This window comes from Mya arenaria, chromosome 17 (genome assembly GCF_026914265.1).
Source record: "Mya arenaria isolate MELC-2E11 chromosome 17, ASM2691426v1".
Lineage (NCBI taxonomy): Eukaryota > Metazoa > Mollusca > Bivalvia > Myida > Myidae > Mya > Mya arenaria.
Genome location: NC_069138.1, coordinates 42865436 through 42937524, shown reverse-complemented (window position 1 = coordinate 42937524; position 72089 = coordinate 42865436). Strand labels below are relative to the sequence as shown.

Here is a 72089-nt window from a genome sequence, read left to right as displayed (position 1 = left end):
ATAATTATGCTTACATTAGATCATTCATAAGCTCATTCAGTTTAAAACTAAAAAAAGTATATACTTTGCCAATACACTTAATTGTTCAGAACATATTAGGCTTTGTTTTAATTTTAACAATGTCACTGTATTTTAGACATAGTAAATTGCCCCCTACCCCCCCCCCCCCCCCAGCAAGAGTTTAGCAGCCTTCTGACAAGATGACTGTAATAAACTATGATGTATTGATCTATTGATAGGGGAATACTCTCCATGAAAATTGACACATTTCTCTGCATTTGATACATATGCAATTCTTGTCTCTTATTTCAATTGTTCATGATGATTACAGTACTGAAGTCATTGATCCAAGATACATAATGCATTCTGGTATAGGGTACTGAAGTGATCGTCCCATATGCAAACTCTGGTATCCTGGATGAAATGTTACAGGTGAATACAATACCGAAGTGATCAAATCCTGATGCCACTCTGGTATCCTGGATAAAACGTTACTGGTGAATCCAACTTACTGAAGAGATCAATCCCAGATGCCACTGTGGTATCCTGGATAAAACCTTACTGGTGAATACGGTACTATAGTGATGAATTCCGATCTGAAACAGATTAACACCTATTTAAAACTCAGAATATAATAAACAAGGGTCAATTTGTTTACATTGACGCAGATGAAGAGACTATCACACTAACAAATGAAGTCACCGTTGTTAAAAATATGTAAATATGGCCTAAGACCACAGTTATTCTAACTATATGTTTCATATAGACACTAACCAAGCTTACAATGTATCTCTTCCAAACAGTATTTTCATATAATGTTTTTGCAAAAACAGACTTCAAAAATCCTATAGTTCAATTTCAGGCAACACATACTGAAAGTTTGGCAATGATATATTAAACACTTTTAGAATGAGTATAAGCACCAGTGGTGTTTTCATAAAAAGCAAAAATAGCCATTTCCATTAATCGGTAAGCCGCAAACTTTTAAAGAGCCATTATTTCCTCATGCATTGGATTAATCTGACCAAGTAAAGTTTATATATATATATATATATATATATATATATATATATATATATATATATATATATATATATATATATATATAAGACAGCACCATAAAAATGGCCTGCCTACTCTATTAAGATTTTTTCAAAGCAAAATATTTTTTTTTCACTTTATCAGCTTAGTGTTTATATAAAAAATGACATAGAGCCAAACTGAAATGCTTCCAGGGACAAATGGCGCAGCAAAGAAAATGGTAAAAAAACCACACCAAAACTGAAAGATTCATAACAACTGCTAGTGTTTTCATGTATGAGATGTCTACATGATGTAGAAAATGCAGTGATAGCATAATTATGCTAAGTTTAAAAAAAAAATCCTTAAAGTATCTGTTTTGAAGGCTAGCTTTGCCTTAAAATTAAGATTACAGCTCTTAACAAGTGTCTATAAGTTGCTTATTTACACCTGATTAGTATAGATCTCACTCTTTGGAATCATTTACACACAAACAAGTACTACAAAGTTAACTTACATCTTCATTCTGAAATATTAGATTCAGAGCTGCAACCCCTGGATCTAGATTGCAGGACCACTGCCATGGGCGAAAAGCCGCAGCAAACTGGCGCTTATTGGCACATCATATTCTGCAAGCAAGACACAAAATCAATGTTTGACACAGAATAAGACTATCTTCTTCTACTGTAAAAGAATGAAAAATGCCTGTAAACACTCATTTGAGACATACATAACCTTGTATGTAGGAATTATGCTCCAGTCAATTGTAAACACCACTCAAGCCCGGGGAAAAGCGGGGACTTTGACTTTCAGTCCAGCCAACCCAGGGTAAAATCCCCGCCCTGCAGGGAAGAAATGATGTTAAAATACCCACCAAATGCCCCCCGCACTGCTTTAGTTTGCACCAAGACAAAACCACCGCATTCACCCGGCACTGCAGTGACACCTGAATGGTAAAAACACAGCCCTTTCCCCCGGCTATCCCCGGTTTACCACTCGACCTAGAGGGTCCAAGGTTACAACTGACTGGTGCATTAATGCGATTAATGTGCAGAAAAGTTCATTAATTCCAAAACATTTATAGCAAAAAAAAAATATATAGTCTTTTGGACGATTTGCAATAACTTTTTTTAACAACTCAAAGGTTAATCTTTACTAATCGAGTACCCAGATGCATTTTTAAAGCCTTCAAACCAGACTTTCTTAGAAATCTTTCTTACTTGCAGACAATATTCCTTTCTAAAAATCCTTGCCAAGAACGGGTATGGAATTCCATCACTAGACCATGTTTTGATCAGCATTGGTTCTTGTCCTTGAAAATACCTATGTGGCTTCAGCAACCAGGATGGCTATATCAAATAAAAAATTAATTAGTGTTTTAATTTATTAAAGCTGCACTCTCACAGATTGAACGTTTTGATCAAATTTTATGAAACAATTGTACCGAGATTCGCTACAGAAAATAATATTTTTGGTGCCAATCTGGTGTACCCTTTAAGGCATTTTGAGTGTATTTAGGTTTTTTCTTTAATGCATTAAGGGAAAAGGTACATATCTCAATCCCCCTGCTCACTTTTTATTGATTTTGCCATCAGAGTTGAGATATAAATTTTTTCAATGTATTAACTTCAATTAAATGAATATATTCATGAATGATTGACAGTATGAACGAATGAAAAGTAGCAATATTTCTTTAGATAGGGATCTCATTGTGTTGCTGTAATTGTTTAAGTAGATGTTTTTCATGTTCATAAGCTAAAAATCATATGCACACTAAATGAAACATAATTCTGCATCATGTGTAGTAAGTTGTGATACTTCTTTGCAATTAATGCAATGTTTGCTTAAACGAGCAAACAAAATGTGCGAATAGATGCACAATACAGTCCAAAGACCAATGAAGGTCAGCAGTTTTATTAGAAAATGATATTATCTCAAAGCCGCAACAAAAACGGCATGAAAGAAATTCAATTCGGAAAGAAACAGTTCATCAATAAGCTATTGAAATAAACACTGATCATGATGTCATAACAAGCGAATGTTAATATCAAAGAGCAAGAAACATACTGGCAATTTATTTCAGGGAAACCTTGACAAAATTCTAGTTTATTTCCAAACTTATTGCCTCCAGTAATACATAACATGGCAATACCTGCATTGCTGAAAATCTGTCCATAGCAGTAACTTCAAAAACCAGGTGGCATGGATGCATTCTGAAATAAAAAAGTCTGTAATTTGTGCTAATCTTACATATCCCATTTACAAGTGATTTACACTGAAATCTAAACTATAGTAACACAACTTCTTTATGACCAAACATATTGCTATTGAGCATTAGTACACTGTATGTACATGACTTTTTTATTTTGTATGTCATGTTTCTTTGCCCCAATTTATGGAAATATTTTATAACAGGTTCAAGCTTTTTAAGTCCGTTACGCTTAAGATTTATCGAGAAGCTGGGGTCTTATGCACCAGTCAATTGTAACCACGCCCCCCCCAGGTCCGGGGTATACAGGGGATAGACAGGAAAATGGGCCGTGTTTTTACCTTTCAGGTGGCCCTCAGTGCCGGGTGAATGCGGTGGTTTTGTCTTCGCTTTAAATATAACGGGTAATGGGTCTTACCTAGGGTCCCTGGGGTGCAAGGGCATTTGGCAGGGATCTTACCATCTGTTCGTCCCCACAGGGCGGGGATTTCAGCCAGGGTTGGCTGGACCAAATGTCAAAGTCCCCACTATTCCCCAGACCTGGGGGGTACATTTGACTGGTGCATTATCGCATGCAGATTTGAGTGAATCGCAGAGAGTGTTTACAGTATTTACTGTCAACAACACAAACTTCTTTAGGCATATCATTTAGACTTTTTTACTTATTAACAAGCAGAAATTTTGACACAATGTCAATTTTATAACAAACTTGACCATAAAATTGAGTGTAAGCAAGGCAGTACAGTTTGACTTACCATTTGGGTGAAAAATTACTAAACGGCGATGTAAATTAAAAAAAATGTAGTTGCACCTATTTTTTTAAGGTGCAGGTCTAAGAAAAGGCATGACGGTCTAAATATAGAGGTGCAGTTGTATATTAAAGATGTGCACCTCCATCTTAAATATAGAGGTGCAGTTGTATTTATGTAAGAGGTGCACCTCCATTTTAAAGTTTTAAAATATATATAGAACATAACGTATGAATAAAGAATTGCACAGCTTGATAACATACAGGTGCACCTGTAAAGTAAGTGTTTTTAAGTAACATTGATGATTCTCTCACAAAGCCATGTTGTTTCATTGTAAGGGTATGGCAACTCTCACTCAGTCATGGAGGTTGTTTGGCAGGATGGTTCGCCTTCTCCACACCCTGGACTGACTATTTAGTTACAATTTTTTCACACGATCTGTGGCCCACAGCAAAACCATCAACCCGCATTTGCCGATTTGTCTTTCAATCACAATCTTGCACTCTTATGGTGTCAGCCTTCCTCTCAACATATTCAGTCACAATCTCTAATCACCCATAGTTTTGCTTGGCACGAGGGCTCACTCGGCACTATTTATTTGCAATCTTTCACACAATCTGTGGATCAAAGCAAAACACCATTTATCTTTACAGTCACAACAGCTCACAAAGCCATGGTGTTGGACCGCAACCGTCCATTTATCTTTTCAGTCATAATCTTGCGTTCCGCCATGGGTTTTTTTGGCAGGAGGGGAACCCCTCCCGCACCCTCCCCTTCCAACTTCTTAATTTAATAACATCTGTCACAAAAAAGTGGTGCTGCATTTCAGTTACCTGGTATTTGGACTGCAGTTGTGGCCAGTCGAGCTATCTGATTGGGGCGATTCGGTCCTTTGGATGATCTCTTGGACTGAGAATTATAAAAAATATGTTTGTCACTGAGTACTCTATGATACATATAATAAACAAATAATCCACTTTTGGTCGTATATTTTTACATATTAAATATTTTAATGTTACATACAATCTTTATCATTCACATGGTGTCGGACCACAACCATCCATAGATCTTTTCAGTCATAATCTTGCGCTCCGCTATGGTTTCACTTGGCGGGAGGGGATACCCCTCCCGCACCCTCCCCGCCCAACTTCTTAATTTACAAAAAAGTGGTGTTGCATGGCACAAGAGTCCACCTGTCACACAATTCCTGTATATTTTTTTTTAGTTTCAATCTCTCAACCAGCGTGTTGGTAATTGAAAGGTGTCCCAATCCTTTGATCTCAGTCAAAACATCTCACTCATCCATTGTTGAGGTTCACAGACGGTACACCCCATCCATCTTTTCAGTGACAATATCTCGCTCAGCCATAGCGATTTCTGAACTGGTCAACCGCATGTCATATGTTCAAGGAGGTATTTTGATGCGTGTGTTTAGCTGGCCGTTCAAGGAGGTATTTTGATGCGTGTGTTTCGCTGGCCGTTCAAGGAGGTATTTTGATGCGTGTGTCTCGCTTGCCGTTCAAGTAGGTATTTTGATGCGCGTGTTTCGCTGGCTGTTCAAAGGAGGTATTTTGATGCGTGTTTTTCGCTTGCCGTTCAATGAGGTATTTTGATGCGTGTGTTTCGCTCGCCGTTCAATGAGTTATTTTGATTCGTGTATTTCTCTGGCTGTTCAATGAGGTATTTTGATGTATGTGTTTAGCTGGCCGTTCAAGGAGGTATTAGGATGCGTGTGTTTCGCTGGCCGTTCAATGAGGTATTTTGATGTGTGTGTTTCGCTTACCGTTCGCGTAGGTATTTTGATGCGTGTGTTTCGCTGGCCGTTCAAGAAGGTATTTTGATGTGTGTGTGTCGCTTACCGTTCGCGGAGGTATTTTGATGCGTGTGTTTCGCTGGCCGTTCAAGGAGGTATTTTGATGCGTGTGTTTCGCTGGCCGTTCAAGGAGGTATTTTGATTGGTGGTCCGTCTGTGTTGTTTAAACGTTGTGTGTCTGTTGTTTAGTGTATACTATGGCTTAGTCTTGTGACTTAAATCAGGGTCTTTGTTACATTTTAGTTTTTCTTGACTTGTCCCTGTAGTTTCCATTATAATATCAAAAATAATTGTCTCAGTTGTAATTTATGAGCAATCTAAATTGGACAACATGTGCCCTTATCGTGCAGGAATGGTGTTCCTGGTGCATACTGTCATCGATGATAATAGTTCTATAATACACATATTACTATAAATAGTAACATTTTACTATAAAAATTCGTTCCCGCAATAATGATTATCGTCTCCGCCCGTGAGATTATCACGGTTCGTCAGGGCGATTATGGCATAATTGCCTGACGAAGACAAAAACGTGCACACTGACGTCATTTTCACGAAAATATAAAAAGGCCGCCGTATACTCGGTAGGCAAACATTTAAACGTTTAAAGCTTTAAAGGGATTAAAATGGAACTATCGGGGCAATAATAGTGAAATTAGTTTTACCAATAATGACACCTTCTGTATTTCTGTAACGAGTACTTCCCGAAACCGTACCGGATGTTTACATTCGGTAAAGGTCATTAAGCAGTGAGACAAGGAAATGTTTTGTTGAAACGTTTTGGTTTACTTTATTCGCTGAGAAATGTTAATTATTCCAGCGAAATGGCTAGGGTCATTCAAGCCGAGATTCTTATGAAACTGATCCTAGGCTTGATCGACCCTAGCTGTGCTCACCTATTGAAATGAACATAACAAGCCGATGTAAAACAGGAAATATTTGAAGAATGGAAAAAATGCAGGCATATTCTGAAAACAAGAACGAAAAGGTTTGCTATTTTGAATTCCAGTCACGCGTTATTTTTTGCAGCTAATGCCAGTCAAAACCATTTTCTTATATCCCAGTTTTAAGACTTTCAGACTAGATGCTAATTATATGACATATCCTTCATAATTCCGCAAAATCATTTTTTTTTAAATCCATTTGAAATGATTGACAAATGACAAAACATATGTATTATACAGGATAATACATGGTTGACCATATCAAATCACGAATAGTTTCCCTGACGTTTTAAAGTGTGTAGTACAAAATCTTGCGTTTCTCTTACACATTCTCTAGTTGCAACCTTACATCCTTTATCAGCTGTAATACAATAAGATGTAAAGTTGCTTTAAAGGGACTATACACCAAATTGGCACCAAAACAGTTTATTTCTGTAACACATCCCAGGCAATTATTTAATAAAATGTTTTATTTTAATATCGTAATTGTAAAAAATACCAAAATGTAAAAAGAAAATCGAGTCGGAGACCTGGTTCGAACCGGTGTCGCCAAAATTGCGCAGTCCAGTGTTGTATCCACTGTGCTACGAAGGCTTACCCTAAATGATTGGAATATTTAAGCTGTATACCAAACTTGGTAATATCACGTGATGACATCGACTAGCCAATCACGCATATTGAATGATTTGAACCTAGTAATCTTTTTTAATGGAAAAATACGAAAAAACTGCGAAAAATGAATTAATTGTAAAGTATGTGGTACTTCAGTTAGTAAGTTTCAATGCACTGTACACATCGAAACCAAGTTTATGTCAGTTTTCGACAATATTCCTTTTCGCTATTTCATAATACGGTATACAGCCCCTTTAACATTAATATAATGCTATCTGGAATTTCTCTTTCGTCTAGCTTTCAAAGATTTGTACTTTGTTAATACCAATTCAGTGTATGATTTTTCCGCTTATATTGTGATACAAACGTCTTCTACAACATTTTATATTGTGATATTAAAAGATGATATTCATATCAATAATGTCAATTTATGTGCATGTGCATACTTATGCCTATGCTGTTTTTGCTTTGTTTATACACAAGTGTATATTTTGTTTAAAATGGTTCATTCTCTAGTATATAACATGTTCTCCACATATGGAGGAAACAAAGCTCTCTATCTATAAAGAGACAAAGGAAAAGTGTTTTTTACCTCTGTTTCGCAAGAACCATATGATACAGTAACTATACCAACCTTAAGTCAAATGTCAGACATAAAAAGGTGTTGGTAAAAAGCTTAAACAGTTGGGGTTTTCTATCAGACAACAGAGTCAGATGACAGCGATTCGGATAGTTCGAGTAGTTGGGATTGAGTATTTTTTGAGACTACATCTAAAGGCAAATCTTCTTCTAAGAAACACAAACATTCTAAAACATCTGGAATTAAGGAAAAGTCGGTTGATAAAGGTAAGTCTTCACAGATGTACCCGCATTCACAGCTCAGATATGAGTTATGGCACAGGGCATTGGTTTTGAGGACTTAAATTATCAGTTTATTTGTGGCAGAAGCTCGAAATCATTTCAAATTTATCAATTCCAGCATTAGAAAAAAAGAAATGGTCGAATTAATTTGTTATAGATAATCATTAATTTGAACTCAAATTATACATTTATCGTTATAAAATAAGTATTTTTTATACTGCTGTGTTGAGAGAGATATAATTTGGGGAGATAAAATGGGGTGTGGGGTGTGTGTGATTAACATCACTTGAAGACATGTATTTTGAATAAGTTAACTCCCTTAGGAGCTAAGCCTGGCCGGATATCAAACCCACGTTTTCAGATAATGTAAACAATGACGGTGATAAGTCTGTCTGGTTTTGCTCATTTTAACAAAATAACAAAGGTACTCACAAAGGTAACCATTCTTCGGTGTGTATGGGTAAAATGCGGATGGCTTAGCATATTTGTGCTGCATGTAAGGATAAGTGTCGGATTTAGTACGAATTCATGAATTAGTTTAAAGGTCTGGAAAATTTAACTTAACTAAGGGTTGTCGCTTCGAATTAATAATAAGATTAATACATAATATTTAAGGGTATTATTAATCCATTTTGGATATAAGGATAAGTTGTGTGTGATTTGTTAGAACTCAGGTTTCCAATTGGTTTCATTGGTATTAAGAATTTATTTCCAAGCATTAAACACATTTGGAAATATGAAAATAACAAGGGTGCGGAAGAATTTCCTCAACAGATTAATGACTATTTACACAAAGAATTAGAGTGCAAAGCCATTATTTGTCCTTCAAAAATAATCCTTTCAATTCAAAATTATTGATCTAACAATTGATCTCAGTTCAAAAACAAACTATTGTGGATAGTAGGGTGATTTTAGTGAAACTGGATGTGCAATAAATGAAATTATTCCCAAGGATTTGTATTTAGGTGTTCGGGTTAATTTAGTTTTTCCAAAAAAATGATAGTTTTGTTAAGTTGGTTGTGACTAAAGGCAAAGGTTCAATTATGTACAAGAATGGAATGTCTCGAGCTTAAAGACAAATAAGAAGTGGTACTTATAATTATAATTTGGTTGGATATGTTTGGCAAAAGCACCTTATCTGTGACAGCGGGATATCGATTGGTTGTAGCTCATCTGTTTAAATTGGACATAGAGCAACATGTGCAATTGTTTGTTTACGATTTTAATGTACGGGGTAGCAATGTTTGAATTATCTGGATGATTTGGCGGGAGTTGAAAGTGATGCCTTGTATGCAGGACGTGTGGTCATAGGAGTCGCAGAAGAAAAGTTCACCAACATCAGAAATAATGACATTCTTAGGTGTATTTTTGATAGTCGAGTCATGACAATTGACATTGCTTCTGATAGATTAAAAGAAATTAGGTTGATTAAATGGTGGTTGCAAAAGGATAAGGCACATTTGATAGAGGGTTAATCTGTGTAGGAAATATTGGTGCGTGTGTTTAACAAAAAAGAACCTTAGTGATTATAAATCGGAATAATTTGAGATAATTATATTTAAGACGAACCCATAACAACGTGTGGTCCTTGGGTTATTTTGAGGAGTATATTTATAAGCTAATAAATTCATCATATATCGTATACATTCATGGAGGCGAGGCAAATCAGGACCGACATTCAGTTGTTAAATGATTCCACTGATTTAAAGCTATTCATCTAAAAAGTACTTTTTGGTACATTATGTTGTCAATATATATATTTATACGCACCAATTGCTCATGAAATTAGCCGTATGAAAATAATTTCCTGAACTTATAATATCTTTAAACATATGCCGTGAGCATTGTATAACATTACAAAAGAAGGGGGAAATGAGAACATAATTTGAAGATTAAGAATAAATATTAAAGTGTACTATTAACAATGACAGATCTCGTAACCACTGAAAACAAGCGATTTGATACAGTTACGGCATATAGTTTTAGAAGATTTCATCACTTTAATGCATTTTCGTCAGTTTTATTAGTTATAGCAATTCACATTAATTATGTACAAGAATGGAATGTCTCAAGCTTAAAGACAAATAAGAAGTGGTACTTCTAATTATAATTTGGTTGGATATGTTTGGCAAAAGCACCTTATCTGTGACAGCGGGATATCGATTGGTTGAAGCTCATCTGTTTAAATTGGACATAGAGCAACATGTGCAATTGTTTGTTTACGATTTTAATGTACGGGGTAGCAATGTTTGAATTATCTGGATGATTTGGCGGGAGTTGAAAGTGATGCCTTGTATGCAGGACGTGTGGTCATGAGGAGTCGCAGAAGAAAAGTTCACCAATATCAGAAATAATGACATTCTTAGGTGTATTTTTGATAGTCGAGTCATGACAATTGACATTGCTTCTGATAGATTAAAAGAAATTAGGTTGATTAAATGGTGGTTGCAAAAGGATAAGGCACATTTGATAGAGGGTTAATCTGTGTAGAAAATATTGGTGCGTGTGTTTAACAAAAAAGAACCTTAGTGATTATAAATCGGAATAATTTGAGATAATTATATGGTAGTGATTATGTTAGAAATACATACTAAGTATTTTAATATACACTCCTCCAAGTAATGAATTATTTATATTGGGGATACGTTTTTACCATTGAATAATGGTGTTTCCATGATGTCAAGGGATTCGTGGTCTCAGGCTGATGTGATTTATATTTCAGACAGTTGTTTAGTTGGTTTTGGTGGTTTTTGGAATGGACAGAATTTTCATTCTGCCTTTCCTCATCTCATTCTCGATAATGATGTTCATATTTGGGACATAGGTGGTTTGTTTACATTTATGGGACAAGTGTTTCAAACACTTACGGATAATAGTTATTTGTGATAAAATGTCAGTGTGTATCGCCTTAAATTCTAGGAAAGCTAGATGTCAATTCTTGCAAGTCTCCGTAAGAAAATTATGTTCATTGATTTTGTTAATGAGTTTAAATTAAAGGCGGAGCACTTTTATTCAGTTGAAAAAAGGACAGCTGAGTATTTGTCTAGGTTGGACATGGAAGGTGCAGGAGACAGGCATTGAATTTAAAGTAGAACTGTTTAAACTTACTTGAAAGTCAACACATCCGTGCTTGGTTGTCGTATTTGAGCCTTGGTGGTATTGATCACCTATACAACAAGCCTAAAAATGAATTGAATAAAGAAGCTTAATCTAGGTAGCAGCGCAGACACTTTAACATAATTCAACCCGAACTGGCATACCCATTCAAGGAATTAGTAACTTGTATTATTTATATAAGCATTTGTAAAACGTAATACAAATACAACTTTAACACTCGCAGAGCGCACTGCCATAGTGAAGACCTCATATCGGTGACATCTTGCGTCTTTGTCTAAAGCATAAATTGCAATTCTTGAAACAGTTTTATACTAAATTGAGGCATACGAACCAACAAACAATTAACACTAACTCAATAAGGCCACTACTTGATTTTGGTGTGAAACGAAAGAAAAACCAACAGATAAGAGTACGAATGCAATAGATCTCGACTGGTTTGTTTTTCCTTAGCCGTATTCGGCAATTTATAGTGATAGCATGTGAGTCAGTCAACTGTTATGGAAGCGCCGTTGGCAATGACGGAATTGACGATAGCAGTTATTCTTTGTATGAAATAATTTATTAAAATATGCAGGAGTTGTAACAATAGCAATAGACATTGGTAAATTTAACAGCCGACACAAACAATAACTGTCACGTGATTGTTGTTTTTCCCCGCCAATTTAGGTCGTGAAAATATTGTTGTTTATAGATAAAAAATAAAAGTGTCAGCGGCTGCCATCGAATAAGTAGACACAAATATCTGTAAATTATGTGTGAGAAAAACATTTTATAACATTTTATGGCTAAACATCAAATAACAGTGCACTAAGTGTGAGTGGTGGAATCGAAAGTAAAATTTCTAAGTTGACACTGGTGACCTAGTTTCACAAGTTCGGTCGGTGGTGTTTATGGATTTTAAATCATAGAATGGTTTGGAAATACTTGTCATTGAGTCAATGTAAAGCTTGTGTTTATTCTAGATTACATGTTTATTCATGTGTGGGTTAATAGTAGAGTAAAAACAATGAAAGAGTTGAACACATGTGTCAATGACATTTACTAATGCCGGGAGTTGTGTGCAAAACATTTAGATAAAACAACACCGAAAACTATTTTGAATAAGTCCATTTCAATTCGTAATGAACTTGATATATCACTATAAATGAGATTTGTTGTTGTAACCAAGGAATACTCTTTAAAATGAAAATTAAACAAGCATGAAGTATAGATGCCCTGTGAACGCATGTATACACAAAATGGCGGAGTTGGGAGAAGATGAAAATATCCGATACATAATTATGGATTTCTCTGTCAGTTTACTATCATTGGTACATAAAGTTAATTCACATGCTAGATTTATTATTTTGCTATGTGATTTATTATGTACTGATGTGGTAATTTGCTGCAAGATTTGAATTTGAAATGGATTTGGTGAACATCCCATGGTAAATATCCCGGTCCAAAAATATCCAGACTTAGTATGGATCGGGTAATACACTACTAGGACCCCGCATGGTAAGGGTTATTAAAACTCAAATCTAGGTCTAGTTTGGTTTTTAGTTTTTCTGGAATTGTTTTCACAAAATTAAAGCTCAAATGTCTTCATAAAATGTTATATTTACAAAATTGGTAATTATTTCGCTTTATTGACATTTTCCAATATTGAAATAACTGAAACAATGTTTAGAAAATGTAATGATTTGTTTTAATACAGTACAATTTTTGTGTATTTTTATGCGTAAAATTCGCCTTCTCTTTTTTCAATTTAATATTGGTCAGTTTTTAAGTGTTCTGCATTCACTTTTGCTTTAGCATACCTTTAAAGCTAAACAAATGTCATGCTGAGTGATATTCAATGTATCTTTAATAAAAAGTGTAGTTTATACATGTAAACATGTTTTATAGTCAATTTCATTGATGTTTTATATGCACAGTATATGTAAGATTTAAACTGTGTGTTTAATTAGAACTTTGAAATTTTTGAGTGTATTAAAACATGCATCAAAAGCAGTTTAACAATTTAAAATGTCAAGTAAATGATATAAATTTTCAATGTTTTTATGTTGTTCTTTGATTTTCACCCTTTAAGAGTATGTTTTGTGACTTTTTTCCTTTTTTTTTCCGACCACCCGCAGCCAATTGTATAAACGTGGATAAGTCCTAACCAGCGGTTATATTTTGGTTATCTCCCTGGTTTGGTCAAGTTATCCGAAAACCGATTGTATAAAAATTAAGTTATCCTAACCAGCGCGTGATTCGGCTAACTTTTGGACAAAATTTAACCGACCTCTAGGAGTATGGTTAACTGACTTATCCAAAACAAAGATGGCGGACCAGACACAAAAAAAGCTCGATTCCCAACTTATTTCGACGATTTTACAGACACATGGACTCTGCCTATATAGAAAACAAATGTTATAACATCGATATCCATGATAGTCATGAATTAAAAGGTAAGAAAAGATCTATTTCTTATTTGTGACCCAATTTATGCATGGAACTTATCCACGGAACCTTGAAACAAAAACAGTGACAACAAGCTGCATTTTGAGAACGATGTTTATCTTGTTATTGTGTGCATATTATTCCATAATCTTAAACAAGTCACGACTCTGGTCGAGACCAACAGTTGCTTGCAGGTCTCGCCCTTACTGTGTATAGATATACCATCGCTTTAAACATATTTTGTTTCATTTGCACATATTTACAATCAAAATAAACCGCGTGTAAAGATTGAGAAAAGTTGACAGCAATGACGTCATTTTCAAGAAATCTTACCCATTCTAAAGTCTATTTCTACAACTTTCTCTTAATACACCCTGACAGAGGCACCCAGGAGGATAATTGCTACTGTTCAATAGTATGTAATTATATTATTGTAAACACATAAAGAAGTGGCGTGTGTGTGTGTGTGTGTGTGCGTGCGTGCGTGCGTGCGTGCGTGCGTACGTGACATAAATGAGTAATTGTAAGCATAATTGTGATTTGAGACCTTACTGTATCATTCAAATAAAATGTCATAGAAAAAGATATAGATTATTTATTTATCTCATATTGTATATAATAAATTTATGTTTCAGTTGGGTGGTTTTACCAGCCAAAGTCGGAAGAACCAGTGTTGATAAGTTCTACACATGTCTGCTACAGTAGGGAATGGAACCAACACCAGATCTAATGCATCAAGAGCAGTGAGGATATACATAGCATTATCAGGTTAGTTTGTTAACAAAACTATATTGTGAAATTAAAGACATATTCCAAAACATAAACACATGTAGCAGCATACTCAGTACAGTCATTTGAATAAAAGATTTTTTTTTATATATTTATATATACTAATTGGCTTCTTCATAATTCAACCTTCACTAATGACAACTAACATAAATATCATATGATTAAGTGAGAGCAATACTTAATAGGAATTATTAAGAATGCCTACCCTACCACATGTTATGGGTAGGATGTTGAATATCTGTTTGTCTGTCTGTCTGTCTGACTGCCTGATGTCAAATTGTCTTGAATACTCCACTTAAGGGAAATGGGAACATTTTAAATGAAGTTTTACATGAACATTCAAATGTTAAGCATGGATTTTTAATACTTCTGCTTAATTGCTTATTGAATAGTTTAAAATTGAGCATTGGGGTATTATAGAGACAAAATTGCATTCGTTGCATTAAAATCATGTTTTGACATTCAAGTTCTTGTCACTTATATATGTTAGTTTTTCGTGGTGTTTTAAAGGGGCTTTCCCTTCATTGGCAAAACTATCATTCATCCACCTTTAAAATGTGTTCAAATGCCTAAACGCACATACATGATTGTTATGATTTAAAATATATATTCATTTTACTATTCTTCAGATTGTAGCCACTGGATGATCAAGTTCATCTGACAGACACCTGTTTTAGGAAACACCACAAAGTGGAACTTAAAAGTTTATGAGAGGAATAGACAATGTTTCAAATTGATGCTCCCAGCGGGCTTAATTGTCAACGTCCTATCTTGTATGGACAGGGTTAAATAATAAATGTTTATTGTTAATCTATAAATTAATCATCAGATTTGTTTTCTTAGATATTTTTCCTACAATTCAAATTATCATACTAATGGTATTAAATACCACTTGTCATGTTGAAACAATGTTTAGTTTGATTATTGTTTTTAATAGGAATGCACCAAAAAAGTCATTTTATATTTAAATTTCACTATTAATAGTTTTCTTTATAAACTATTCATTTGACAGTAAATGGCTGGATTGGAAAATAAACAATAGTAATTGACATTTTTATATATTGACACAGGACTGCATTTACTATAAAAATGGTTTTAATAAAGAACATTTTGTCTAAATGATATATGGTTGGTTTAAACAAAATTCTTAAAACAAATATGAAAAAAATAATTACATTATTGCTAGAGTGTGGTTTTATTGACTTGTTATTTTAATAAATTTGCATGTCTCTTCAACACTAACATTGAAGATTTGATTAATCTTAAATACATGAGTATGTTGTTACACACTGACTTTGAATTTATTTACATAGTTTCATGAAAATAAAGACAAGAAATAATATTCCATGTCTGTTGATTTTGTGGTCCTGGTAAGTGGAAATGGAATCATGCAATGGTTTATATAAGGCCATATAGATATAAGTTATTAATAATATTATGCTGAGAGGGTTGAATTGTAAACTAATAATTTCTCTGTATTGATACTGATACCAAAAGTCACCTATAATATAACTGAATTTAAATTTGAATAATAATACCCATATACTATTACAGTCAAAGTTATTTAGAATAACATGTAAAAGAACATGATAATTTTATTAAATTAGTATCAAAAGGAATGGCCCCATACAAAACTCATTTGATTTTTTCAAGGACAAAGTTGAAACTGACTATACATTCCTTAGATGGCATCTTCCACAAAAACACACACTTGAATGGACGAAGCCATTGCATTTTAATGAAAGTGATACTTTTTATTTCGTGCTAGCAAATATAATTTATTGGCAGCAGGTATTCCCTGAAAACTTGTTACGGTATATTGAAGAAGATTATATGAATGATGTTTGCATGCTCATGCATTTTTATTTGCTGCAATATCAACCATATTGTGCAAAGTAAAAGTTCAACACCCCTGTTTCCGGAATGAGCTAATCCATTGAGATGGTGCATGTGTAATATTTATCAAGCTATTTTTGACAGAAGGAGGGTATACATTGTTGACAGTTTTTTCAGATATTTGGTTGAACATTCACCATTTTAATATGCTGGGCAGATTTAATGAAGTTTGTCATTAAATCTGCCGATGCACAGAACACTATAAAGAGGAAATATGCACTTGAAACAGGTAAGTGCGATTTTATTAAATTGGTACTACTGTACCATGATATATAAGATTTTCATTTGTCATTTTCATTTTCAAAGGTACACCATAATCCCTATATATTGGTGTATATTAAAATAATAGGTACATGTTTACGCTACTTAATGGATATTGGATGTGTAATGGATTTGATATGTATTTTTTTCATTAAAATTCAATAACCTTTTCGTAATGTCGTTGTATATATGCCAAACAAGTCTATGATGTTAACAGAAAAATGCGGTAAACACGCACTGACCGGAACCATGTTTATCAGTGCATTGTGGGTATTTTTATGAAGTTTTGGTTAGGTTAAAGTTGTCCAAGTTGGTTAACTTAGCCGCCGCATTTTCTGCCTTTATACAAACGGATAAACGGTTTGGATAAAATGGCCAACTTGGTAAAGTTAACCGCTGGATAACTTATCCATCCAATATAGATTGATCACAGTCTTCACAACTGCCCTCCATAGCAACAGAAACAACACAAAAGTGCAGCTATGTGAGAATAACCCGTAAATAAATACCTCTAAACTTTCGCTTCCCAAAATGTCAATATTTAGTCACGTGGGGGATAACGTCACACAGCGCGAGCTTTTAAATTGAGGCTCGACAGGGTTGTCTTTAAACCCTAGACCTACTATACGAAGTTTATGACTTATCGTCAATCACGAAATACAATTCCAAATACATGTAAAATCAATAAATTTACGATGCCATTATTTTCGTGTTGTGCAGCATTTGATATGAAAACGAAGCAAAAATGAAGCAGATTCGTACATTCAAAATTTTACAAATTCGGACATATTAGTAGTTCGGATAGGCCGAAAATACACATACGAATACTTCGGAGAAGGATAAAATTTATATACAGGTTAACATTAAATGCATGATTTATATTTAAAAAGCATTTAAATATTTGTATATTGACTTGGTGATGTTAACTGTGTTCTTTTAAAAAATCCGAATATTTAGGCTCTGAATGCAGGTTTTCGGACGTCGTTTATGTCCTCATTTTGTTCTGAATATTAAATTATAATTAATTGTTTTTTTCTTTAATTCTTTTTTCATTTTGGTTAATATAGGACCCAACATTATGATATCAAAATTTCATATACTTATGTTCAGTAATTTCGACAGTATTTTAAGAATACCTCAAAATTGATCCGGAATTAGGCAACTGCCCAGTACATAGTTCAATTCATTGTTTGTAGTATAAACCAAAGTAACTGAACTTTGATCCTACACGACATTTTCGGAATTTCCTCGCCGGAAATAACAATGGCAGTTATAAATGAACGCATTTTCTTGAATACAGCTACAATCTAAAGCGGTTGAAGAAAGTCGGATGGTTCGTTAGGAGATACAGTAGGTATTTGAAATAATTTCTCTTTTCAATTTATCAATAATTGTAGTTAAAACTTAAAAAGAATGATGCTCTTAGTACATGGCACTTGCATGATACGAAATAAAAAAACGACGATAGCTTAATTGTGAATTTTCAATACGGCTTTCTGTTTTTACAACCTTTGTTTTATTTTAAGTGCAAAATGCGGCAGAAAATGCTATCAAAATAGTTTGTCTATGATGACTAAACTGCTGTTTTTTAAACACATGACTCGGGTTGGAAGCAACTTGGCAATTAATACAACACCATTTGGTGCCCGGTCGTAAGACTTTTGAGACACCCGGTGACAATTGTACCTCCCAATATATTTTTACCGACAAACAGACGTTCCATGTACCGGGGGATTATTTTGAATAATAAAAGTATACAATGTGCCCCATGCCCTCTGTGGGGTATGTTATGAAATACGTCACATGCACTCGGCTGGAAAAATAGACAACGTGTACCATGCCCTTTCCTGGGGTAAAATATTGATTTACGCATGATTGTCACCATACCTGGTTGAAGTCACAGGTGCCTACAGTAGTGCAAAGTCCGTGGTGTGAATGGGCAGAGTCGCACACGTAGCACTGTGATTGGTTCATCGACGCTGCATATATAATATAATACATGAGCGGCCATTCAAATCGAAATTCATTTAGTAACATGTTTTCAAAACCTAAGATATGTCCAGTAATATTAATGATATTGGTATTCACCTCCAGTCTTCCAGCTTATATTAAAGTTGGAAGTGTTGTTAAACATACTTAACAGTATTAAAGCGTGTTTGGCGACTCTTTTTTTGATCCTATAGTTAATATAAAATTCACCTGGTATGGTCTTAAAGTTAATGTAGAATCCATCCGGTATGGTCCTACAGATAATATAGAATCCACCGGGTATGGTCCTACAGATAATATAGAATCCACCTGGTATGGTCCTACAGATAATATAGAATCCACCTGGTATGGTCTTAAAGTTAATGTAGAATCCATCCGGTATGGTCCTACAGATAATATAGAATCCACCGGGTATGGTCCTACAGATAATATAGAATCCACCGGGTATGGTCCTACAGATAATATAGAATCCACCTGGTATGGTCCTACAGATAATATAGAATCCACCTGGTATGGTCCTACAGATAATATAGAATCCACTTGGTATGGTCTTACAGTTAATATAGAATCCACCTGGTATGGTCTTACAGTTAATATAGAATCCACGTGGTATGGTCTTAAAGTTAATGTAGAATCCACGTGGTATGGACTGACAGTTAATATAGAATCCACCTGGTATGGACTGACAGTTAATATAGAATCCACCTGGTATGGTCTTACAGTTAATGTAGAATCCACCTGGTATGGACTGACAGTTAATATAGAATCCACCTGGTATGGTCTTACAGTTAATATAGAATCCACCTGGTATGGTCTTACAGTTAATGTAGAATCCACTTGGTATGGTCTTAAAGTTAATGTAGAATCCACGTGGTATGGTCTTACAGTTAATATAGAATCCACCTGGTATGGACTGACAGTTAATATAGAATCTACCTGGTATGGTCTTACAGTTAATGTAGAATCCACCTGGTATGGACTGACAGTTAATATAGAATCCACCTGGTATGGTCTTACAGTTAATATAGAATCCACCTAGTATTGTCTTACAGTTAATATAGAATCCACCTGGTATGGTCTTACAGTTAATATAGAATCCACCTGGTATGGACTGACAGTTAATGTAGAATCCACCTGGTATGGACTGACATTTAATATAGAATCCACCTGGTATGGACTGACAGTTATGTAGAATCCACCTGGTATGGACTTACAGTTAATATAGAATCCACCTGGTATGGACTGACAGTTATATAGAATCCACCTGGTATGGACTGACAGTTAATGTGGAATCCATCTGGTATGGTCTTACAGTTAATATAGAATCCACCTGGTATGGACTTACAGTTAATATAGAATCCACCTAGTATGGTCTTACAGTTAATATAGAATCCACCTGGTATGGTATAACAGTTAATATAGAATCCACCTGGTATGGACTGACAATTAATGTAGAATCCACCTGGTATGGTCTTACAGTTAATATAGAATCCACCTGGTATGGTCTTACAGTTAATATAGAATCCACCTAGTATGGTCTTACAGTTATTATAGAATCCACCTGGTATGGACTTACAGATAATATAGAATCCACCTGGTATGGACTGACAGTTAATGTAGAATCCATCTGGTATGGACTGACAGTTAATATAGAATCCACCTGGTATGGTCTTACAGTTAATATAGAATCCACCTGGTATGGTCTTAAAGTTAATGTAGAATCCACCTGGTATGGACTGACAGTTAATATAGAATCCACCTGGTATGGTCTTACAGTTAATATAGAATCCACCTGGTATGGTCTTACAGTTAATATAGAATCCACCTAGTATGGTCTTACAGATAATATAGAATCCACCTGGTATGGACTTACAGATAATATAGAATCCACCTGGTATGGTCTTAAAGTTAATGTAGAATCCACCTGGTATGGACTGACAGTTAATATAGAATCCACCTGGTATGGTCTTACAGTTAATATAGAATCCACCTGGTATGGTCTTACAGTTAATATAGAATCCACCTGGTATGGACTGACAGTTAATGTAGAATCCACCTAGTATGGTCTTACAGTTAATATAGAATCCATCTGGTATAGACTGACTATAGATAATATAGAATCCGTCTGGTCCGTGTTCAATAATGTGAAATGATGATACCTTGTGACTTTATATTATTTTGATATCATATGATGTGTTGAGGGGATTTTGTAATTATTATACTGATAAGAATATTGAACAAATTCCCTGTTTTGACTTTAAAAGATTGAAAAAATCGGTCATTTCACATTCGATTTCAGTTGAAATAAAGAACTGATGTACTGCCATAACTTTTATCTGTAAAGTATTTCTAGTAGTTTATTTCTGCATCCTATTTGAAATCAGAAGCAAAACTGCTTCAAATGATACCAAAATTATTTGGGCCTCCAAGCATCAACATTTCATATAACGGCCTATCGCATGATATCACGAGCATGTTTTTTGATCATCGCAACCCTTAAATTAAATGACCTTGTAGGAAACATATAGTTAATTTCACATATCACAGCTGTACAAATTTATCTGATTTGGTAAGGCGCTTAGTAAAATAATATTAAACTCGGTAGATAATCAATCATGAAATTGTTACGCCCCTGCAGTAAACATAGAATCAGTTTGAAGCATATGCTCCAGCAGAAAAGTGAATTTGAATTGCCCCTGCAGTAAACATAGTTAATTTTGTGTACCCCTGCATTAAATTAAGAGTCAATTTGGTATGCCCCTGTAGTAAACATAGAATAAAATTGATATTTCCCTGCATTAACCATAGATTCAATTTGGTATACCCGTGCAGTTAACATAGATTCAAGTTGGTATACCCCTGCAGTTAACATATATTCAATTTGGTATACCCCTGCAGTTAACATAGATTCAATTTGGTATACCCCTGCAGTTAACATCGATTCAATTTGGTATACCCCTGCTGTTAACATCGATTCAATTTGGTATACCCCTGCTGTTAACATCGATTCAATTTGGTATACCCGTGCTGTTAACATAGATTCAATTTGGTATACCCCTGCAGTTAACATAGAATCAATTTGGTATACCCCTGCAGTTAACATAGATTCAATTTGGTATACCCGTGCAGTTAACATAGATTCAATTTGGTATACCCCTGCTGTTTACATAGATTCAATTTGGTAAACCCGTGCAGTTAACATAGATTCAATTTGGTATACCCCTGCTGTTAACATAGATTCAATTAGGTATACCCGTGCATTTAACATAGATTCAATTTGGTACACCCGTGCAGTTAACATAGAATCAATTTGGTATACCCCTGCAGTTAACATAGATTCAATTTGGTATACCCGTGCTGTTAACATAGATTCAATTTGGTAAACCCCTACTGTTAACATATATTCAATTATGTATACCCCTGCGGTTAACATAGATTGAATTTGGTATACCCGTGTTGTTAACATAGATTCATTTTGGTATACCCGTGCAGTTAACATAGATTCAATTTGGTATACCCCTGCTGTTAACATAGATTCAATTTGGTATACCCGTGCTGTTAACATAGATTCAATTTGGTATGTTCCTGCTGTTAACATAGAGTCAATTTGGTAAACCCCTGCTGTTAACATAGATTCAAGTTGGTAAACCCCTGCTGTTAACATAGATTCAATTTGATATACCCCTGCTGTTAACATAGATTCAAGTTGGTAAACCCCTGCTGTTAACATAGATTCAATTTGGTATACCCGTGCTGTTAACATAGATTCAATTTGATATACCCGTGATGTTAACATAGATTCAAGTTGGTAAACCCTTGCTGTTAACATAGATTCAATTTGGTATACCCGTGCTGTTAACATAGATTCAATTTGGTATACCCGTGCTGTTAACATAGATTCAATTTGGTATACCCGTGCTGTTAACATAGATTCAATTTGGTATACTCCTGCTGTTAACATGGATTCAATTTGGTATACCCGTGCTGTTAACATAGATTCAATTTGGTATACTCCTGCTGTTAACATAGATACAATTTGGTATACCCGTGCTGTTAACATAGATTCAATTTGGTATACTCCTGCTGTTAACATAGAGTCAATTTGGTAAACCCCTGCTGTTAACATATATTCAATTTGGTATACCCCTGCTGTTAACATAGATTTAATTTGGTAAACCCTTGCTGTTAACATAGATTCAATTTGGTATACCCCTGCTGTTAACATAGATTCAATTTGGTATACCCCTGTTTTTAACATAGATTCAATTTGGTATACCCGTGCTGTTAACATAGATTCAATTTGGTATACCCCTGCTGTTAACATAGATTTAATTTGGTATACCCCTGCTGTTAACATAGATTTAATTTGGTAAACCCCTGCTGTTGACATAGATTCAACTTGGTATACCCCTGCTGTTAACATAGATTCAATTTGGTATACCCCTGCTGTTAACATAGATTTAATTTGGTATACCCCTGCTGTTAACATAGATTTAATTTGGTAAACCCCTGCTGTTGACATAGATTCAATTTGGTATACCCGTGCTGTTTACTTGGATTCAATTTGGTATACCCGTGCTGTTAACATGGATTCAATTTGGTATACCCGTGCTGTTAACATATATTTAATTTGGTATACCCCTGCTGTTTACATAAATTCAATTTGGTATGTTCCTGCTTTTAACATAGATTCAATTATGTATACCCCTGCTGTTAACATGGATTCATTTTTATATACCACTGCTGTTAACATAGATTTAATTTGGTAAATCCCTGCTGTTAACATAGATTCAATTATGTATACCCGTGCTGTTAACCTAGATTCTTTTTTATATACCCGTGCATTTAACATAGATTTAATTTGGTTAATCCCTGCTGTTAACATAGATTCATTTTGATATACCCATGCGCTTAACATAGATTCATTTTGGTATGTTCCTGCATTTCAAATAGATTCAATTTGGTATACCCCTGCTGTTAACATAAATTCAATTTGGCATGTTCCTGCTGTTAACATAGATCCAATTTGGTATATCCCTGCTCTTAACAAAAATTCAATTTGGTATACCCCTGCTGTTCACAGAGATTCAATTTGGTATGTTCCTGCATTTAAAATATAATTAATTTGGTATGCCCCATGAGTAAGCATATAGTCAATTCGGTATACGCCTGCTGTTAACATTGATTGAATTTGTTGTGTTCCTGTAGCTTACATGGAATCAATTGGGTTTGCTTCTGCAGAAAACATAGAATCCATTTGGTATGCCACTGCAGTTAAGAACGCGTCAGTTTGGGATTCTTCTGCAGTAAGCATAAAATCAATTTGGTTTGCCCAAGCAATTAACATAGAATCAAATTGGTATGCCCTTGCAGTAAACATAAAGTCCGTTTGGTATGCCCCTGCATTTGAAATAGAGTCATTTTGTCCATGCAGTAAACATATAGTTATTTTGATATTCCCCTGCAGTAAACATAGAATTAATGTGCTATTCCCCTGCAGTTAACATACAACAGATATGGTATTGCCATACATTAATCTTACAGTCATTTCGTATTGCCGTACAATTAACATACACTCAATCCTAAATGGTCTTTCTTCGTTGATACGCGTGTCAAATCATGAGCTACTTACTCGACTGGATGCCGCAGAGTCGTTTATTACAGTCATTTTCGTCATCGCAACAACTGTAAGTATAAGATATATTTAAGAGATGTGTTCCATAAAAAAAGGTTGTCATTACCCCCACCCCTACACCTTGGAATCCAGAATATCGATTATTGTTGGTCAATAACCAGAATACAGGGACATCATTTATTATAGATATTGAAACAAACTGTTTGACTATCGTGTGTTAAATATTCACGCGTAGAGAGAGCGGAAACTAGCTGTGTAAGCACCAGCAAGGTAGGTGTCCGGGAACATTTCTTCTTAGGGATGCGCGTAAGAGCGTTTTCTGGCATTATTCAAAGACAAATCAGTTCCACATTTCAAGGTTTTGATTGCTTACGTTAAATTATGTTCCAGCATAAGTTACAAACACTATATTATTTTATTATATAATAGTACCTTTAACAGCAAACAATGTACGAGGGGTGTTAAGAAAACACAAGTGCACTCATTTTCTTAAACATAAACAAAACACACTGAAACGTTTTCGATATATATATGAGTAGTCTATGGCAGTCTGTATGGCAATGATTAAAATGACTATCATTTATGTTATCTTAATAATGTATAAAGGTAAAATTATATCATGTGATTTCATTTTAATTGACGTTGTCTCAATAAAAATCGTGGGAAATTGCATGTAATTTCGCGTTATATATATTTGCGTAGGATTTATGTGTAGAATAGACACTTGATTCAAGAATGGTTTCGGTGATTACATTTGCAAACGTATTTTTTTTTGACGCTGATCTCATTGGCAACACGTGTGTCACGTAACCAAGCAATTTGTTTCAATCATTTCACCCTAGATGAACAAAGCGTGTGCCTTGAGCATGAAAATAAAAGTTAACCGTAACTGTACAAAGTGTGTGCCTTAAGAAAGCAGTCAGTTCATCCTTGTGGAACGAAGCGTGTTCATTGAGCATGAAATTAGTTCACCCTTGCTAAACAAAGCGTGTTGCGCAAGCAATTTATTAGCTGTAGCGGAACGAAGTGTGTACCTTAACAAGCAATAAGTTCACCCTAACGGAACGAAGCGGGAAATTTTAGCAAAGAAAACCTTATATCCTCCTAGCTGAACCAATTGTGTACCTTAAGCAAGCAATTACTTATTCATAGCGAAAGAAAGTGTGTGCCTGCAGCAAAGAATTAGTTTACCCGCGAGAAACAAAGTTCGTACCTCCGGCAAGCAATTTGTTCACCGTCTGTTTGTCTTTTCTTTTTATGCACATCAGCTGGTCTTTATCCAATCTGTACTGGTCTGCCCCAGCATTGCTGAAACAGGAAAAAAAAGTTTTATTTCGCCCACTATGAGTACATGTGTATAATATGTGAGCTAAAGGAGTCCGATCCCTTTTACCCCCCACACCCCCTCCTTTGTATGTAGATTTATTATTTAGACTTTAGTGCAGGGTTCAAAGAAGTCCAGTTGAAATAACCAATGAGCTTAAATTGAATGTATCCTATCTGTAACTGTGCCTGTATAAAATTATTACTTTCCTGGGTTTAACCAGCACTGATTCTCAGAGTTACCATTTACATTAATATCAAAGCTGATCACCAGGCCCGGGAGAAACAGGTAGAAATTGTCTGTTTACAAAAGGAAAGCCTATGAATATTAATGCATAGGCGTCTGTCTATTCCTCGAACACCGTTTAAGATATTCAAATCGAACTTGGTACAAATGCTACCAGATATTTATTGCACATGAATGTCAAGGCCCATAACTCTCATTTCAATTATTCAGGTTATGCACTTTATTCGATTGGGGGAAGGGGAAACAGATTCGCCTTCGCCCCGCGTTGTTCTGTTTATACTCGTCCATGGTAAGTCTCGGTCAAGGATTAAACCCAGAGCCTCACGCCTAAGAACCGGACGCTTTACAACTGAACTATCGCTGTGTGCCTGTTAAAACACTTACCATATGCATAACACTACCAGACAAGTAATAAAGCTCACATGTCTCAAAACCTCTCTAACATTCTTTGAAAGAAACATCCAAAAGTTATAACAAACCTGCTTTGCTCGACATCCACCACGGTAAATAAGTTGAAGACGCGGGGTGATCACTTTTTCGGTATAACAGGACTGAAAGAAGAAAATGGTGAATGTTAACATGTTTTAATTTACATCGAACAAGAAATTTGTCTAGAGTCCCTAGGGTGTTTTTTCTACATGAAATCCTCATACATACATACAGGAGTATTAGAGGTGATACCTTTGACACTTTTAGATACTAGGACGTGTGCATCAATATGGTATCATTACTGAACACCCTAGTTAGGGCAGATCGGGAAGGGAACTGGCCAATACACCTAAGCACAGTTCAGTCAATGCTACCATTTTTGCCCAGTTTGATTAATTATATCTGTCATGTGTTCCGTTTTGGATAGAAAAATCCCACCCGAGGGTACCGGCTACGCAGCGTGCCCAAGGGTCGGACTTTTCTATCCGGAACGGACACACATGATAGATATTTTTTCTAGTATACATTAAATTTCATTTTTTTGTAGAGAAAATACATAAAAAGGCGCATATATAAACATTTCATTAAAAAACGCGTTCGATGATGTTGACTGACGTCATGACGCGCAGTAATTTGTATTCACTGCATACGTCAATAAAAGCAAGATTTTATACATAAGATTACTTAAATAGACCAGTACAAACGTAAGTCCAGTGATCAACTAAAGAGATTTCGTGATTCCAATGCCCTCGATAACGCCTGTAGACCGGCCCTCCTGTTGCCTCACAATGACGTAAATAAGTAGGGATTTTTGACGTAAGAAATGAAACATTTTTAAAAAATAGCGCCCTGATTGGCTGACAGTGTAGGGCAAACACTTATTAGTTTAACTGTTTTACAATTAGAAATAGATATAGCGTAAAGTAACTTAAATAACTCAAAATAATCCTAACTAAGCTTTTCCGGTTTTCAAAGGAAACATTTAAAACATAAAGAAATTACCGTATGGACAAAATGGTCCCATTGGGACGCGTGAGCTGTAACTTTAGGCCACATCAAATTGATAACTTGTTCATCAGATTATTTCCAAGAAATAATGGGGCGAGCGAGCGAAATAATAATAAAAATATTTGTTTTGCATTTAGCAAAAAAGAGGAGAGAGCGAAGAGCGAACAAATATATAGAGTCATTTAACTCACTTTTGCTCACATTTTATTCACTTATTAACTAAACAATGATATTGTAAATAGTACAAGGATAACATCCAGTTAAAGAATGTTAACACTAAAAGATAATTCTATACAAATAAAAGCGACGTTAAAATAAATTACAAATAAAAAGATAAAGAAAAATGCAGGTCCGTGAATGCGTCCACAAGACGCACTTGAGATGGAAATTTCATAGCATAGCAGTAAACAAAGACAGACATCGGTTATTGTAGCTTGAACGCAAACACTGAGAGACCTCTCAAAAGTGAGGTCATTGGAGCCAATCCCGGGTAAATTATCCGCCCTGCGGAAACACACTGAGCACTAGTAAAACCACCGCCTAGGGACATCCTAGGTAATGCCCATCCTCCGCTTTTTTTCGGCACGATAGCAAGACCACTGGATTCACTCGGCCCTGGGGGGGGGGGCACCTGGAAGGTAAAAACATGGCCCATTCCCCCCGCTCTCCCCGATATACCCCCGGACTGGGGGGAGCTAGGTTACAATTAACTGGTGCGTTTTATGGACAAAATTGTTTAGTGCACATTGTTTGTCAACATTAAGATGGCAGAAAAACTTGATCTTGGTGCGAAAAATATCACTCACGTTTGTAATAGGTGCATTTGGCCAGTTGTAGATAGTTGTTATATCGGCCCTATATTTACAATCTCATTTCCATCTGAGTTCAAAGTAATCTAGTCTTACCGTATCGCGGTTTGAACTTCACCAATAGACACATTCCGATTTGCAATATATGAAGACAATTCCATATAAAACGACGTAACATTTCAGTGATAAGTTGACGTTTACATGTTTAGTTTCGCAAAATACAGTTTAGCGTAATGCGACTTGGCGTTAAGCGTAAGACACATAGCGGTTTAGAACATCTTGAAATTCGCGAGCCTGATACAGACAATGTACATTAAAAACATGAACAACGAAATGTAAATGACGATTTAACACTTTATTACAACAAATTAAACAATGCATGAATAAAATGAATTGTAAGATGATAAATATCGAGCATACAAATGTAAACAAATTTCATTTTTGAGCCCAATACCGCTCCATAAACTTGTACATAAGAGGGGTAATTTTACCATTATGAGCTTTAATCCAAATTGACAGAAGTACATTCACTGCTCAATACGTGAACTCGGATTTCTTTTATACAACTTAAGGCCGCTGTTATAGTTGCCAAAGCGTCTGTATATAGATGGAGCCCATATTTACTGTTACGATTTATATTTAGGACAATTGTTTGTTTCAGTGAAAGATCGTTTCATATTTCACCGAGTGAGAACCAAGATTAAATATTTCACTAGTGGTATTGGATATAAAAAGGGAATTAAATGGCATCCAAGCGTATTTTTTCAGAAAAACGTACAATTTTAGATGCAAATTTCGAAGATAACGTCGTTGATATTGTGCTCAAACCCTGTGTGTGCTGACATTTATTCGAAAAGTGACTAAATTTTCAAAACAGGGAAAGTATTAAATCTATATTTTAACTGTTTGAAACATATAATACAATAATTGATGCAATAAAAGTTGTTGTCTTTGTTGTTTTTGTTGTTGTTGTTTACATTGGAATTATAATCATGATCAAATAAGGATATTTGTTGATTTGAGTGTAAGGTCGTATTTGATTTGGTGTTGTTTTAGTTATTTTGGAGTTTTATTGATATTTAAATTTCTTTTATTAATGACCCCTTTTTGAAAATAGTGTTTTCTAATATATCTTTTGTTTTAAACTACGTAGATGTACTTCATCTTGATTATCATCTTTTAAAGTACATTAAACGTAACCGTTCCTATCAAAATTAGAATGAAAAAAACAATCAGAAATTATACCAAAAAATAACAAACAAGTGTGCGCTTAGCCTAATCCTGCAATACGGGATGTAACAAAAGAAGACAAAATGGAGCCAGGGCTTTACATCCATTGCGTTATTGCTTTTTTTCTATAACTAATGCGACGTAAACGCAATAAAATAAATCATTGCTTAATTGAATTTGCATTTGCTGATGATGTACTAATCACTTCAACTATCCAATGACTTATTTTCCCAAGAAAAATAATGCTCTTCGAAGTCTTGTTAGGGTTCGTTATTACAATGGATATGGTTATCGATTGTAATAACGAACCCTAACAAGTCTTCGAAGAATATATGTAAAACTCAGAGCACGGCTTGTTAACAGCAAGCTCAAGAAAATTAGATGCATTCCCGAAATGAAGTATTGTTAGGCGAGGCTCTGATTCGCGTCAGGAATGATTTCCAATATCTCAGACAAATGCCAAGAAAATATATCGGGCACCACATTGGAACACCGTACTGTCAGTGTTGGTCTGGCGCGTTGAACAGCTGTTGTCGGATGAAATAGGGACATCTTACTGTCAGTGTTAGCCAGACACGTTGAACGGCTGATTCCAGATGAGGACGCTTTTTTATATATTTCATAGATTGACTTGTGAGGAAGAATTATTTTCTTGTTAAAGGTAACAATATTATTTAGTGTTCCGTATTACTCTATTTTTTATTTAAAATACAGCTCATAAAATTGTTTTGGGTTGTGCGTCGTTTTTAACAAATATACTCTTATTGTATCTTCTATTGTTTTGATGTTGTTAAAAGGAGATTTCAGTAAGAAATGATAACGACGTAAAGAATTTACAGAAAAATACAAAAATAAACTGTCAGATTGATACACTTTAATGATTATCACGAGCATAACGTTTGAATGATATTCATTGTATTTTGAACGTTATGTAGCTTTGTGTATCTCTTGTGTTCATATTGTATTTTGAACGTTATGTAGCTTTGTGTATCTCTGGTGTTCATATTGTATTTTGAACGTTATGTAGCTTTGTGTATCTCTTGTGTTCATATTGTATTTTGAACGTTATGTAGCTTTGTGTATCTCTGGTGTTCATACTATATTTTGTCCTTTGCAATATGTAGTGGCCATCAGAATGTCGATAGCTCTTTAGGAACACATTTCTCCAAGATCACATCTGTGACACCTGTGCAGAATAAGATCCTATGGGTCACAGTTATAGAGCACGAGGTGTCATATTTCACTCAACAATGTGACACTGTTGTCTAGAGTGAACTAAAGAATGACAGTATCTTATGATAAGTGTACAGAAGTGTGAATAAGTATTTTTCGTTATTCTTCGTTCTGTAAACTAAAAAATGTATCATGTGCGAGTAAGTAACTCTTTTCTTATAGTCATAATTTATATGATATTGTACTTGAATAAATAGTTTGATTTTGTTGTCGCCGAAATGAAAGTAAATGATGGTTAAACCTACTAAAGCTCTTCAAACCATCAAATTCGTCATTATTCATAGATCTAACAAGAAAAGCATTCTTTATGCGTTCATGGCATAATGGTTTATATTTTAATTTATGACTACTTGGCTTGTCGCCGTAGTGTTCACTGTAATATTAACAGCATTCGAAGTCATTGTAACTGTATTTTCTGTACATTCTAATACGATTCAATCCATTTTCTCTAAACAATCAAGTTCTTTCGCAACTGAGTTCACTATTTAAATCCTGTATTTAATGTCATTGAAATAAATGAATTATGCCGTAAGTTCCAATGTAAGCCGAAATGCTACTGTATGTCGTAGTTTCCAATTTATGCCGTAGTCTGAAATTGTTACCCTAGTTTTCAATATATGCCGTGATTACAGTGTATGCTACAGTATCCAATGTATTCCGTAGTTTTCATTGTATTCCGTTGTTTCTAATGTATGCTGAAGTTTCCATTGCATTGCGAAGTTTTCTAATGTATGCGAATGTTTCCAATGTATGCGCTTGTTTCCATTTTATGCCGTAGTTTCAAATGTATCCCGTCGTTTCCTATGAATGCCACATATTTATTTCATTTAATGCTTTAGGTTCCATTGTATGTAACAATTTCCATTCGTATGCCGTAGTGTCCAATGTATGCCGTGGTTTCCATTGTAATGTATGCCGTGGTATCCAATGTACGCCATAGTGTCTTAAGTATACCACAGATTTCAATCAATGTAGTAATTCGAAGTTTCCATGTTAACATTGTATCCCGTAGTTTCCATTGTATGCCGTAGTGTCCATTGTATCCCGTAGTTTCCAATGTTGGCCATAGTTTCCAATGTATGTCGTAGTATCAACTGTATGCTGTAGTTTAAACTGTATTTCGACGATTCCAATGACTGCCGTAAAATTTAATGAAAGCAGTATTCTCCAATATATGCTGCAGTTTGCAATATAAGTCGCTCTCTCTAAGGTATGCCGTATTTAGCAAGTAATGCCGTAGTTTTCATATATGCCGTTCTCTCAAAGGTATGCCGTAGTTTTCCATGAATGCTATTGTTAACATTGTATGTCGAAGTCTCCAATGAATCCTCTAATTTCCATTATATGAATTGTATGCCGTACTTTCAAATGTATGTCGTAGTCTCCATTGCACGCCAATGTATGTGGTCGTTTCCAATGTATGCCGTTGTTTCCAATGTATGCCGTTGTCGAAATCTGCATTGGATTCCTCAGTTTCCAATGTATGCCACACTGGCCATTGTATGTCCTAGTCTTCAATGTATGCCATTGTTTCCAATGTATGCAATAGTTTCCCATGTATGCATTAGTGTCACATAAATACCGAAGATGACATTGTATGCACAGTTTACATTGTTTGCTGTTGTTATCTAATGTATGGCTAGTTTCCAATGTATGTCGTTATTTACAATGTAGGCCCTAGTTCTGATTGTTTGCGGTAATGTTTTCAAATGTATGACATAGGTTTCAATGTATGCCCTAGTTTTTATTGTATTCGAAACTGTCACAACACAAACACAGTTCGCCAAACCAATATAAAACCAACACTTGCTTATTACCAACAAGAACGACCTTAATGTAAGTAAGACAAATGGTTTCCATTCCATTCACCATTCAGGTGGGTTAAACTTTCGTTCGAAAAAGTAAGAAAAGTTTCTTTTTCTGATAAATATCCTTTTTGGTCCTACGATTATTTTTACTTGTACAAAAATTGTATCTGGTAGATACTGAAAATAATTATTATTCAGAAATGTTCAATGAATTCCCTGTACATTTTTTACATTTGTGTCTTATCTCTTTGTAATGTTTCTAAATGGATTTATTATAAACTGAACTAACATAAACACGTATTTATTTTACAGGACTCTTTCTCTCCAAAGCAGTCACATACAAATGGAAATCTCTGACATGTAAATCATTGAATGATACATCTAACGGAAAACATTTGCCAAAAATAAATAAGGACATTACAAATGAAAATACCAGCTGCATGGCACAGACTGTTCCACGGTATGAGATGGTCTCTGACAAGCCGCAATCATTTGGAGAGAAATATTCCGTGACAAGTCATCAACTGCAAGTCTCCCGTGTTTAGTATTGACATTATATTCAAAATGATCTCTGTAAAACTTGCAGAATTTCTCGTAATGGCTATACTTTGCAATGGAAATAAGCAGCCACAATCCGTTTCGAATATAGTGGCTGTTGTTACCACTCCGACAATGGAGGTCAATTGCTCTGATATGTATTCGGCGGAAAACAATAATGACACTGCAGGGGATTTAGATATTCTTGATTTCCGCAACTGCAATTTCTTGCATACACATATAATTTGTATCGCATGCAGAGCAAGCAAACTAGCCAAGATTAACATGGCAGATAATATGCTGGAAGAAATTTCCGACCTGGATTGTCATTGTCAAGATATCAGAGATCTTGATTTTTCATATAACAGAATATCCTATCTTCGGCCGAATTCATTTGAATTCGCAGAATTTGTTCGATATCTGAATCTAACCAGAAATGACATTCATAAAATCGGCGATAATGCGTTTGTCGAGCTACAGGATTTAATATCACTAGACATATCATACAATAATCTAAAAGAGCTATCTAGAAACAGTTTCAATGGATTGATTAATTTGAAGGAACTCTATTTGTATGAAAATCTCATCAGAAGTTTGGACGTTGGGAGTTTTGCCAGTCTCCAGCGACTTGATATAATAGATATTTCCTATAACCAAATCTATTATCTTCACAAGTTGGCATTCACGGGTCTGGAGAATTTGAGAACTCTCTATTTACAGCGAAACAGATTGTCAAAACCAGTATTTGAATTTCTCTTCCCATTCATTAAACTGTCAATCTTGGACCTCAGCGGGAACAGGTTTCACACATTTTCCGAGAATGCTTGTCTAGGGAGCCGAGTCAGGTCATTAATTCTCAGACATTGCTTGCATTTGATGTCAATAATGGCCCGAGCATTTAGTAATTGCTCAGACGTAAGGATGCTGGATCTCAGTGACAACCCTAATTTGATATTTCTGGACAGAGATAGCTTATCCTCAAGATACTTACCTTATTTGGAAATTCTTAACGTTAGTTTTACTGGCCTCCAATTTGTTCCAAATGTTTCTGAGAATGTAAAAGTGTTTAAACACGGAACTCACCTGTCTTCAGACTGTTACAAATTTGAAAGTGATGGAAATAATTCAAGCACAGATTTGCAGACAAACCCAATGGTTACAAACAATACGTGTCAGCCTTTTATTGTGTCAAGCTTCAATGACACATACTCAATTTATACCGGCGACACGTTACACCTATCTTGTTTTGCGTTCGGTATACCTTGGCCAAATGTCACATGGAAAAGACTAAAAAATACAGTCAACACAAACAAGACGGAAACTATCGGAGATGGATACAGGTTGGATCTTAAAATTCTATCTTTAAACGTTGCTGGTCTATACAGGTGTGAAGCGAAATCCTCTCTAGGCAGAAAGACTAAAGACTTTTCTGTCAAAATACAGCACATTGATGTTGGACTAAAAGTTCTGGCGAGCAATGCGCGCGCAATTGTGGTCACATGGAACCAGTCTTACCACGTGAATCACCACGTAGTTCTTTATCGTGCGTATGAAAAGTCATCAAAGTATGTGAGACAACATTTGAATGAATACTGGAAAGTTTTCAAAATAAATTCCCTCACTCCAATGACGCAATACGAGGTGTGCATAGCTTCGTACGCAGACATTCGTGACAAGACCTGTGTGCGCGCCTGGACTAAACGGCAAGCTGATTCTCCCCACGGTATACAACACAACGTTCTTGCAATCGGAGCATTGACTATTGCCGCAATTGTGTTTGTTATTTTCTTCACAACGACAGTTTATAGATGTGCGCGAAAAATCCGTGTTATCTCTAAACAAAGCGTCTTTGTTGTCGGATCGGAGTCACGTGAGTGTTTTGATGAGAACACAGAGTCTACGTTTCATTACGAAAATCAGTTCACAGACTTTCTGTTGGAAAATGAGGAGAAAACTGATGTTTAAAAATTGTTTTAAACATTGAAATACTTGAAATGTAATCTGCATTTATAATTCTTCCAATGAAAAGTAATAGTTAACAGGCTTTGACCTGACCTCAATACATGGTCCAATCTCATTTCAAAGGGTGAAACTGTTTACATACATTCTATCATGAAACTTCATTTAATTCAAATTAGTCACCAAATATTTAAATAAAGACGGTTTTCTTGCCTATAATTTAGAACATAAACTTAACGAATTTATGAAAAAGCAAAATAAACCAATCTTTTAATATTGTTGAGCTTTTAAGAAATGCTATTGATATTTCTGTTAAAAACTTTCCGGCCTTAAAAGACCTAGTTGCGGGGATTTCCAATTTTCATGCTGATTAATTTTATTAAACAAAGTTTTACTTCAAAAAGACCAAGTCATGCTCATTATGAAAGACCTTCTCAGAATGTTAGGGTTATAAAGTGTTTCTTTGTCATTTTGCAACTACCTATATGATTCGTTTACTGATTCCTCTCTACCGAATGATATAAAATAATATAGCCATCATATGTTTAAGTTTTACGCTGATGTCAAAATAAGCAAAATTATAGACACAACACCATTCTAGACTAGAACGACAAACTCGAAGGGATGCTAGTTACATTTTTATACAATATCATTGGTCTCCCTATATACATTTTCTTGTTTGATAATGAATTATGTTCATAATTGCTTTTCTCATTACAAGGATCATGTCTTATTTTAATTCCAACTTGTTATAAAAATACACCATATTAAAAGTTACAACCGTTAATAAATGAATATTTAAATGTTTCATAAGATACCAAATATTGACAGAAGAATTTCCAATGTAGTTCTTGTCATTGATATACAGTGTTATAAATCACCAGGAAATATTCATTTATTGCTATCAGCTGACACATGCCAAGCCAAACAAACAAACTGAGTATACCCAGACTGATTTCATCAAGCCAAATCAACGTTATTGGACAGGACATTTCCTTTGATATATAGCTCCGTTATATTTGTACATCTAATCACATTCCTTTTTCGGCACATCCTTCATGTACAATCCAGCAAAAGTTGCACAAAGACGTCCATACAAGCAATGAACATTGGTAGAATAAAAGATGAATCAGGAAAGTATCGAATAAATCAGTTTGTAGCTTGTTGACAGTAGAGCCATTTGAGTATTTTTAATTTTTAATTTACGTTTTAGTCATGTTTATTAAATTAGTTTTCAGATCATATGTATGTTTTCTACTTACTTAGCTTATCAGTGCAACTACTCAGTGTTAAAACCATAAAGATCTATTACAGATCTACTTCAGACGGTGATATTTGAATTGTAGTAGTATAGTAGCATAAACCTCTTTTATTCAATGATATATAACAAACAGCGATTTTTATTCTCAATTGTAAATGACGCCATCAGTTATTTAGGGATGTCAACAATAAACAACTCAAATCGAAACAAAGGCAATTTGTTAAAAAACATCGTATTGCTTTTCACTGGGTATGATTTGATCTGGCAAGAATTTTGGCAAATAAAATCAAATGCATGGATATTAGTAATGCCTAAGGTTTATTTTCTTTGAAGCTTTTTGATATTGTAATACCATATTTTTCATACAATTGAATATGATTTCGGATAAATTGAATATTCATGTTTTGGTCCTTTATAATGGTAACTTATTTCGACTTATTTTCCAAGGCTCTGGATAACAACAAGTAAGAAAATAGATAATGATGCAATATTCTATCAACTTATAAATGGGAAACGTTAGTTTGAATTCAAATGCTACTAACAAAGTAAACAGTGGTAAATTATATTTTATGAAAAAAAATCGTAAAAATACGTAAGTCTATTAGAGAGAATAAAGACTATAAACTGAAACACGTATTCACTTCATAAAGCCATAAAAAGTACTGGAAAGAATGCCTTTTATCAAGTAATAACTGTGGTTATTGCTATTTTGAAATTATTCAAGCTTAGAATGTGAAATCGGTGTTCGCTTTTTTAGAATTAATTGTAATTTCAATAAAGATTTTTTTGCTGTTTTCAAAAGTAATTAGCAAATAGCTCAAAAGAAAAAGCCCAGTAGCTAAACAATAACGATGACGCTATTTATAGGGACAAGGTCAATGGTATTTATACACTAAACCACTAAGTGAAATACCCCATACAAGAAAACACAAACATGCATCGAAATTTATTCAGAAATGTTGGGGTAACCGCATTGTTACGCTCAGTGTAAAAGGAGGTTTAAAGTAGTTGATGTCTTTTCAACCCCAAACCTGCTCGAACACTTAAAAGAACTAATAATTAAACATTTAAAACAAAACAAAACACTTTTTTTTTCAAATCGGCATCAATAAGACTGCATACATTGCAATCCACATTAAACGTACATGTATATTTGTCATTATTTAAATTGCTTCAATATAGCGTTTACTTCATTAGAGAAATGAGTCACGTTGTTATTCGAGCTACTGAGCTAATGGAATATGGCTATTTATTTAGTATCCAATAAAGAATGTTTGTCTATAAGTACAATGCCGTTTGAGAATGTAAATACATTTTAGTTGTCATGCTAAGGACAGAGACAAATTAGGTAACGAAGTTGTATGTTTAGTTTGATTTACATGTATAAGCCGTAAAGATGGAACAATGTTATTGTTGAGCGTAAATCAAAAGAGAAATAAAAAGTAATTTTAATGATGTAGAAACTTAACAAAACGTGCAAAATGATAGGTAGGTAGGACGGTAGGCAGGCAGACAGGCAGGCAGATAAGACTAGGCAGACAGGCAGGCATGCATGCAGGTAGGCAGGCAGACAGGCAGATAAGACTAGGCAGGCATGTATGCAATGCAGGCAGGCAGGCAGGCACGCAGGTAGGAAGACAGGCAGGTAGGCAGGCAACCAGAAAGGCAGACAAGTCTGTATAAGCAGTAAGAAGAACGCGAAAACGTTTAGTAGTTTCTTGAAAGTCTTTATAATAGGTGATCCTTCCTTATAATAATTGAAACAAGTCATCAGGTCAACTAATAAAAAACATTGCTAAAAAATCAGATTTCATATGTATAACCCATTGCTCCGATATGTTCAGTGAAGTCACTAAAAAAAGGTTTTGCAAAGAAGACAAAATATGCAGAAATAATTTGGCGGGCTGAAATTGGAAATTATCTTTCACAAATAAACACTCTGCAAGGGCTGAAGATGGTTTTGGACATTCACAACTTTGGAGGGAACATTTCCTCAAAGTCATCAATGTCAGGCACCCTATCCTCAGTATTGACATTCTGTCAAACTTTATCTTCATAAAAACTTGGAGATCTTCTTATAATAGTTGAATGGAAATGAGCAGTCAGAATTAGTTTGGGAAAACGTGTATAATGTTATAACCTGACAATAGAGGTTAATTGATCCGATGTTCATTTGACGGAGATCTGTAATACAACTGCAAAAGATCCAGACATTACTCATTGGAGAAGCTACATTTTTTTTTAATGAATGTAATAAATATTTTCTGCAGAGCATGCAAACACTCCCTATATAGGTTGATAATTTGTTAGAAGAAATCACTGCACAACCTCCCTTCCAACTCTTCAGCTATCTGAGAACTGGAATAGTTAAGTAACCTAATTTCCTATCTGCGTCCGAGTTCATTTGTATTCGCGGATTTATTTGATATCTGAATTTAACGAATTGTGACATTTACAAAAACGGCTTCGGTTTAGCTCCGAGACCTAATGTTACTAGTCATAGTACACAATAATCTTTAATGTGTATCCAGAAACACTTTTACAGATTTATTCAGACTATTTGCATGACTATCTCATAAGAAGTTTGGCCGTTGGAAGATTTCTCTAGTGTCTTTGTAAAAAATGTTTTCTATTGCCAGATCTGTGATTTTCAGAAGCTGGCATCTTCGGGTCTAAACTTTTGAAACACACTTTATTCACACGAAGGCGGTACTTAAATTGAACTATCAATTCACTTAACGGTCAGTATTGGAACTATAGCGGAAACAGAGTTCATAGTTTATTCGAGAATATTTATCGAAGAAGTCGAGACAAGCCATTAACTCTCAGACAGTTCTTGTCTTTGAAGTCAATAATATCCAAAACGCTTACTATTTGTTCCGGCCTAAAGCTGCTATATATAACTGACAGCCCTTATGTTTCTATACAAAGGTAGCAAGCAATCATTTAGAGTCCATTAACGTTAGAGATACCGGCTTTCAATTTGTTTCCTATGGTTTTGATAATTTGCAGACAAAGCCCACGGTACCAGACGATAAATATCAGCCACATTTTTTTGTCAAGATCTAATGACACATAACATTTATCATTTTAAGAGTACGGAATCCATTGGCCAAACGTCGCATGGATGACTAAGTAGACATGCAATGCTAACATTACAGCATTATCGAAGGTTTCCATTTGGACTTTTAAATAGTATATTTAAACCTAACTGTTCTATGTAGGCGTGATTCTTTACCCAAAGGCTCTTCTGATGCGTGAGTGGTCGAATTGTGGTGTTTGTTTTTGTATTTATGGTGTCAAAATATACGGTTTTATCCCTGAATGTCGATTGGGCCCGTGCCTTGTTCTTCTTAACAGGGTTTAATTTTAATTTTTGACTACTTGGCATGATCTTGTTTTCGTGGTCTTATTGAGAGGCAATACTCCATTTAGACCTCGATGTAAAAGTACAGCATACTGATTGTTGACTGACAGTTTGTGTAATGCCCGCGAACTATTTGTAACATGAATTCAGACTTACCACGCGAATCACAACGTTGTAGTTCATCAAGTCTAAGTATTTGAGATAACAGTGTTGAAAATAAATTCCTTAAATCCATCTATGCAGAATTAGGTGTATTTGGCGTAGTTCAAATACATAAATGTAGAATAGTGTGTGCACACTTGAATCAAACGACTACAGTTGAACACCACTATTCCAAACACCCTTTATCCGTAATCATCGTTATTTTGAAAAAAAAATTGGTCCCGGTTTTACACCTTCTTTGTTTAACTAAATATTTGGTTTTTATTCCGAAATCGCTATTCCGAAATAATCGCTATTCCGAAGTAAATATTACGGTCCTGATTTGGTTTTTACACCTATTTATCAATTCTTATTTCGAACTCAATCGTGTCAAAGTTTTTTTTACACCATACTGCGAATGTACTCGGGCATCGGCTTGAGGTGACAATGGAGCACAATAAGCGTTTGTTAAAGAATGAAAAGTTCTTGTTCTGTATACTTGATCTTAAGCTGACTGGGAAATATATGTTACACATGCGGACATACAAATCTTGACATATGTATACAAATTCCCCACCCGCATATAGGTGTTATTTTAAACCAACATTGAAAACTACAGGGACAAGATTCAAGCTGCACTCTCACATATTTACGGTTTTTGCGACTTTTCTTTTTCTTGGAATGAGCAAATATTTGCGTAAATATCTGCAAACCAGTGATAAAACACTGCTGACGAAATATCAGAACGCAAACTTTCATATTTCCGTTCAAAAATTAATGTTTTATGACCAAAACCGTTACTAATGGTTAAAGAAAAATGCATAAAACATCAATTTTTGAACTTAAATATAAAGATTTGCAATCAAATGTCAGCAGTCTTATATGACTGGTCCACATGCATTTTCGCATAAATTGGCTCGTTCCAAGACTAATACAAAAAATGTGAAAACGGTAAATCTGTGAGTGTGCAGCTTTAAGTAGTCGAAAATAAAAAAGAATAAATAGTTAAAACGTTTCAGAAATCCTTTCACATGTGTTTGCAAATAACAATGTGTTGACGTTCTCTTGTCGAGTCTCTAGTTTCCAAATATACTTTTATAAATATTACCATAACGTCTCTAACAAAGGCATAAGAACAGCCTCCAAAAGATTCACGGATAATTCTATATTCTATGAATTTATGTCGTCATGCATTTTGAATGCCAATTTTGTTTTGCTCTGGATATTTTAATTGTCGCCAATTATGTACAATCAACATTAACTTTACTGAACTTTTAGCCTAATATAATGTTGTATATAATGTTATGTTTTTATGAATTTGCTATTATATATTGATCAGGATTTTTATCATTGATGTATTGCGTTATAAATCAAATGAAAATATTATATTATAACCCTCTGCTGACACATGTCTAGCCAAAAAACACTCTAAGTATCTCCAGAAAGATTCCATCACGCTCGATACACTTTATTGCGAAATTATTACCAGCGATTTGTATAATTTGTCTGTATAGACATATGCACTATTATGAAGCGTACTTTCATGTCCCTTTTGGGAATGTTTTGTCTTCGATTGTATGTTTGAATATAATGAAAATAAGAAGGGAATAAGTTCATCCTCAAAACAGAACCCCCATTGTAAAATATATCTCCTGTTTTTCTATAGCTTGTTTATTTAAGTTTATTTAAAAGGATAATCTTAAAAATAGGGGTACCATGTTTTAGCTTGAGACGTTTTGGAAATGATCATTGACTTATAATTGTATTGGCAATGTTTCGAATGGAAGAAATTTATATCGATTAATTATTTAAGTTATTTTAATACATATGTTATTTATCTGTGTTGTAAGTTTGCGTTGTGTGACTCTAACAGTATCATCGACTGGGCTTGTCTCTGTAGTCCCAAATTAATAATTAAGTATATTGCATACATACATTATTTAATATATCGTAACTGTGTCGGTTTTGTCACCCGTTAATTGTTTGAACGATCATTCATAAAAAAGATAACGCTGCTTTTAGGAAAAAGTTTAAAACGACTTATATAAATCTACCTGTTTTTTTTTTAACTTTACTTGCAACTGTATTTAGACATTAATTAGGATTGATTTCGGAAGTTTAAAGAGTGATGTTATACACTTGCACTCACACGCAGTTTTAATGGGTTGTCAAATATTGTCTTTGGATAAAATATAGTGGAAGGGGAAGAATAAATAGCAAAAAAATCGATATTGATGAAATGAAATAAACACGTTAAAATCGTACTTCTTTCAAAAAAAAATATTGTTTTCAAAAATCTTAATCAATAAACTTTTACACAAATGTAACTTTATGTTGTATACAACTAAACTAGATACCAAATGAAGAAGGGTGGATAATTGACCCTACAGTACGACAATGAGAAAGGTTTGCCTCCCTTGAAAATTATAAAATTACCTCAAAATGTGTTCAATCACGGAAAATTGGTCATGATATTTTGTTATAGCGTTAAGTCTGGAACACAAGCCACACACCTTAAACAACAACACCATTTATTCAATTACAATTTTAGAAAACAAAAATCAAATCAGTAATGCTAAGTTTTAAATACCCCTAACAAAAATTCAGGTCCACAGCATTTTCGATGTCCACAGAATTAAAACAACATATAATATTGAACACACTATTAAACCACTATTTATACCTAACAATACTTTCAGAAAACTTCTCACAAAAGGTTGAAATATACTCCTTACGAAATGATTTAATTGAAAGGTTTTAGAAATGTTCTAGCACTTGTGAAACTTTTATAAAAAACTTTGATTTAATCCAATAAACAGTGAACAGAGGCAGTGTCCCTTTTATACCAAATAAGAATGATCTACAACATAAACATCTACAAAATTCCTCAAGAACTTTCTCTTAAATTCTATAAAAATCTGTTCTATCATAAAACTTCTATAAATCGAATTAGAAAATTCTATAATATTCTAAACACGTCATGATTAATACGTCCCATAAAAATCATAGGAGAAACATAGTTAAATGAACATAGGCCATTTATCAATGACACTAGTTTAACAAATGCAGTGTGAATTTAAAATAAATTTACATGTACGACAAGCAGTCCTTGTGTTTCGGAATCGTTGCAAAATGTACACATGATACATATTCACGGCACGTTGGTCAGAATATGCTGTTTATAGTTCCTGTAAAGGCTATTTCTATACAAAAGTAAGATAGCTAAGAAAGTGTCAAACCACACTAAACTGCTGATAATGTCTTGAGAGCTCATCAATCAGCCAATATGTCATCATTAAACCTTTCCCCTGAAACATGGCAATGCATATCATAAACAATAATAATACGCACTAACAAACAAATAAAGTTCTTATCTAAAATTTACAGATATATTTTAATACATATACAGACACACTTTATTACAATATATATTTTTTTACATGTAAATGTTTCATACTGATATAATTATTCGCAAATTTATTATAAGCTGGAAACCACAGGGGTTATCACTCATGATTCCATTCTACCTTATTCTATCCTTTCCGATGCGCTGTCTGTTCAGAAGCAACCATGCTTGACCCCATTGAGAAAAAAAATCAAGTCTGATATAAATATTGGACTCAATAAAATCCGCATTTGCTAGACTATCAAATCATGTTGAAATGTAAAGAGAACTGTACCTTGATATCAATTTCTCCCCTTTCTTCTATAACAAACGTGTTAAATCTCGTCAACAGTCTCGTTGTGGCTTTACTCACGTGTATCTTCATTTCTAAAATTTGAAGAAAAAAATTATGATAAAGTTGTTCCGCTACCTGTTTGTGTGCTTGTTCTGTTTAATGAACACAGGTAATATGACGTTTCATTGGCTTGGGAAAACCTGCTATCTTTTTTGTGTGTGAGTGCTCTGTTTATTCAAACACATGTAATATGATGATTCATTGGCTTAGTGATACAAGCTACCTGTTCGTGTGTTGGTTTTGTTTCGTGAAAAAAGGTAACATGTTAATTTATTGGTTAAATTATATTTAATGTGTATAAAACACAATGTGGCATGTAACTAACTAACAACAAACCAATTGCTTTACTAAAGTGTTTTTACCAGTGACGGAGTACGGCAATAATACACTTTCTATGTAATACTTACGTTCACCGTTAGACTCCATTCTACTGGCAGTGTTGACAGTGTCACCAAACAGACAGTATCTAGGCATCTTACGCCCAACCACGCCCGCACATACAGGACCTATTCACAAAATAATTTGTCATATTCTTGCATGGATAACAACAAATTCTATTGCTAAAATCTTATGTTACTCCATATTACTCTATGCTTAAACAGACGTGCAATATTTCGGCATTCTACATGCAAACATGTAAGCATATATGGGACTTATTCACGAAAGTAGACAGTTATATATACCTTGCTTTGGTTACTCAATGTCAAATGACCGTTTCACAAAACGGTAATATTGACTTGCATCTTACGTTAAACATATATCGGAATGAGTGTTGCAAGGATAAATCAAAGATTTAATCTGTATATATATATACTTCACTTTATATACTTTATTTGGCTACTGGGCTTGTTTCTGTAGTTGTTCATATAAATATTGTCAAAAAAAAAAAAATATATATATATATATTTATATATATATATATATATATATATATATATATATATATATATATATATATATATATATATATATATATATATATATATATATATATATATATATATATATATATATAAATATATATATATATATTTATTTTTTTTTGACAATATATATATATATAAATATATATATATATATTATTTTTTTTTGACAATATTTATATGAACAACTACAGAAACAAGCCCAGTAGCCAAAAGTTTAAAAATAAACCCCGTTTAATGGCACAGGGTAAACGCCAATGACTTAATCGAAAACTATAAATGTTCTGTTTTGGTTCGCCATAGAATCGTATTGGGGATTTCGAATAGGAAGTACAGTGACTAAATACATACCAGAATGTAATCCGATGCGTGCACGGAGAGGCGTATTCGGTTGGTGTCTTATAACAAATGTTTGCAGGCTGTGAAGTATGTTGAGAGCAAGTCGAGCAATCTGCCGAGCATGTTCGGTTCCATTCCTTTCTGGTAAGCCGGACACCACCATGTACGCGTCGCCTATAGTTTCCACCTGGAAATAACAAGACCATAAAGATACAACCATGTACGCGTCACCTATTGTTTCCACCTGGAAAGGTCAATACTATAATTTTAAGTTTGAATGTTTTTACACATACACATAACACATAACACCCATTTAAGACACGTGCTGTATTTCGAGCACAAATTTACTATTTTCTATGTACTGATTGAGCATGTTTGCATTGCTGTTAGTCTATTTTGTTTTTTGTTCTGGACTCAAATTAAATGATAAGCACATGGTCACTTTAAACCATTGTGATAAATCAGATCATAACAATTCTAGCTAATGTGCTTTTACACGTGGTTTTAATTGCACAAATACTTTCTTAGAATCAGTATTAAAGCATATACCAAAAAACATCTGATAACAATGATCAAGCTACCTTGTAAACATCGTAGTGCTCTATGATAGAATCAAAGCACGAGTACAGGTCATTCAAGAGATCCACGACCTAAAACAAAGAGAGAACAGTTATTTTTATTCCTACCTAATTGGTAAATTGTATTGAAAATATATATATAATAAAATATAATATATGTATGTATATATAACCTTAACATTACATACAGATTTATTTTGTTTCATTATAAAAGCCTTGCATCATTACCCTTACATGCGGTATTTTCAAACTGAATTTTATCATTTATTTTATATTTGTATTGTAGTTCAATGGCCATATTTTCCTCTTAAATATATCACATGATTAAGTAATAGCAATAAAAAACAAGAAGTGGTCGTTCCTGGAATGGAGTGCTATTTGCAGATATGGCGGTAAACCCGACAATATCAGAAAAGTAGATGGTCACGCTCTCATACGACTCCGGAACAACAGGATTGCCAATCCGAAGCTGGTTGGCTACACTTCTGATGAATAGAGAAGAATCAGTTTGGATGACAGATGTTACGGTTGAACAAAGAAATCTATGAAAGCAGAAGCCTCGGTTCAATAAAAGCGGTATATTGGCAGATGTAGTAGCAATATCAAACGCAGTTATCTCCCTTGACGAATATAGATGATTTCTGCTACCACGTTCGAAAATAGCTGGATTTCAGCAATAGTATTTTTAAGTCCTGTTTAATTATTAACATATTACACGAAAGTATGCAATATATTATCAAAGTTTGATGAAATATCGTCAATTTCAAAGTTATAAAAACAATCCAACGAATGGAAATTAAATGACGAGGTGATTTTCATCATCATCACGTGATATGCCTGATGAGATTACCGTACGGCAAAGGGAAGTAACCGCTGTTTTGAGATTTCCGAAGTAGGTGTAACACAGTATACGCCCCTAGCGCTAGCTAAAGCGGTGCTCTATCATAGAAATATAGGCGCCCTTGTACTTTTAATAGCATTATAAGAACATTTGTTCGAGAAAAATAAAAGTAACAAGATCCGTAGCCTAATGCATGAAAGCCTAATGAATAGTTCAATCGGTGATCTTTAGTTAAGGTTGCACAATATATATGCAAGAAGCTACAGAAACGTGCTCAGTAGCAAAAAAGTTTAAACATAAACCCGGTTTAGTGGCAATGGGCAACGCCAAAGACATAGAACACAAATTCACAAACAAGAAACATAGTACACGGTTGTATTGGTAATTGCAATTATTTGATACATATATCGACATTTATTACTCAGTTTCGATAAACGAAGTAGACGATGCTCTGAATAGTGGTTAATTTTTATTATTAAGAAAACGTGTTAGGAAAAATATGAAATAAGTTCAAGTACATATCAGGGAAGATAATACAACGAAGTCCGTATAAGGAGATGTTTTTGGCATACATCGTTCTTAACCTATAGATATTCCAAATGTGATGAATACCCTCACACACAAAAATGGTTAAGTGTCGTGTTTTTATTTAACAAAAAATGCTATCAAAAAACTGAACAGCATTATTATAGTGAAGTAATATGGGTGTAAGTGCAATGCTGTTGCAGCTACTTGCGACACAAGATTCATCAGACCATTTGTTATACAATCAAGGACTATAACTATTGTTCGGCCGAGTGCAATGTCAAACAAATCAAGTGCACAATTAAGAGTACAAAACGGGACGCGACAAATAGCTTCTTGCATAACGGACAATAATAAGCATTAATGGAAACATCCGACTGTCGACAAGCCTCGTAATCGGCTTTCGCACGTACGAGTCGAATGTATTCAATCTGGAATGAAAAAAAACAACAACACATGGACTATACTTATAACCTAGGGGTATGATAGCCATGATCATTGTCTTGTTTACAATTCTGTTTTATTGTATACCTGGGTAAAACCTGATATAGAAGCTCCTCAGATCTCTTCTTTTCTTCAAGAAAAGCTTGCGTTCTCTCCTCTACTAGCCCTTCCAAGTTGTTAGCATACTGCTCCATGCGGTTCAACAACACATCGAGTACATTTTGAGACGGTTTGGCATCTCTGTAAAATTTTCTCGTATCTTTAAAACATATATTTGAGAGTAAAACCAATATATTAAAAGCTAGAAAGAAATATTTTTTATTGTAGTAATAACTTAACAGAGGGTCTTTTCCTCATTTCATCATCAACTTTTCTTCGATATATTAATAAAAAAACAATAGGTAATTGCCAAATCACAGACATAAAATGAAGTAATGATAAACCTTTTGAATCGTATCCTTTTGACAACGTTTCTGATGTTAGAAAAGGGTGGTCTTTCAGGTGGGACTTCATGCCAGCAGCATTTAGCAAGTTTGACAACGTCTGGGAAATAATCCTCCTTTCGCAATGTAGGGCGAACTTTTAATGTTCCTACGCCCTTTATTTTTGCCAGTGTTTCTAAAATAGAAGAAGCAAATTAAGCAGCACATTATAACACAATCACTTTACCATGAATATATGCAATATATGATATAATATTCATATCTACTACAAAACTTTGAAGGTTTTATCATGCTATTCCAATGGTTTGGTGTTTACTAAAATAGTGCACTGAATTTTAGTGTTTGAATAAGTGTCTTTATCATTAAAATGGCGACTTTCTATAGAGATCAGCCCAACAGACAAAAAGACAAAAGCGAATTATTGAACATGGATCAAAAACCATACGAATGAAAAAAAAACATGAATCAAAATTTGAATCAGCGATTATCGTATATCTAAATGACAAGTGTTGTGTTATGAGCTAGTGTCAATCAGCAAAGCATGATATTTATTGATAGCCAGATAAATGTAGCTTACCATCAAGAGATTTATACCAAATTTCTGACACGTAAGGTTCTGCTCTGGTGCACATCTCGTAGATGATAATTGCAAAGCTGTATACATCGCCTGCCTGGGAACTCTGACGTGGAGGGTAGTTCCTGAGGTGTTCTGGGGCCATCCACAGCAATTCTGGTAGGCTTACTGAAAGGTACAGCGTAAAATTATTCACTTCTCTACAATTCATTCATTCGTAAGAAAATAAAACAGGTCAACGGTTCGTTGCGTCATTATTAAATTTGATTGTTAATTCCGTGATATATGGTGTCTCACAATATAGATTATCCTGGTGCTGTTTCCGGTTGTTGGTGTCGTTCATTATGTTGAGTCCAAACCCAGTAATCTTAAGGACAAATCGACTGTCGATCACACAACGAGAGCTAGTGAGGCGGCCGTGTACACCGATGGAGCTTGAGTGTAGGTAGTGCATACCCTGAAATGACATTATTAGCTAAAGAAAACAAATTTAAAAGGATCATGAGCACACCAAAAAGATCGGCCTTTTCCTCAGGTTGTCGACTAGCGTGTACAGCATTAATGCCATGGTTAGTGGCATATGCACAGTAAGGATGTTACATATGCACTAAGAAGCATGTTTCTAAAATACGGGAAGCAAAGAAGCGAGCTTCCTTGCATGAAAGCATTTCCGTGCATATCGATCAATATCCTGAACAATTGACGAAAATGGATGATAAACATGCTATTGCGATTCCTTCCCGAAAACCAGGTGATCTAGCAATACAGATTATTATGACGATAAGTTATAAATGGTCTGATAACGAATTGTAACAATATCTTTCTGATTTTTAGTTGACTTCACATATTGTGTCCGCTTTTACCGCAAGTTAGTGGACTTTGTTAAACATGTTTTTCATTTCTTCTATTATACATACAAAATGACTTTATATCTACCTCAACTATATCGTTTAATAGAGACAGCTTAAAATCCCAGTCCAGCTGTATGGATTCATTGTGCAAAATGTCCTGAAAAAGAACGAATTAGCCATTCAGGTTTATGCAGGGAAAATTACCCTATCACATCAAACCAAAATTGGTTGGTTTTCCTATATATTTACTTTCTTATTCGCTTCCTTGCATGAAAGCATTTCCGTACAACCGCATTCGTAGTTCCGATGAACTCACATAATTGTAATACATGTACCCCTGACCTTACAATGACGACACTGGTAATTAGTCCAAAGACGTTTGTTTTGCAAAAAAATGCATTTGACGTCGATGTCATTGACCCTGCCGCTGATCAAACAGCCAATTTAATGCAACGTTCATTTGACCTTGGAGCGATATTTATCTGTAGTTGGATTATCTCAGATTGTTTTTAAAATTAATAAATATTGAACATATTTTAGATTTTTTATTCATCAGAGGATGAAACATTTGGTCAGTGAACGCTCAATCGTTTACACCTTACGGACTTCAGAGACCGTGAACAGATCAAATGAACTCATAAACCGTTGAGCCGCAATGATAAACATGTCATCCTTAATTAAAAATATATTTCTGTATTGGATCAATGGAAGTTTCTGTTACAGTCAATAGCAAAACACACGTTTTACCGATTACAGTTTACAACTTACTAATGAGTACCTCACATGTGTATTTTATGGCAGTCGGTTTCCGTATTACTCGAAAACCATTTTTTGAAAGGAACTCGTTTACTTAAAGATTTATTTATAACAGCATTAATTTTCCTTTTTTCAAACCTGCAGGCTTCCCCTTGAGCAGTGTTCCGTGAGAATGCACACGTTGTTGTTGTCGGGACAAAGACCGATAAGCCGAGTCAAATTCTGGCACGTTATGTCACGCATCTAAAACGATATCATTTACCATAATGTATGATAATAATATTATTAACCAACCTATGATTTGCTCTGAATTATAGAGATTCTTCCAATACCGTTAATGGCGTTCCTCGCTCATATCATCTTTATAGTATTTTTTTATAGTCTGTATTTCTTTGGTTTTCTAAAACCATTGTTTTTCAAAATAAGGTTCACAATTTACAGAAATTAAAATTTCATGCACAATCAAAAGATATGGCAATTAAATATGAAAAATAGACAAGTGATGTATCTACAAGACACAATAATTACGACAAAATAGAAAGGCATTGAAGCTAAACTAATCCTCATTTCTGGAACTTTTTTAAGATGCTTATACCGGTATAAAGGTTGTTGTAACTAGAACATTATACTGGCTAACTACTGATAGCATGATGAATTGATTGGAAAATGTACGACAAAAGTATAATGTTGTAAGTGGTTCGAAGAAGGCAAACAGGTTGGATCATTATGTACAATCCAATAATATGAAAGAAGTACACGGTAAAAGGCGGTCAGTTTCGTGTCGAAAAATCAGCGCAAAATACATCACACCTCAATATCCGTCTAAAATATTAATATCCTGAACTTTGTTGGAAATAGGGACAGAATTGCCTGCATTTTTTTTTATGTACTGTGGAACCTAAGTACGTCGCAAAACTCAAAGAGTGATACCTGTGTTAATCCGAACTATCTAAGGTTGCTAATAATTTCATGACCAAAATCAAGAATTTTAAAGGGACATATTAGTTGGTTCGTGTATTTTTCAGCAGCTGAAAGCTTAAATTACAATATTACAATATTACATATTATATATCGGAGACGCAGACACCCTTGCAATAATTATGTGAAAAACTATAGAAACAAGCTCATTAGCCAAAAGTTTAAACATAAACCCCGTTTAATGGCACAGGTTAAACGCCTAGACTATGTAGACTAAATACTACCGTTCTCAGTCCCTGGAAATTATGACGACATTAAATCTAATTGCGGGGCGACTCTTAACAGCTTCCACACGGCACTCACAAAACCTTGATATTGTTTCCGACATGGCTTCCGAAATATTTGAATAGCTCTTCTTCTTGGTTAACCATTTGTTTTGTTTATTTTAAATATTGATTATAAGTGAAGCCTTTAAACTCCAGTGAGTTATTTTGATTGACCGAGCCAAGGCGGTTACCCAACATGAACAAATAACGATTTTTTATCGATTGTGTAATGTGTTTGTTGCCTTGTGATGTTGTGCTTCTCTCGTTTAGGTTGTTTCTGTCTTGAGTGAGATAAGAGTGAGGTTGTGCACACAAACAAGTTTAAACCCTCCGTAAATTTACATTTTACTGACCATTCCAAGGCAATCCTTGATAAACACCCCTAGTTTTTTTTATAAATTATATATATAGTGTCTTGTTTGTGGAGTTTAGTGCTTGTTGTTCCATGTTTGTGCTTTGTGATTGTTTTTTGTGTTCTATGTCTCTGTCTGAAGATTACCCTGTGTCATTAAACGGGGTTTATGTTTAAAGATTCGAACACTGTACTTGTTTCTGTAGTATTATATATAAATAGTGTCCTACTAGTTTGCATTTGTTACTTTTAAAAGGAGTAACTGCGTTGAATCGATGAAACAAATTTTTGTACATGCTACCAAATGACACTGTTTGTGTGTAAATGATTCAACTGCAACTTTAAATTTTTCGAGGCAATCGTTCTGAGTCAAATACCATGCAGGGACATGCCAGATAGCAAATTAATGTAGGTCTGTTATTGAAACAACATTATTCGAAACAGCATTTGATTTGTTTTTTGGTTTTTATATGAAATATGTTTTTGAATTGGTTACTTGTGATATTCCTCTTATCTTAGTACATTTATTTTGTTCGTTCGGGCTTGTCCTTTTAGTTTCATTTGTGAACCAATTTATAATACATATTATGTTTACTCATTTTATCGCAATCGGACTTAGACATATAGGGTGTCAACTTGATAATTGTTAAAGAGACTTTTCTACTACTTAGAACAAGTTCATACATTCATACTCGTGAAAGCACTTCTGGTTTAACACATTAAGTATACTCTTACTTGCTGTGTTGTGATACCTTTTTGAGTTCCAACAGCAGAGCTCTGTCTACGGGCAGAGTTTTAATATGCGGCTTCCTGATGTGTACTTGGGTACCCTGAAGCAAGGTAACAGGTATAAGCTTAAGACAAAAATTACCCATTGTGCAATGTGTTATTATGTATCTTAAGACAAATCCGAACCAGACAACCTTCATTGTTGCTGTTTATTTGGCACGCAATTGCAATATAATGGTATCGTTTATGCATATATAAAATATTTGTAGAAGAAAATTATTATATATAATGAAAGTTCATTTGCTAATAAACATTTTGTTATATTATACTACTAATAATGTGAAATATCATGTTCTTTGATGATTCTTAATGATAGGGAAATTTGGAGTCTTGTAATTTGGTAATAAACATTATTTTATGCTATCAACTTCGTGAATTTAGCATATTTCTTCACTGTTGTTATTTTCGTTTCACTCTTAAAGCTTTTGTATCCCGTGTTGCTTAATAACAGTATTCATTATGTTTGGTTTAAATTATTCGAAATAGCGTCACTAATTGGCACTTCTAGATTGCGTCTAGCGTCTATCACGCGATATTACAATTAACACTAATCAAATCGACCATTTCCTTAAATTGTACCACAACATAATCAGACAATTGTTGAATTTCGATGAAAACCCCCCAATTTATTTCACTCGAGAAAATATTGTTTCCAGACAAATACATTCTAGATTACAGAACCATTTGAAGCTCATAAAATCTTTACAGTATTAAAGCAGCAGATTTGGTTGAGGAAAAACGCTCATTTAATGTAATGACAACTTTAACACTTTAAATGCCTCCCCGCAACCCTCAACATTTTACCTTGTAAATGCCGACAGCTTGAAGGCAGGCAGCATGTGTCGCCAGGGATAACGATACATCATCATCCACATGTAATAACATTTAATGTTACAGCAAACATATACTATAAAATGGACACATATTCTGTAGCTATCACTGTTTAAATGTCATTGAAACATAAAACGATGCTTCGCATACATATACAGAACCATAAAATGATTTAATGCAGCATTTTTGATGCTTACAATATGTATTTCGTTCGAAAACAAAACGGATACGAAACCTGTCGAATTCAATACTAGTTATGTTTCATAGTAGAAGAAATAAAAGTGTATTTATTTGATGTTAATATCAATTTATCTAAAAACATTTCGTAAGAATGACCGTGTTAAAATGAATTAGTTTCGCAGTGCATATATTAGATACGTTTTAGCAAAAAGGTGTTAACTTTAAAATTAGATATCTCGAATATCCTCGAAGAGATCCTTTACAAACAGATACTTCAAAACGTAAAAATGAAAATATAAACCTCAGTGTGATTTAGACTCTTCCTCACAAAAAAGTAAGTGCAAGATTTTCCACGTCTTCCTTCTAGTGTTTGCAATTAAGCTAAGCGAACATTCGTGTCGATCAGATAAACAAAACACGTTTGTTAGTAATTGTCGAATATGTCCCTGTATTCTTCAATGTGTTATGGTAAATTTTATAGCAAGTTAGTTTAAAGAAATCATATTTTCCAACCGCTTATCAACATAGCGAAATTTACAATTTTACAACGTCGACATGAATTTTGTTAAGCATCACAAGCAGTTAAATTTTTCACTCAGCGATGAATATAACTGGCATTAGCACATTATGCGAATTATAAACTCAGCATCAAAGGTATTGAATGAGGATGATCAAATTCAGAGTCAGCAGAAAACGACTCTCAGCAATGTAAACATATCCCATTTATGCGAACTCTTCTAGAATATGTTGCTGTGGTGTGGGATGAATGCACATGAACGAAAAGGATTTCAATATGAAATGCTAAAGCATTTTCTGTTGATGATTTATAACATTTTTTTACCAACTACACAACTAAACCAGGCTGTATTTCACATGTACATCTTTGCTGTTTAAAATGATTACTATAATAATCCTTTATTTATACTCTTAAAAGGACTTATCATTTTACAGTGGTATGTCAATTAGCGAAACCGTGCGTGGGTGGACTGACCGTACTGCCGGGGAAACTCATTATAATTGTTTGAATGAATATAATCAATAACAGCCTTTGTAATTACCTTTTCTATACGTTACCTATTTAAAACTGTATGCTTTTATTTCCAGATCACCAGTTCATTGTTAAGTTTTGTTAAGTTATGTATTTTTGTTTTTCATAAGGAGCCATTATAGTAATCTTAATGATGACCTCTACAACACCCATATGCTTAATAATACTAAATGCCAGTGTAGTTACCTAGTTGAAGATGCAGTGTACTCTTATACTCCAGAATGTAGATGCATGCTTCGAACAACACGTGTTTTTCGGCCACTTAGCATTACGTCGTTATTACTCGGTATTCCATTATGCAATTATTTTTCAAACGTTCTAAACGGTTTACATATTAGCTTCATCTTTTATGATAACTTAGCCATGTTGCTCTATTAAACTGTTTACCACATATCACCTATGAAGCAGTGAATCAGATTCCCCCCCCCCCCTTGTCTTCTTTTTTTTTTAACTGACATTTCAATACTATTTATTATTTATATTTATCGCCAAATACTTATCAAGTTTATGTCGTAACTGATGTTGTAAGAACTTGTGTCTTACCTATTTTTTTTTTATTCTCTTTGTCATTATAAATACTGATCATGTTGAAAGAAAAAGGCAAAACAAATATGGTTCAACTATTTTTCCCGGACTTGGGAAAATATTATCGAGAAAACTTATGGTTCTACAGATGTCGCCAAGCCGCGTTAACTTTCGCATTCGAGCTTAAAGTGGAGTATCAGCTCCAACATATCGTAGCTTAAATTAACTCTCGTTAAGGTCAGCGTTTTGTAATATGAAACTTCTACGCTCAAAACTGATATGCTTTTTGTTGGTCTGGAAAATAAAACAAAACCCGAGGACAATCGCCGATTGAGACGGATTTAACACCGCAACTTTCAATATTTCAAATCCTCGAAACGTTTTGTCTTTTTGAAAAAGGTCACATCCAATGTCAGGAATTTGATATTCGAGTGCTAGATGAATGTAAAAGTAACATATGCACTGCTAATGAATAACCTGTACGGCTTGCTAATCAAATCCTTTATTTGTTTGTTTTAATGTTATAGATGTACAGATGACATTTAATCCTACAAAACGTATCGTAATCATTCACCATGGTATTACTTCATAACCAACGCGACTCCATAAGATATACATTTACGCAACAAACTTATCATCTTTTTATGTTTTTCAATCCATCCATGGTTATTACTTCATAAAGCCGGTCAGAAATGATCTCTCAAGAAAAGCCGCAGTGTTAATACAATATGCGTGGTTCTGTTACATCATAAATGATACAATATTATGCTCAATCCTATAAAGGCCACATACCATACTGATCACAAGTAGCAATACACCTCGATATCGTAAACACTTACTCTACTGCGACTTGAGAAGAATGAAGATGCCATTGTCAAAGATATATCCTCGACCTTGACCCGCCACCACTGACTGTGTATGTCCGCCTCGGCCTTCATATGTCTGGATAAGAACAGTGAATCATATAGGAAATCAAACAGCGAATTCATTTATTCTTCATATTCCGCAAGTAGAAGTATCCAAAATTGCAGTTAAAAAGTCTTATTAGTGGATTAACAACACCGTTCAAATGAGAAATTATACAGGCTAAACATTTAACGCCACAATTGAATATATACTACGGTTTCATATACCACACAACAATTTAAATTTGTATTAAAAATGATTTGCACTTTTCTTCTCATTTTAGAGCACAAATGGGCACGATGATCGGTAAAACAACTCATCGGCCTTAGGCGATATTTTTTTTGATTTTTCGTTACCTCGACCCGCCGAACCGTTTTTGTTTGCTCTTTTTTATGTATTTTTGTTTAAATTGAAAACCAATAAAAATTCCTTTCTGTTCGACAACGTTAACAAATCAGTCCGATAGCGAGTAAATGAGTAAATGATTGTTGTCCTGCAAATGCTAAAATATTTCTAACACTTGACTGAAGCAAAAAGTACAGTCCAACAATTGGAAAATGTCTTTTTAAAAAAATAAATATTTTGTTTTCCTTCTTCTACAGTCAATTTTTATCAAACGCAAACAACAACCTAGGGACCGTTCAATAAAGATCTTAATCGATTTTATTCGTAAATTGAAATTGTCTTAGTACCACAGTCTCATTATTTTGCTACATATTTTTTGCGAAATTGGCTCTAGCCAACATTTAATTCGAACACGTTTTTGAGAAAATATATAAAACAAAACGATGTATTGACATTTGTTACTTTTTTACAGATTTAAGCTAATTGAGGTTATGACTAAAATCCTTTTCTGAAACGGCCCCCAGGGTTTTACTTACCTATATATGAAGAAGCCAACAACTAAGACAAGCACTATAGCAGCGCTCATACCTATCCCTACGATGGCCGTTGGCTCCAAAGCTGTTGGATAAATATATCAAAGGCTGACATCGAACATGGTTTTTATCTCTTTTTGAATTGCATGTCACAACAAACCTTTTAATAAACTAAGTGGTAACAGAAATAGAGCAAAGATAAAACGTGATTTCGTGTAGCTTAAATTACTTTCCGTACTTTATGAACTGAGGTTAATACTAAACATTTATGATTTATACGCTTTGAAAATAAATTTCTTTTTTAAGTAAAAGTCAACGTAATACCTTTGACATTCATTTTACCGAGAAAATTTGATTGAGGTAATGAGATTTCAGACCTCCAATGAGTCTTTTATGTGTTATCCACTTTAATCATCTTATATCATAATTTAACAAGAGAAGAAAAATCAATATACTTTAAAATACAAGATAAATGCTACAGGACTCAGATACGCAGATCGCATTGATGTCACCTCAAGGTAAATCTCAAATACGGAGAATGTCTGATGAAGGGTAATAGAATTGCTTTGGAAACCGTTACCATTTGACTTTTTCTATGTTGTCACTCTGACCTTTTTTAAACTAAGATTTTTCATCTAGTGGTTTGCGAATTGTTATATCCTCTTTTATTCGTATATTTGTGAGCATTAGTGCCAATTTATTTCGAAATCAGTGCACTAGACCTCTCTCACCCTATTACATATTCAAATAAATCCAGTAAATTGTAATTCTTGTGAACTTACTAAAGGACACACAAAGCTCGCCCGTAAATCCACATTTAGGCTTGTTGGGTGGGGCTGTAATTCTGCCTGGCCAGTGTACGGGGACATCTTTGATTATCTCGAACGTGTGGGTCCAACCTAGGTACTGTGCTACGCCCTGAGGAAACCATGAATTTAATACATTATGTAATACGTCAATATCATTTCATTACATATGTCATAGAAAAGTACTTTAGCCAGTACATTTATGTGTAAGACAATATATAAATATAAATTAGCATGCCACATACAACCTACTTTAATTATTTGTAGCACAATTGAATGATTCCGATGTTCCGTATGGACCAATCTAAATGATATTTGCAACAAAAACTGTTTTCTAGATATAATTTTACAGTTTAAAGCGAAATAAAGCAAATTTACTATGAAAACAAAAATGTACCCGGAACTTTCCAGTGATAGGGTCAAGGTCAAGGAGAGTAAAATCTGTGTCTCGGTCTCCATTTTCGTTGACAAAAACCGGGCCTCCTATTCCTGAAAAAATTCCCTGATCTGAGAAAACCCTACTTCATGGATAGCTGTAAATGCACAATGCAGTTCCGTATCAAAAAGTAACACAAATACCCATGCTTCTAGCTTTCGACCTAACGTCTTCACATCAGAAATGAAAATGATCTATAACGGAAGTCCAAAAGAAGTTACTTTCCTTAGACACAGATAAACCACGTAGGTCTTGTGTTGCTAAAACAGTTTGTAAATCGCTACCAACACCTAAGGTTTATTTTAACAAAACTCTTTCAGCCTACCTGGGAATGTTCTATTCCACATCCTTTTAACAATCCGTTTTCCATCTCGAGGATTCTCTCCGGCAGCCAAACTTTCATTTAGAGTATGCGCATACAAGATAAAGGAATCGTAGTGTCCAATGTTGTAAATGCTTACCTGAGTGGGATAAAAAATAATTATACAAATGCTTCCTTTCTACCATGAAGCTAATCTGAATAATATTGTTTTATCTTAATCTTTTGTGTGCTTTCTTTACAACTCAAACAACTTCTTACATACATACATTAACAAACGCAATTAAACCTGACAACTCACTTGCAATCAACCAACTGACATTAAATCTACCAACTAAAAAACAATCTACATAACGAACTTGGGGCGAGAAACCAGCCAATAACCACACATATTAAACAAGACAACAAATAACAACCCAAAAACTAACGCTTACTTCATTCCCCTCCCTCCATGTATAGTTGTACTCTGTCTGAGCTCTTTCTTTCACTTCCTTCTCAAATTTGAAGAATTCGTCTGACACAGGACGTCTGGGACGTATCACCATCACAGATTCATACGCTAAACGGGCTTCCTAAAATTAAATACACAAACATTCAAGATGTTGTCTGTTAGGAGACAACTTTAGGCATAAGGAACCCTTCCATATGAGAAAACATAAATATTTCTAACGTCATACTTGAAGTTTAGGCTTCCTTCAAGAACATTGTATGCATGGTTATCTAATACGATGCACTATTGTGTTAAGATGCATTTGCTCTTTACCCATTCGACACAATAGGTCTGTTTCGGGAATGAGGAAAAGACTACACCGTGCCCCAGCTCCTTCGAAAATACTATTGCACTAACTAAAAAAGTACTGACAGGGATATGCTAGACACACAACTACGAGGTAAACACGCAGGTGTTAAAAGCATAAAAGCAATATTAAAGAAACTTCTCAGACATCGTACACTTCGGGAAATGGTTGTTTGATTAGAGTGTAATTAATGATAATAAATATTGAAATATTCCATGAAAATGAAACATTTCATCGAGTTTATCTCCTTGTAAATCCTCTGCCTATTAAACTCATGTTTGCCAATAACACTTAGCTCTTCCAATTATTATGATGACTGTCGATTAGCCAATGCTTTGGTATTTTTTTTATGAAAATGCAAAACTATTTGTAAATGGCTAAAGCTTTTAACGTAGTTTGTTTTGGTACAACCGTTACTAAGGCATCAAGTCAAATATATTTTACTAATGCATTTTATGAACATTATCACGAATCGGTTATTTAATAATGTTTATTTGAAACAAACACATTTAATACTGGATTTGTTTTAAAATATTTTGCAACTAAATTACATCTTGCCAGCACTTTTGTATCTAAATATTTCATACATGACATATGTCAAACGTGTATGCTATATTTTGCCATAATTGTCATTATTAATTCACGCGTATGACGTCAACGACAATCTATGTTCATGACGTTGTTGCCTATACCCAACCCCTTTTAAAAATGTTCTATATTAAAGTATGACTTTTTCATAACCTTTTATATATGTAAAATATAAAAGTCACAGTTTACACACTAAGATGATCACAAATAGAAACGCACTCTATATAACCCATTGTGACTGTTAATTGTGTTTGCATGGTAAAACACTTTCTTTGAAATTTCTTCAGCAAATGTAAAACATCCGATACCACAATAAAATATTGGTTTAAACAATATCTATTTCAAAATATACATTTTAAGCCATACACAAGGTTAGAGCATAATCAATACTAAAAGGGTTTCTTACATAATAATAAAGGCAAAGTAAGCAAATGATATATGCACAAAACAAAATAAATCACAACATAATTGAGAAGGAATATATTAATATATTGAACAACAAGAAGCAGGGCAAAATAGGTCTTACATGATCTGTATTAAAGTACGACTTCTTTCATAAACTCTAATACAATTAAAAGATAATCGTCACGGTTTACACCCTAAGATGATCATGAATGGAAACACACTCCTTATCACTTCCATTGTAACGGCCTATTTTGTTTGCATAGTAAATCAATTTCAGTGCAATTCTTTTCTGCAAATGTAAACCACCCGATACCACATAAGTATGTTGCACGACAACAAGCAGAACGAAAAAAAAGGTCTTAAAATAAGTACCACGTGCATAATGGATATGATATCATGGTTGAGAACAAAATAGCGGAATCTATTGTGTGACTTATGTTTACGAGTGGGCCTTTACAAGTTAATGCGTGCCGTTTGTAAAAGGATATTTTAATCAATTATAATGTCACAAACGGATCCAGCATGAACTAATGAAAGATCCATTGTATTATTCACAGTTCTATTATAGATTATTATTTATCATATTTTATCATATGAGAGTTATATCATATAATGGTATACATATATGCTTCTATTTCTATGGTAAACATGCATGTATTGGGTTTGTTTTAAAAGTTTGCACAAACGAAGATTTTATCTTACGTTATCTAGCGTGTCCCCTCTGAACCAATCATAAGTGCCGACAGGTGGATCACCGTGCAGTTGAAAAAAGAAAATGAACACGTATTCGCCAAACGGAAGTGACGCCATTGATTTTGTCAGCAACACCATTTTTCGGAACACATCACCATGGCATGAGACTACAAAAACTGAAATGCAGAATGTAAGATTAAATATGTGATTATATATATGTAAAACCACTTTCTTGATGTGAATTTTGTCATTAAGTCAATTTATTTTGTATATGCGTCGATTCACTTAAACAGTCGTTATTGAAACAAATAGCTAATGGAGTCACGCAATCGGTACATATGGTATGATTGAAAAACATTTTAAAGGACATTCCTAATTGTAAAAGCCATGTAAAAATCTCAAGTTCCATTAAGTCAACTTCATTGAAGGTCGCAATATCAAGAGTTGAATCGCCTTGAGATTAATATACAGCTATATGAGTCTCCAACGTATTATTATTAACATTAGTCTATACAAATTGTAAATGGTTTGCCAAGTTAGCGTATCAAGGACCGGTCAGACGCAAATATAAATATTTAAATATAGAAAATAAAACAAACGCTTACAATCGTAAGGTAATATAACGTCCTCTTAGAGGCAAAGCACCATTATTAAACACTATCTCATATAACATGAATAATGCGAACTCCACACTCGTCAAAGGCTGATATAAATATCAATAGATAAGGGTTAAAGGGTGATTAACTGCAAAAAAGTATCTAAATTAGAAATTGTAAGTGAGACATTGCCAAATCCCTACGTCTTGAAAGGGGACCTAAACGACAAGAGAAAATAAAAATCAGCACTATACAAAGCTCAAACGAAAACACACTACAGAGTAAATACAATGTTAAAATGGTTAATATGGCAGCAAAGAAAACAAGACACAGGCATCAATAATGACTATACCCTTTCATTTAGAGTATAGTGGTGCTACGTAGGCATGGTCAGTGAAATACAAGTGGAAAATGCTGGGGTTTTGACGTCCAACAAAATAACATCACCGTTCTCTAAACATTTATTATCAAATTGAAATCCGTCTGTAGGGACTTTGGTCGGATAGTTTATTTAGACACTGAAGCTGTAAATTCAACCTTATGAACCCTCACCATTTGAATCACTTAAAGTCCCATATAGCTAGATGCAAGAAATACCAGCTATAAAACTATTTAAGTTGGAGCAACCATTGTCAAACATATATATGGTGTCTGTTTGTTAGAGATTATGAAGGTCTGCCCTGGCTCGTTGAATAGAGATAGAAGGGATTTCGATTCCCAATGAAATCCAGATGTTAAAACATTTGAAAAACAGAGTGAGAGATAGGATGAGTTCCGGGGGCGATACTGTACCTTGTATGCGAAATAACCGTAGAACCATATTACACGTGATAACAAACTTCTGTGTTTGAACCATTTCCGAACATATAACATGCCATAAGCACTTCCCTTTTCCTGACGAAGACCAGCAATTAAGCTACTGATTCAATATAACGAACGTCGACCAAATGGCGATATAGGCAGTGTTCTAACATGCAAGGAAAGAAGACATACTTGTAATAAGGCTAGAATTAAATTATTTTAGGTTATTAAATAAAACCTTGTGGATATGAGAAAAATTGTGCTTACCTCTGGAAAGTGTGGCTGCTTTATTCATCATGGTCTGAATCTCCGAGGTGAGATCTGAAGTCATGCTATGAAAAGGTATAGGTGTGGAGCGGATCTGCTGGGCATCTTCATCGAAAGACCGCTACAGAAAAGTATTCAATGATTTAAGAAACATAGGATATAACCTTGTAATTATTTTAATACTTTTTTAAAATTTCGGCGACAAGCACATCCACGGTGATTTTGTACTTCATATGATGTTGCATTGCAACTGTATGGACAAGCACAGCCGCTTACGGTAATTGTGTTATTATTGAATGATGCATTGCAACTACGAGAACAAGCAAATCCATATTTATTTTGTCTTTTTATCATGTTGAATTGCAATAACAAGGACTGGCATAGTCGCTTACTGTGTTTTTGTACATATTATGATGTTGTATTGCAACTACGGTGACCTTCACATCCACGGTGATTTTGTCTTATTTTGATGTTTCATTGCAACTCCAAGGACTAGCCACTTGCGGTGATTTTGATTTTATCATGATTTGCATTGCAACTACAGAGACAAGCACATCCACGGTAATTTTGTCTTATTATGTTGTTGCTTTGCAACTGCATGGACAAGCACAGCCGCTTACGGTGATTTTTATATTATTTAATGTTGCATTGCAACTGCATGGACAAGCACAGCCGCTTACGGTGATTTTTATCTTATTTAATGTTGCATTGCAACTGCATGGACAAGCACAGCCGCTTGCGGTATTTTTGATCTTATTTAATGTTGCTTTGCAACTGCATGGACAAGCACAGCCGATTGCGGTGATGTTGATCTTATTCAATGTTGCTTTGCAACTGCATGGACAAGCACAGCCGACTTTGCTGATTTTGATCTTATTTAATGTTGCTCTTCAACTGCATGGACAAGCACAGTCACTTGCGGTGATTTTGATATTTTTTAAAGTTGCATTGCAACTGCATGGACAAGCACAGACGCTTGCGGTGATTTTGATCTTTTTTAATATTGCATTGCAACTGCATGGACAAGTACAGCCGACTTTGGTGATTTTGATCTGATTCAATGTTGCATTGCAACTGCATGGACAAGCACAGCCGACTTTGGTGATTTTGATCTTATTTAATGTTGCATTGCTACTGCATGGACAAGCACAGCCGCTTGCGGTGATTTTGATCTTATTCAATGTTGCTTTGCTACTGCATGGACAAGCACAGCCACTTGCGGTGATTTTGATCTTATTCAATGTTGCATTGCAAAGACAGGGACAAGCATAGCCGCTAACGGTAATCTTGGTCTTATTTAATCTTAATTTTATAAACAGGGACAAGCATAGCCATGTAGTCGATCCGTTCTTTTGTACAAGTGCGCTATTCAAAGATGTACAGTAGGCGGTTTTAACTGATTTTACCCGTGTTAACCATTCCTGCAAATCACTCCTATTCTGAACGCCGTCCTTAACAGACCATTGTATAGCAATATTCTTGCAAAATTATAACTGTACTGCTGCCATGTTACCCCGTGATATTTCGATAAACTAGATAACTAGAATTATAAGCTGCAAAAGAATGTTCTCGAGTTTGGAAACTATTCATCTTCCGTTGCACAATACTCTTTAACTTAGTTTTATTGGCAAAATGGTTTGTAAAATGTTTTTTTTATTAAATTTTTATGCGACCTAATTTGTTAAGAGTTATCGTTGTATTGTTATTAAGTATCGTCTAATTTTGTCCATTATCATCATGAAACGTCAGCCAAGGAGTTTGTAATACTTACATCATTGACACACTGTATTTTAACTACTTTCTAAGATTCGCCTCAGAAAGAAATATGTGAAGTGACATATTACAAACGTTCTTAGTGTAAACCACAGCTGGTGCCAGACTTGTTTATTACTGCAATGGAAGCTACGACTCAGATGTAAATCTGTTCGAACCATCGCGTATGTTGTAAACAATAAGAAATAAGAAAGGTAGTTGTGTGTCAATTTTTAACACTTTTTAGAAACAGAAAATTGAATTCTTCATCTTGTAAATACTGTTTTGTATCGGTAGACTCCCATTCTTAACGCCGACAATTATACTTATTCAGTCAATCGCACTTTTCTTACAAGATGATAATACTATACTGCTACCTTAATATTTTTAATAATCATGGTAACACGCTTTTTAAGTTTGATCATTACACAAGGAGTATAATTGCATTTATTTATTAATAATATCATATAAATAATACTAAGATATCTTCTGCAAATTTCTGACATGTTGTGTATCACTTTATTTGCAGGCATTCATTCACTTCGTCATTATATTCAACTCTACAATAAAGAAACAAGACCCACACCATTGGTGTGAAATACCATCGGTTAAATTTGACGTTCCATCTTCTACTTCCGTCCTCCATCTGCCCACGTTGGTGTAGTGGCAATGACAATGCACTTCAAGGCCGGGCCCAACGCATAGACTTAGACGAATCGATAAAAATACGTGTCGTGTACATGTTCACGTCAATGTGTTGACATGATGTCATTCAAACCCATAATTCAGAACAATAATCAATACAACAGATAATATACTACTTAAAACGTGTTATAATTCAAATGATATTTGTCAGAAACTATGCATTTTATATTTTTATTTTAGAAATCAACCTTTTTATAAAAGAAACGCACTTTTAGCGGGAAAATAACCTCTTTGCTGTTATGGTTATGGCTATACCAAAAGGCACATGACAACAACTTCGTCCACATTTGCTTTGGCAAAAGAACATGAAAAAACGAACACAGTTTTTGTAAGTGTGCAAAAACTCATGGTTTCATTGAATTCATTTAAAACCCACTTAATTACATAATAACATCATTATATCTTTATTTTCAGATGGTAACACATTATCGATATATATCTGTCTCAGAGAACGGCTTATATTAATCAGGAATCAAGAATCAGCTAGAAATATAAAAATACGGAATGAGTAACCAGATAACGGCAATGCTTATCTCACGCCACATAGGGTGAAGCTAATGGAGCTTTTGTGTTCTTTGGCGTTGACCCTGTACCATTAAATGGAAATTTTGTTCAAACAATAGACGACTGTACTTGTTTCTGTAGTTTTTTATATAAATACTGAAAGAAAACGACGGCCGAAGGCCCAGTTTTTGTATAACTGAATTCAAGTCATAAGGATATCCATAGAACTTTTGAACTCGTGCCTTTTACACCTTAAGTTAGTTATAAATGCCTTAAGACGAAAGTACATTTTCACATAAGAATAAAGGTAATTCATACATAATACCATACATAATTACATCCTGGGATAAATGGTTTATAAATCAAGAAGAACAGCTCATAAGACTAAGAAAGCGTTGGACTTTGGTAAAGAACGTATATTCCTTATTAAGATAGATTAGACATAACTATTTGAAACAGCAAATCTAAACATCTTGAGCCGGTTAATTAACTTTCTGAAGTCAGGTTCTATTTGAATAAAAAGATATATGAACAGATCTCAAAAAGAGGCGTGCAAGCCCCTTATTTACCACATTTTTGTACAAACATGCATAAGCAAAGACTAGCATGTTTGCGTCTAATCATCGAAAAGATTGAAGAAGGAAATAATCATATTGACTGTTATCGAATTAAATATGAAATATAATTCCATTACAAAAGTTAAAGAATTGCAAACCTTTAACGATATTCTTGTTTCATGAAAACAATCATAAAATTTGAACTACAGCTATGACTAAAGACCATGATCTATGATTTAGGCAGACCATGACATAGTTTTTATCTTTTTTTTATAAAAAGTCGATTATTGAATTATATTCATATACGCTGTTGTAATTTACCATTTCAGTTCCAAAACAATTCATTTTTTCAAGACAAAATTAAATTTGTTAAATCATTCTTATTGTATTTAATTTGGTTAATCGAGGCATGAATAATCATTGTAACAGGCGAGCGGAACTCGCATAAGAAGTATGTAGTTATAAAACAGCGATGAAAAAAATGCCAATTGAAATTCTTCGGACTCTACACACTTTAACCAGCCTAATTGCGTTTATACCCCGGAAATGACATCACTCTCGCAATTCATCCCTTAAATGATGAAAATGCTCTTATTTGAAAGAGACATAAATCTGTATTTTATTTATATTTTGATTCATTCTCCTATTCAAAATGGAGAAATGGGGCATTCTGTCAGCAACAATTAACTATGATATTTTGTAATTGATATGTTTGATATATCCTATAGCATAACAGTGTGCTCGTTTTTTCCAACTTCGTATAAAACCTTCGTATAAAACTCGACTAGCCAGTACTAAGAAATATTCAAAACAACTGTCTTCCTAAAGGGTATTAAAACACTTAAAACTACTTTTAAGAAACGAAATGGATTTCTTAAATGAGATCAAAAACCCCATTTACAAAGCATTTAAACGTATTTAGTAAGATTATGCTGGATTTAAAAACTGCGCGTGTATCCAACAATAAAAAATAATGTACTAATAGTCATGCATGATATATTACTTTACATGTTTTCCTAACCTAACATGTTTTAAACGTATTCAATTTCAATTCATTTCTATATAAATCAGTTTGTATTTTATTAAGAACAAAACAATTAAAGACATTTTTTATTTACTCCTTGCCCACCCATATCAGAAGTTATTATTGAAAACAATGTTCGTGTTTCATTTTCACCTGGTGCCAGTTTTGTTGACTAGTGAATAGAAGCCACGATTTACCATTTTAACCGGTAATCTTTTGTCAGAATTGCGTATAACGTAAACACTTGATCTGTTTATGAATGAAAGAAAAATATACTTTTTTATTGTATCAGAAACATTTATATTTCATCTGAGAGTTTATGTTCTGTATTTTATCGCCAGTGTCGTTTAAATACCGGTAAACATGTTAAACATATTCATATTCTGACGTTCTCTCCGTTAGCCGTTAGGACTTTTATACTCTACCAGATTGCGTAGGCCAAAAGGTCCAATATATAACCCTAGGTGTCTCCACCGTAATATTTATAAACACCGTTTAATGGCACATGGTAAACGCCAAAGCAATAGAACACACGAACAATCAATCACAAACATGAAACATGGAACATCAGCACAAAACTCCAAAAACAGCACAGTACATATATATTATTGTAACGTTTGAGCATAACAAGGCCAACAGGTTCCTTTATAGAAAAGCATGTTCGACCCTGAAGGGGTCCGCTGATCTTTATATATAGTTAATTCTCAATCCACACAGAGCCCGGGTTTTGCTAATCTGCATATTTCCAACCAAGTAAACATACGTACTATGAACGTACCTTCGACTATAACGGAATATTATACTATGAACGCACATCCGCCGTCAAAGTTGACCGTTACATAATTATGAACGCACATTCGCCGCCTACAGCGGACCGTTACAGTTATACTATGAACGCACATCCGCTGCCTATAATGGACCGTTACATAATTATGAACGCACATTCGCCGCCTACAGCGGACCATTACAGTTATACTATGAACGCACATCCGCCGCCTAAAGTTGACCGTTACATAATTATGAACGCACATCCGCCGCCTACAGCGGACCGTTACAGTTGTACTATGAACGCACATCCGCCGCCTAAAGTTGACCGTTACATAATTATGAACGCACATTCGCCGCCTACAGCGGACCGTTACAGTTGTACTATGAACGCACATCCGCTGCCTATAATGGACCGTTACATAATTATGAACGCACATTCGCCGCCTACAGCGGACCATTACAGTTATACTATGAACGCACATCCGCCGCCTAAAGTTGACCGTTACATAATTATGAACGCACATCCGCCGCCTAAAGTTGACCGTTACATAATTATGAACGCACATTCGCCGCCTACAGCGGACCGTTACATAATTATGAACGCACATCCGCTGCCTATAATGGACCGTTACATAATTATGAACGCACATTCGCCGCCTACAGCGGACCATTACAGTTATACTATGAACGCACATCCGCCGCCTAAAGTTGACCGTTACATAATTATGAACGCACATCCGCCGCCTAAAGTTCACCGTTACATAATTATGAACGCACATCCGCCGCCTACAGCGGACCGTTACAGTTGTACTATGAACGCACACCCGCCGCCTATAATAGACCGTTACATAATTATGAACGCACATCCGCTGCCTAAGGCGGACCCTTACAGTTGTACTATGAACGCACAACCGCCGCCTATAATGGACCGTTACATAATTATGAACTCACATCCGCTGTCTAAAGCGGACCGTTGCAGTTGTACTATGAACGCACATCCGCCGCCTAAAGTTGACCGTTACATTATTATTAACTCACATCCGCTGGCTACAGCGGATCGTAACACTATATAAAAAACTAGGTATGTTTATCAAGGATTGTTTATGTACCGTATTGGAACGGTAGGTAAAATTAACTAGGGGTTTAAATCAGTTTACGTGCACAAACATCACTTTTATCCCAACAATCCTGAATAAAGTAAAAACGTATGCATTAACTTGAGGTAACTTAATAAAAACACAAAAGGGAAAATCATTTTGACCAATGAATGTAACGTGGTCAATGTTTTGTCTGTAAATATTCGACTTTTCAGCGCTGACAATTTAACTTGAGTTTGGAAATGGCATGCTAACGAAGTTGAAACTCATCGTCATAAATACAATTATTCGATATTTGCTAGTTAACTTTATGAAAGCTCTTTATTAGTTTGACTTTTGAACTGTTTTGATTTAGCAGAGTTTCCCTCATATTTAGTGATTTTTTTCCAATCATTATCAGAATGAATAAAATCTCTAGAGTATTTCATGTTAAACGTAGCAATATCGTTAACGAAATACTGGTTTGTATTTTACATCTCTGAAGAAATATTGACTCAATAGTTTCAACAATGATGATACAATTTAGCTATTATTTATGACCATATAATGACGGTTAAATAACGCTCCTTTTAGATCCTGTTATTGGATTAAACATAATTAATTTAAATAAATTCAAAAGATAAAAAAAAATAAAAGAAAAATCATAAAAGAGAAGAGATATAAAAGCAAAATTAAATGAAAAAAAATGTTTCTTTAATATTGGCGTTTGAATTGGAATATATTTCTCTGTAGCATCTCTAATTCTTTCAAACTGATTGCCGTTTAAGCAAATATTTTCGCTTGAGCTACGGTAAAATTTTCAAGAACTACTTCACCGACTAACCTGCAGACTTGTTCCAACCAGATTTGGAAGGTATACGTCACTGTCATATATATTCGCGATATCGGTCCAACCAAAGGCGTCAAAAACGTCGACGTAGAATTTAGCAAAGGTATTCATGGTGAACGACAGGCGGGATAGCATTGAAAATTCTGTTTTGTCACCAAGGGATTCGTCAGTTCCTACATATGTGATGTGAGGAATGTTCCATGAAACGGCCATTCTGGAAACAGTCTGCACTGACGGGGTACACCCTATGTAAACAATATACAAATATATTATATGTAATTTACGATTTATCAATGTACTTAGACATTTATAAAGTCAAATTGAACTTTATTTCACGTTCATGTGACTTAATCTCTGCCTCTGTAAAATATCAAATAACATTGGCAGAAATGTACGAATAAGAAAAAGAGCATATTTGTTTATTTCAGAGTAAGGTCATATTTCATTTCAAGAATGTCATAGAAAAACATAGCCACGAGTGAAAATATAGTATTTCTATCACGAGTGAAATAAAATACGATCTTACACTAAAATAAAAAAAAAATGTTTCTTTTATGTTTATTTTCTGAGTTTTATTAGTATTTTAATTTATTGTCTCAACTGCACCCTTTTTGAATAGGGTGTTAATTACTCCACTACCCGTGGGACGACTCTCACGTTTAATTATAGCAGATGTAGCTTTCAATTTTCTATTTCCGGTTTGTTGAGAATATGTTCTCTGATATTCATTTTTATACTTTATTATTCGCTCGTTTTTAAGTGTAAACATTAATCAATTATGTTTTATCAGTGGTGCATCTATGTTTCAAAACGAAAGCACTTTTATATGAAACAGGGCATGATTACATAACCACATTAGTACTCCGCCATTGAATGAACATTTGAAAGGAACATTCTAGCAACAACTGCGGATAATCATTGGATAAAACATCTTTCTCAGTCTAAAAGTTTTTTTCATGATACTTTGATATCCAGTTATCTCACTGTCAGAGACCAGTCTGATTCGCTTGAAGACAGGTCGATTTCCATGTAAAGAGTAAAAATCACGCTAGGTTGTTGACAAATATTGAGGCGTGGTTCGGGTAAAAATTTCATCAGTTTATCTGTTAATTGTGGTGCGAATTTTCCGGGAATATCGTATTACGTATTACAACGACAAATATTTCAATCTATATTTGAACGATGATATAACATTCTATGTATGTTTGAGCATTTTTGCCATTAATATGTTTGGGATGAAAGCCACTGTTTGACCATTCAGTTTCAAAGTTCAAGACAACGTTTGAAAAACGGGACAACCACTTTTCTAACAAAATTTGTTTATTTGCAAATATTGTTTTTATTAACACTTATGTAACCCTTTTTAAATTTCGAATTATTTTTGTGGCAACACTTTCTGGGTCAAAGTCAAGTGTTTTGTTCTTCATCTAGCAAGTGGCCACCAAGGTCAAATTGTATCCTAACGAGTGGCCTTCGTGGACAAATCATCGTTTAACAAGCGACACACCGAACTCAACAAACGCCGTGCTTGTTCTAATAAGCAAAATTGTGGCCAACTTAGACAAATACTTACCTGACGAGATGCTGACTTCGAAAAATTATCAATTGACGCATGGCTAACCTGGTTCAATGATAACCTAACAAAAAACTTACCTGGTCCAATGATCACCTAACAAATGGCCTACCTGGTCCAATGATCACCTAACAAAGGGCCTACCTGGTCCAATGATCACCTAACAAATGACCTACCTGGTCCAATGGTCACCTAACAAATGGCCTACCTGGTCCAATTATCACCTAACAATTGACCTGCCTGGTCCAATGATCACCTAACAAATGAGCTACCTGGTCAAATGATCACCTAACAAAAGACCTACCTGGTCCAATGATCACGTGTGGCTTATACTTATACAGTAGATCAGCTGTCAGTGCCCCCCATTTCAAGGCAATACAAGTTGGCACATCACATGGCATCGTTACAAACTCCTGAAATCGTAAAAACACAACGGTACTTTTTTTTACTTATTGCCTTATCTTATTATGAAGCAGAATATCGTAATGGAATTTTGAATTTTGTCATTTAATAAAGCCAACTCCTTACGCAACTATTATATCTAAATTACGTGTGAGTGCTGGATTCTTGTACCATTAGTGCCTTTACTGTAATATTAAGGTTTGCAGTTGAGGAACATTGAGTTCTAATATTTAAAGTAGCGACAGAGAGCAATGGTGAAATATTTAACAAGCATGTAATAGAAACGTGGCGAGTGGGTTATACAGTAAATAATACACTCGATAACATTGATTAATATCTACTGAGCATTAATTATTGTAGCTATTGTTCTGTTTCACTTTAATGTTAAATGGTACAATAAGTAAGGAAGATTTTTCTTGTAACTTATGTGTACGACAAGGATAAGGTTTACCTCCATTTTTATTTTCCATGTATTTAAATGACATAGAAGAATATTACATATTGAATGGTTCAATTGCATGCTTTTGGTATGTGTGTTGTTGTTATCGCTTTATGCTGATGATATTATAATTATGGCTGAATCTGAGGATTAATTAATAAAGGTTTATTATTACTTGAACAGTATTGTGATAGATGAAACTCTACCAATGCTAAAATAATGATTTTTTTTAAAAAAGGGTAAGGTTGAGGGAAAATATAAGCTTCTCATATAAAGGAGACAAAATAGAA

General features: G+C 34.5%; 1 protein-coding gene across 1 annotated transcript; it reads right to left on the bottom strand.

Moving 5' to 3' along the window:
- Window positions 1–42907: 42907 nt before the first annotated feature.
- Window positions 42908–71817, bottom strand: LOC128223509 (atrial natriuretic peptide receptor 1-like). Its single transcript, XM_052932788.1, has 24 exons — window positions 71812–71817; window positions 71263–71371; window positions 69380–69630; window positions 62150–62270; window positions 60495–60661; window positions 58437–58574; window positions 58009–58144; window positions 57645–57736; window positions 57224–57359; window positions 56445–56526; window positions 55497–55599; window positions 52037–52114; window positions 49827–49931; window positions 49018–49089; window positions 48379–48538; window positions 48085–48249; window positions 47508–47682; window positions 47152–47304; window positions 45601–45739; window positions 45258–45326; window positions 44689–44863; window positions 43822–43920; window positions 43355–43446; window positions 42908–42982 (listed from the first exon to the last, which is right to left on the bottom strand). Exons 1-24 carry the CDS (start codon window positions 71815–71817, stop codon window positions 42908–42910), a joined length of 2898 nt encoding a protein of 965 aa, XP_052788748.1.
- Between the last annotated feature and the right edge of the window lie 272 nt (window positions 71818–72089).

What these genes read in the sequence shown, in the direction of transcription:
- LOC128223509 (XM_052932788.1), bottom strand. An exon ending in CTATCACTGGAAAGTTCCGG is followed by an intron (nt 57,360 to 57,644) that starts GTACATTTTTGT and finishes TGGTTTCCTCAG; the next exon opens with GGCGTAGCACAGTACCTAGG. An exon ending in TTGGTATAAATCTCTTGATG is followed by an intron (nt 47,683 to 48,084) that starts GTAAGCTACATT and finishes CTTCTATTTTAG; the next exon opens with AAACACTGGCAAAAATAAAG.